At 38.7% G+C, this 67,441-nt stretch overlaps 1 protein-coding gene across 1 annotated transcript; it reads right to left on the reverse strand.

Moving 5' to 3' along the window:
• Window positions 1-5,240: 5,240 nt before the first annotated feature.
• On the reverse strand, window positions 5,241-35,000 carry TTK (TTK protein kinase). Its single transcript, XM_041412345.1, has 23 exons — window positions 34,871-35,000; window positions 33,401-33,569; window positions 31,090-31,234; window positions 30,592-30,817; window positions 26,284-26,390; window positions 22,527-22,670; window positions 19,367-19,475; window positions 19,167-19,242; window positions 18,987-19,084; window positions 18,354-18,453; window positions 17,495-17,618; window positions 15,957-16,138; window positions 15,695-15,831; window positions 14,135-14,261; window positions 12,967-13,059; window positions 11,074-11,231; window positions 10,837-10,988; window positions 9,526-9,650; window positions 9,136-9,216; window positions 7,726-7,902; window positions 7,317-7,407; window positions 6,988-7,085; window positions 5,241-5,884 (listed from the first exon to the last, which is right to left on the reverse strand). Exons 3-23 carry the CDS (start codon window positions 31,232-31,234, stop codon window positions 5,795-5,797), a joined length of 2,640 nt encoding a protein of 879 aa, XP_041268279.1. The 5' UTR covers window positions 33,401-33,569; window positions 34,871-35,000; the 3' UTR covers window positions 5,241-5,794.
• Window positions 35,001-67,441: the final 32,441 nt, after the last annotated feature.

Here is a 67,441-nt window from a genome sequence, read left to right on the forward strand (position 1 = left end):
GACTGAGCACACAGGGAACTCTGAAAAAGAAGGGCTAGCTAAACAAGTTTTGCAGGACCCACCCATGTACAAAAACCCACCAGTGTGCCAAAGTGGTTATTGAAACATCACGACCTGCACCGACCTAAGCTGCTGGCAGGAATTTATGCTGGTGTTATCAGCAGGCAGCGTGTGAAGTGGGACCTAGTGCCAACTAGGTCAGGACGTGGTTACAAGCAGAGTGCAGAAAGCCACAGCATGTGTACAGAACCTAAAACTGGATCTGTGGGACCAAACCTCTGACAAGGAGATCTGAGCCCTGCTTCTACCACCGCTATAGTTGTCTATTCTAGCTACTTGCTTTCTTGTAGCCTTGCTCCAAAGCTGACACCCAGGCAACAGCCTGCCACAATCCCAGCTTCCAGGTGCCCTTCTGAGGTACAGCTGTGATCTCAGCAGGGAAGTTACAGCACAGCTACAAAACCAGCCTGACTCCTGAGGCAATGGCTCAGATGTCAGGTGGGAAGCAAGATAAGGCAGCACTGGCCAAGCTGCTGCTGGTACACAATGCCTGCTAAAACATGATTGCCTTCCATTAACACTGATGGAGCAAATACATTCGAACACCGCTTGCAAAAGATGCCACACTGACAGGCATGGAGACATATCAAGTACCCAGGACCCAGAGAAACCAAACCACTTAAGGAATCTACTGTCACAGGGGTCAGAGCACAAGGCAGTGTGGTCTGCTAAAGTTTTTATCATTAACCCTTTGAGCAAGATAAGCAATGTCATTTCTGGCAAAACATCCCAGGTACTTAGAGATATATATAGGGGGAATTCCCAAGCCAGAGATTACATCTCACCACTTACATACAGTGCCAAGGATCATCCTGACCTCCTTGAATATATCCAATCTCTTTTTGAATACACTAGTATCTTTGGCTTCCACAATACTTCAGATGTACTTACATGTTGCATACTAAATCCTAGGATCTTCCTTTCATCCATTTCTAACAGTCTGACTGATCATTTCATCAGCTCCTAGCCTGCACAATGATGATTCCTCCTATCCAGCAGCCAGCCAGTGAGAGTTTCCTAAGGAAGTCATACAGCTAGCTTTTAGTCTTGCATGGAAGTCATTTCCATCTCCTTGAAGACCTGCATTGGGTCCCTCCATAGTCTCTAGCTTTATTAAACTTTTTCAAGGACTGCAGACAGCATTCAAACCAAATATATGTACATAGCAGCATACCAATATTTTCTTGCATTCTCATCCTTTCCCAATAATTAATATTCTAATTGGTTCCTTTGGTACAAGGTTTGGGCAGACATTTTCAGAAAACTATGCATAATAGAGAAGAACCATCCCCAAATACCACTCCACAGCCCCTTGTGTTGTATGTATGTATGTCAGGATACTTTTTTCCCATGTGAATTCCTCTGTGTTCTGTCAACATAGGCTTTATTTACTATGGAACACATATTTGGTAGTCTAATTTACAAGCTTCAACATGCATGAAGACGAGTATCATATTTACTACCTTCCCTTTCTGTGTTCCTAAGGCTAATTTAAAAATCACACAGGACAACACCTCACACAGCTCTTACAAACTCCTTTAGACTCCAGCAGTCAAATCCACTTGGGTCTGGAGAGCTTATCAACTGCCCTAAAAAGCTGCTACTGGAACATCAATTTCAAGTAGTTCCTTAGACTAATATCTTACAGAGCACAGCTTGACATGAAAATTTCCAACTTTCTCAGCTCTGGACATTGATGCATGTGACTTGGCTTTTCTTTCCAGATGAGAAGCTAGAGCAGCAACAGGAACATTCTCTAAAGCATGGCAAACAGCAAGCCAAAATCCAGGGTTTCTTTGAAGCTTCATCTGCTGTCCTGAAAACCAATGCTTTGTTCATATTTGCATTGCTCAGCATCCACCACTGCAGTTAGGAAGTCACTAAACACAAGCAGCACTGTACAGATCTGTGGTACTGAACAGCTTTCTGCCAAACTCTAAGCAAACAAGACAAGGAATGTAAAGACCTAAGACTCACAGAAATATTTTATCTATGACTTGGCAGTGCTAGGCTAACAATCATTTGGGACCTCTAAGATTTAGTCTATTCCAGACTACAAAGGAAGCAAGTGTAAATCCAATTCATATTTCCTTAAATATAGCTAATTAAAAGCCAGTTAAAAATACAATTAACAGTGACATAAAATAGAAAAGCCAGAGCATGTTACAAAGAAGAATTCAAAGCATGTCTGCACTTACCACATAACATACACATTTAATGGGTACAGAGACAAGCCAGAGAGCCTTACAACATATAAGAGTCAAGAACAATGGACAGATATTTTTTAAAACTGACCTATTCCTTGTGTTTATTTGGGGTTCAGAACTGTTCAAAACTGACCTATTCCTTGTGTTTATTTGGGGTTCAGAACACGGTACCACTATTCCACATCAAATTAGTCATACCTTTCATTGCAAAATCTGCCTGGATTTTAGCAATTCATCTGATTAGAGCCAGAATCTTCAAATTGCATCATTGTTTAGCTGTGAGTATTCTACCTGCCAAGAGAAGGAATTGAGGTGAGGAGTCAGATTTTTATCTCCGGTTTCATTTCAGCAACTCCCATGAAAGTGTACAGACAGGCTGTATAAAGACTTCTGTGTCCATACAGGTGTACACCTCTATATCCTACAAGTAAACCATGCTGCAGTGCCTGCTCCTTTCTTTATAGCCTTTATCTTGCAAGATTTATCTCTTAATTACTTTATGTGAAGCAGTAAGCAAACAAGGGCACACTGTACCAGCACCCTGACAGACTGACAAGCCTTGTGCTCCAGGCAGGTGGGATAGATAACCGAACTGGGAAAAGCAGGAAGGGAATAAATACTCCCATATTAGCAGTTTACCCTTAACTGAAACAGAACATGCCTTAGCAATGAAAGTGTTAAAGAGAGAAATACAAGAAAAGGTGATATTTGTTTTATTGGTTGCTGCTGAGAACTCGGTTTTGTGAGAGCAGCAAAGCAATAAGAGTGTAAACAACTGGAAGAGAGAAGCAAGGAGTTGTCATAACTGGTACCTGCAAGGATTAGCCAGAGATCCTTGCTGAAGAGTTCGGGGAGCAAGCTAGATTTCACGCCTGGGCTAGAACTCAAGTTTCTTCAACTGTTGAATTTTTAACTTGATACTTATCACCCCTCCCAGAATGAGTTAAAACTGTTTAGCATGTGACCATTACCAGGTAGAAACCCACAGGAGGGACTGAAATAGTGACAATTTGACAACTTACCTTCAGACTAACTCACACCCTCTGCTCTGTACTCTGCTGTTAGGGATTTTCCCTCCTGCACAGCTACATGTACAGCAGTAGCATCTTAAGAGTGCCTTCCACAAGACTAGATAAGAAGCAGGAGTTTGACTCCTCCAGCATCATGGTGATGGATTTGCGAAGAGATTTTTCTTGTTCCTTGGTCAAGTGTCCTTAGAGCACAGGTATATGCAAGCAGCCTCCTTTTCTTGTACTTGTCAAGGACTCAATTCTAGGTGTTGTCACAACAAGAATGACTGCAGGAGCAGAGCCTTCAAAACTTAAACTCTATCTAGTGTTTGAATTCCAACTAACCTTACAGAGCAGAGTTCAGGCAGTCATAAAATCATGGAATCAGAAAATGTCCTGAGGTGGAAGGGACCTACAAGAAACATCAAATCCAGCTCCTGGCCCTACACAGAACAGCCCAAGAGTCACACCAGGTGCCTGAGAGCGTTGTCCAAACACTTCTTGGGATCTGTCAGGCTTAAGATTGTTATGTTTTGTCCTTTAAAGCTAATCACACATTTCTGTAATTGACTTCTGTTTTTAAGACTCCAGCAGAGCCTGAAAAGGGAGATAGTTGTCTATAAGGCAGAAAAAACCATGGAATAGATTGAAGACTCGTAAGTGGCAGGTATCAAGGCAGACAGACGTCCTGCAGCATGTCGCTGAGGCGGAGAAAGAGCATAAATCAACTGCCCATCTGCAAAGGAAAAAAATTATTTCAAAGGGAAGACTGATAACCTACTGCCTCTTATCAGCCCCAGAACTCTTTCATAAGCTCCCTCTCATGCCAGTTATAGTTCCTGTGGGTTCTTCAACAGCCATGGAATAAGAGAAAGGTTTGATAAATCACACACTACAAAAGAAAAATAGCTGTAGCTATAGTAGTACAGCTGTGCAGTAATGTAGCACTGCTTCTCAATATTCAACACAAACTAGGGAAGTAAAACAGCAAGAGTTGACAACTGTAACATTAGAATAATTACAAATAATTGTTTTCAAGCTCTATAAGGACTTTGGAAACTTTCCATTTTATGAAATGACATTTCTGCAGAGTAAAGGTTTTCTTCACAGGTTTTTCTGTGAAGAGGCTGATACTTCTTTCCCCCCATCCAGAGAAAACCCAAGTGTTTCAGTTCCCATACCTTAGGCAGTCTCAAACTGTTTAGAATATGAAATGTGCAGAATAATAAACTATTTTTTTCACTGACTTCAACTTTGAAAATTTTAACATCTAAATAAAAAACTATAAACAAAAGGTGAAGTACAATTAGCATAGGTACTCCTTATGCCTGAAATACCTCTGAACTTCTGCAGCAGTAGCACTAAGTCTTTAAAAAAAATGAGCAAGTACAAGACTACTATGGGGAACAAGCCTTTTTCACTAGAAATATGGGACAACTACCCCCATCCTGACAGGTGACTAATTGAGATTCCACACTCTGTTTCACGTAATTGTAATGAAAATGATACCAACACCTTAAGTTTATCATTCCAGACTTGCTCTTAGGAAGATGTGCTGTTCTTTGTGTGCTCCAACACTGCAGTGGAGCACATATTCTCTGCCTCTGCTTCAGCCCTCCTCCTTATCAGGAGTGATCAATTCCCCCTCTGATCACTCTCCCTGTGTAACATGGGAATCACAGCTAACCCAAAACAAGGCAGGGCAGCTATGAACATACACTCACACCAGAAATGTAATTCAGTTAAAACCTGACCAATCCAATAACAACCATGTAAAATCCACTTCTCTTACTTAATTCAGTGCATTTTAGAGAATGCTTAGCATTAATGCTTTTAAAAATCCAAATTGGTAATTTATTACCACTGTAAATCCTGAAGGATTTTCTATTTTGAAATTTGAAAAGCAGACTCAACTTGTAATAGCATTTTTAACACAACAAGAGCCATTTTATTCATATAAGTTCAACACAGTACTGATGATTCCATCATAACACAACCACAGGAACAGCTCAAAAACTGGGTGATATTTACATGCATCTACCAATATTGTAACTGGTGGTTTATACAGAGTGCTTATTTCCAAGGTGTTTGTTAGCAAAGGACAGAACAGCATAACACTCAGTTAATACCTGAGGAGATGTTTCAAAAGGTATTTCATGTTTCTCATGTACATCAATTGGCATTTTTTGGGAACTTTTTTAAATGAGCTTCTCATAAGATCTTAAAAGATTCACATACAAGTTTTTGTACTCCAGACTGTAGTGCTTTGTAAGTAACACAGACCATAATCACCAAGTAGCCACTGCTGTTGCTCAACCCAAGCAGCATGCAAGGAGTCAAAGAGTCCACAGTAAAAATTCATTCCATTAAGCTCTTTTTAATGACCTGCAATCATTATCAAAAGAACACAAAAAACATAAAAATGCAAACTTTATGCTGAGTGTCCTTTTAAAAGCTAGCAGCACAAAATACTTTTTGAACAGACCAGATATCTGTTGCCTCCCGAACAGTAGTACATCATTTTGTTGTCCATGTTTTTTGATTCCCAGGTTTTGCAAATGCTGATACATCAAGAGTTTTACCACTGTTGCACTGTTCATATAAAGTCTGAAAGTTAACAAACACACAGGGTATTCAGGTGAACACAGTTGTACTGTACATGGAATCAAGCTACATAACAAACATTACCTTTTGAAATAAAACATCACATACCAAAATATTCCATACTAATATTGCTGTCAAATCAAAAACTAAAAACACACTTAAGACAGCTTAGTTGTACCAGCTGTAATGCAGTGCAGTGCCCAGGGGAAAATACATACACTGACTTAGCAGTGTGGGCAGTTATAGAGCTCCACAAGTCATGAGACAACAAATGAGCTGCAGAGATCTAAAAAAAAAAATCAAGTTTACTCTATTAAATGTCTCCACTATGGAAACCCCAGCATGGAAGGAGAGAGTTATTTGTGTACTGGGGGCACACAAACTTTACACGAGATACTCAGATGCCCACAAACAACCACATCACCATTTTGTTAGAAGAGTAACTACTTGTTCATCCTCATTTAAAACAGATCAAGTGCAACTAGAAGTCTAAGCATGAACTCCTTTAGATTTAATAAACATTGAATTTGCTTTCCTCTCCATGAAAGCAGCTCTGCATTCTCTAGATCTTATGTATACTTTCCCACCATCACTTCTGAGACACAGGTAGAAAGAGCAGAGTTGAAGATTTATCAAGCTTCTCTTTCAGGCAATAAAGAGAGAGGCTAAAATACTTCAACACACAGGAACTAATTTACACATAGCACTGCATTTACAGCTCAGCAACTTGCAGAAAGCAGGAACAGTTGCAGTCCAAAAGTGTGCACACTTAACAGATCAATTTAGATAATTTTTCCATAGTGAGGGTTCTTCAATTAGAAGACCCCTGCATGGGGGCAGTTTAAAAGGAAAGCAGATCTACTGTGAGGTGGAAAGGAAAGAAAAAAACAAAGGTAAAGATTACTGGCATGATTTTCAGCCTTTCCAATTCAGAAGAATGTAGAGAGATTCTACATCCTTGCAAATAAAAGCACTAAGATAAGCAACGTTTTCCCAGCTATGGTTAAAGATTTCATATATGTATTGTTTCAGCTTTCACGAACATTCTAACCTTTGTCTGCATGAGCAGGTACTACTACACAAAATAGAAAAGACAATTTACTTACCCTCGCAGCTCTAGAAATAGAATTGGGAGAATTCAAGCCAACAAGCTGGCCAAGGATACGTTTCATTTCCTCTGTTGTTCCTTTTGCATTTGGGACACCTGCAATTTATAATTATGCTGAAAAATGTATACACGATCAGTGTAAAAATTGCTAGAACAGTTTGTAAGAGGTTTAAGAATTAAAATATTTAAGTCTTTTCTGAAGCAGATGTAGGCACCAAACAAAATTGAGTCACGCCAACAAGCTCATAGTACCTCTAAGAGTAAAGTGTTTTTTAATGCATAGTTACAAATACTATTTAATAAAAATGTATTTTAAAATAAACGTACCTGTTTGACAATGGCTTTGAATTTGAACATAGGGATGTACCAGCAATTCCGAAACAGAAATTCTCTCTTTAGGATTCCTTATTAAACAGCGCTGCAAATGAAAAAGGAGGAAATGTTTTGCCTATAAATTATGAATTGTCCTAGGAATTAACAGTATTTATTTAGGTTGTTGAACCAAAGCACTTAAGTCAGACTGCTTTAAGTGCTTATGTATCTGGTGTTGACTTTAACATGGAAACTACATGAAGTAGCTCTAGCTTCATTCTTTTTTTAGAAAAAAGACCTGTTACTACAAGTAGCAGTGAGCATCTCTTTGTGGAAAAAGTGTCTCAAGCACAACTCATTCCGTTTTGGAAAATATGCTTTAAATAAAGAAATAAACATTATTTAAAACAAAAGGAACAGTTACCTTCAGCACATCTTGAAGATCCTTCTCAGCAATATCTGGGAACCCTATTTCATAGCTTGGATCAACAATAGCATGCATTTTATTGATGTGACTTGTTATATGCTGAAACGGAGTCCTTCCATATGTCATACAGTACAAAATGCAGCCCAGTGACCACACATCGCTTTTGGGACTTATCTAATATTAAAAAAACCAAAAAGATTACTCTCTATTTAAGGAACTGGCCCTTCAGTCAATTTATCATGCATCTGTACAGTTTTCACTGTACGAGATCTTTGTTATTATCACACAGAATCACCAAGGCAGCATGCCATTCTCTACTAAGTCAGTAATGTGGCTTCCTTCACTGATATTTCATAAGAAAACTATTCTTCTAAACTATTTTTGAAAATCAACTTACTTGAAGAACAAACTTAAAAATAAAGTTAGCCCTTAATAGGTCAAACAGCAAGATTCTAATTTCAGGTTTAAAAATAAACACAACTAAAAGCACACTAAATTATTTAAACCCAGGAAATGGTGAGAGATCACCACTAAGTCTCCTAAGTGGAAAGCCACAATTCAGTTCCCCTGGGTTTAAAGGACTCGGATGCATATATCAACCATGACACTCAGGCTGTTTCTTGCAGGACAACTTTGCACTTGTCCTGTTGAAGCTGAAGTACTTTTAGAGAAGCACAGAGTGGGGGAGAGGAGGGAAGTGGAGAAAGATGCATACAGAGAACCTGACTCCTAGCACAAATTAGATTTTTGTTTAGATGAGCTGAACAAATCTGCACTTTGGATGCAGTATTAATTTAAAAGTACAAAAGGTAAAAAATTGTCCTTAAAGAAATCTGCTTGAATATTTTATTCCTTGTTTAGGACGACAAGATTGTATTTCATTACATAATAATACTTCCATTCAACTGTTAAAAAGTTAATCTTCACATCCATGCAAGTACATATGGATTTTAAATACTTTTTCACCAAACCATGTAACCCTCAGTTGAAGTTTGACTGCCAATGTGAAAAATGCTTTACCCTTCAGTACTTTTCTCATCATTCACCATTGCCCTGGCGATGTTATAAAATTTTCTACAATACGCAACACACTGTAGCAGAGAAAAATTAGTGGGATACACTGAACTCATACATGTGTCCCTAAAATGCCCAAGCCTGCACCTGTTTTACTTTCCATTTTCCTCAGTAATTGAACATTTACATTTTTCTAAACACCATCTGCCAAATACTTTTAGGTAGTTAGGGTGATTAGGCTTAATCTTCCAACTCTGCACACCATCATCATGGCACAATATCTCTTATGTTCAAGATTCAGTGGAAGATTCTGAAAAAACTTATCTGAAGATACATGATTGAATTACTTCCTTCTTAACATGAATGTAATAGGAGAAAAAAAAATCCTACTACCTTAGAACGAGGCTTGCCATTTTCTCCATAGGATGACCTATCTTCTATTGCTTCAGGTGGCATATAATTCATTGTGCCAGCCTAGCCATAAAAATGAGAATATTTTAAGTAAAGCATGCATTAAATTTAATTAACTTAATAAAAACTTAGATTTCTGTCCCAAAACACTGAAAAGCATCTTAAAAGTTTGTTTCCATTAAGGCTGAATGCCATTATTATTCTGTTCATTAAAAACATGTAAAAACCAATATACATGAATATTCATGTACACATATAAAACCATTCAGCATAATATTTCAATAGTAATTAAGGTTATTACAATCAAAATTATCAGCAGGTACTATTGCGCTTCACAGAAAAATGGACATGAATTTTCCAGAAGTATTTCACCTGAGAATCTTTAATGATACTTGTCACATCCGGCTGCATTTGGTTTGCAATGCCAAAGTCAATTAGTTTTAACATTCCATCAACTATCAGAAAGTTTGCTGGTTTCAGATCACTGTGAATGATGCCTGTAAAAAAGAGTTTAAAGTAAATCCAAATTACTACCATAAGGTTTAGCATTACTCAATTCCCATAACCTTTGCACAGAGAGAAGGTGCAGATTGGCTTCATCTGAGCCTCTGCAGATTGCATGAAAGTGCTTCCATTTCTTCCTAAACATTTAAGACTTGCATGAGTTTGCAGTTAGAATTACTACTTATTCAAACCTGCAGGTACCCCAGAACAGCTCCAAGCAATTTGAGTTGCACAGTTTGTCTCAGTTTGGGACAGACACACCAGCTCTGTGTGCACATGGCCACACTGGGCTGGTGCTCTGGAGTAGTTCAGTGCCTTGTCCATGCCTGTGGCTCCCTCTTTAATTAGCTAAGCAGGTAGTTAAAATAAAATAATTACATTGTTTAGTCTGATTAAAGGTACCATTCTCTGAGGAATATACACAACTGACTTCTCACAAACTAAATTTGTTAAATTTGCACAATTTAACATGAATTTTGGTTACTATCTACATAGTCAACCATAATCATTTTACAAAAATTGCTGACTTTTTTCAAAACATCAGACATATGTATGCAGCCTGAATTTCAGCAGGTTTTGCTGTTTGCTATGTTATTGAATGCTCTAATCCTGAAAATAGATGATGCTTTCTGCTACATGTACTAGTCTTCACTTCATTATTTTACAGGAAAATATCCAAGTCTGCCCTCTCCTTTATAGTATACAAACAGTATATAGATGCATACACAATTATATAGGTAAAGATGAGAGGAAGGCCTGAAGAACTCTAGGAGAAAGCTGAAACACTTCGTCAAAATGAAGATAGAGCTGTCATTAATGACAAAACTATGTCTGGAAAGACTGAGTGGCTAAAATTTGAGTCTAAGAGAGAAAAAGTGGAATTGGGAGCATACAATGTAGTCTAAAACAGAAAATATTCTCTAGCTGCGGCAAGAAAGCGGATAGCATTACAGAAACAGTGACATTTGTGAAATCCTTCAGTTGGCCAAGTCTGTTTCAGTCTGTTTCTGGACCAAGACTTAGTTTTTTTGCTTCACTGCTTTTTTTGTAATACAGTAAATACCCATCTTTGAAGATCACTAAGATTACACCAATACTAAATACTACCTCCAAGATTAAACCAGACCCATATTATCTGCCATAGATCCTATACAAATACCTAGAATTATTTAAGAATACCATATTCATGGATTGTGTGAACAGCTTCCAGCATATTTTTCCAATAGCTCTTTCGTTCCAATGGATCCATCCTTTTTTTCTTTTTAAGCCAGCTATTGAGATCAATATTTCCACACTCCATTACCATGTAGATATGTTGATCAGTAATTTCACTAAAAATAAAACATGTATGTTAAAAGTGAAGGAAATATCTTTTTATAGAGAAATACTGATTAAATAAAATTATTATTTACTCACTAGCCGTAAAGGCGGATGATCTTATCACTATGTTGCTGCAGTCTGCTCAAATGAGCAATTTCATTCTTATAGCTCTCAACAGTCTGTTGATCAGCATCCTCTAGATTCACATATTTGACAGCATACAGCTGCTTCTTGTCATTCAGTACTTGAAACACCTACAAAACAGTATCAGTTAATAACTTCATTCATCCCTAACTCCAATGTACTATGGTCCTCCATCTCAACTCAGCCAGAATACCAAAAGAAGCCTACATTTTCGAAAGAAACAATACAAAGAAATTCATAAAAGTCAGCATGAAAAAAAAAAAAATCAAGAAAGACACCAGTTACAACACAAACAACCCTCTATCAGAAGCTATCTTGGTGCCACAATATACTTCACCAGGTGTAGTACATCATGAGTCTGCAGTGTGCCTAAGATGAGGATTATGAAATAACACTCCCAGAGATACAGGTTTGATCTGCCCTCACACAATGACTTTGTCACATCAAAATCATGTGGAGGCTAGGTCACATGGCACATTAGAAGAGGCTGAGAGCACAAAATCTCACTCAGTCTTAAGATGAGAAGGCTGCAGGAAATTCTATTGCTGTCTTCTATTGCTCCCTATTTAAAGGGAAGGTATGACAGACTCCTCTTGAACCATCAAAGTATGAGATGCAACAGACACAGCTAACAACAAGGAAAATTACAATTGGATATTTTGGTTTTTTCACTGTCATATAGTCCAACGGGAAAACTGCTTGTCCAGATATGCTATGAAATCTCCATCCTTGGCAATATTTAAACACAAAACCCCATGCATACCCTGCTCTATTTTAGCCTTGTTTTAAGCAGACTATGAGAAAGTGACACACACAAGTCCCTGCCATCGTACCTCATTCTACAACCACACACTGGCAACACAGAGAGCTCCTCTTTCTGGAGTTCCCTGCTGACTGGAACCTGGCTAATATTAGTCCAATTGACAAGAAGGATGGGAGGGAAGACCTAGGAAACAAACTTGTTAGCCTAACCTCAGTTGCTGGCAAAATTACAGAGAATATCCTACTGGGTACTACTGAAATGCAACTACTGATCAGACAGTCAACATGGATTCACAAAGGGAAAGACCTCTAAGTAATTAGTTAAATTAGCTATCCTTAAAACACATCCTCCTGGAAGCTATGCTGAAACACATGGAGAACAGAGAGATGATTTGAAAGAGCCAGCACTGCTTCACCACCTGCAAGTCTGTCTGACCAACCCAGTGACCTTCTGTGAGGGAAGGACTACACCAGTGAACAAGAGAAGAGGTAGAGATGTCATCTGCCTGGACTTCTGTAAGGCCTTTGACATAATCCCCCACAACATCCAGCTAAACTACTTATGCTCTTAAGGAAGGAACTATAACAAACCCAAGAGATTTTGCCAATATTGTTTCCCAAGCTCCCATGACCCCAAATTTTCATGTAAAAAGCAGCTCACTCACCACTTCAGACATAGCTACAACTCTACTTCTCACACAAGTTACAGAAGTAGTTAAGAGATGGTCTGGTCTGTCTCCTTCAGGCTGTCAATCAACTTTACAAGTCACCCATTTCCCAACACTGTAATCACACTGCTCTAAACAAGTTTCTCCCATTAGGATGTCCACAATGCAGCACATCTCTTACAAGAGAAGAGCTGATTCTACCAGGAATTTTAATGCTTACTCTACCATAGAAATTATCTTCAAGAAGAAAAAGTCTAAGCATAGCACTAAACCAGCAAAGTTCTAGATTCCATGGGTCAAACACTGCGCACATGCTAACACTAGGCACTCATTAGGTTATTTCAATGTGTATTTACAATAGATTGTACTACTGTGTAAATGACTGACTGCCTAAAAGGATAAAGGAGCACCTTACCTTACTTGAGCCTCCACTACCTATTTGCTTTAACACTGTATAAACTCTTCCATTGATGACAAGGCATTCATGTGAAGGTACAGAAGCTGGAACCTGTGTACACATAGAAAAGGTTAATAAATATTGGTACATGCAACAGAACTTAAGAGAGCTCTACTTTTCATTAAGTTAAAATGCTTTAAGTTGTCTTGCTCTTTCTGAAGATGATAAAGCTGTTTAGAAGCACTAAAGAAACTCCAAATGAAAGCTAGTTCCCCATACACTGATCATCATTTGGCATGTGACGTCACTGCACTCTTGTAAAAGTGCCAGTGCTCCTCACACTGGAAATCAAGGAAAGGATCTTCTTTAATAAGGCTTCCCAGATCATTAGAGACACCTCCCTCTTTACTTATAACGTCAGAAACTACATTATCCAAGAGACTTTCAGTCTCGGCATGAAACTTAAGAGCTGTACTGAAATCATCTACCAATCTATTTGACGCTAATTATTAGCTAAAAGGCTACAGTAGTGTGAAGTTGAAACAGCCTGCATTGCCCATATCTGCAACACCAAGCCATAGAAAGCCTCAAGTTTGATTTATTAATTTGTCAATACTTATCCTCTGGTAGAAAGCTTAAACCTATCCCCCCAGTTTTATCTACAATTGGGATGGTTCCTACCTGAATATGCAACACATCTAAGGTAACCCATTTTTACATTATGTCAGGCCACAACAAACGTATTAAAAGTTGTGAAATCTAAAAAAAAAAAAAAATGGAGGAGAAATGCAATCTTTCACCTCCCTCAAACTCATGGTTTCCAACACACACTGCTTCTCTTTAACGGTACTGTACTGGGTAAAACAGTGGTGTAAAAGCACTGCAGAACAAAATAGAGGCTCTTGGTCTTTTCACTGTCATTAAGTAGGACCTGAAAAGGCTTAGATTGCAGACATAAAGGCTCCAGCATTTAGACAAAACTGAAATGATTTTTCAACATCTGACTTAGGTCATCTAAATTCAGATATACACAAGAACAAAGTTATTTTAGGAATACTAGACTACTTTCCATTACTCCTCCAGGAAGATGAACAGTAACATCAGATGAAAAACTATATATACACATTTATTTTACCTAAACTAGTTCCCAATGAAAATGTGTTAAAAAATGACAGAAAATTGTTACCTGTAAGCCAACTTGATTTTGAAACGGAGTTGCTGGAGTATGTGGTATATAATATGGGAACTGGCTGTAGGGAGTAGAAATTTGACAGCCTGGTAGAAACTTGTCCTTTACGACTGGTGTGCTGAAACTAACAAAAAAATGAACAATACCTGCAATAGTTGTATTTTGTTAAGATTATTTTAACAACAAAGTTGAAATCTTCAATGTTTCTTGAAAGTTAAACCCTATTGACTATAGCAAGAGCTCAAGCCTCAACTTCATTCAATAATTATCATTAAGACCACTTAACTTCTTCATTTAGAAGTCCTTTTAGAAATACACTGAAATAACATACTCAGCAAATGCTTTTAAAAACACAAACTCACTATCTTCAGACAATATCTGGCACTTCCCAGCAACTGAAAAGTGAAAGAACTATAAAGCTAGAAGAGCTGACTATAAGAGTTTGAGCCAGTTACTCTTCTCTAGCTTATTGTTATTTATTCAAAAACTTTTTATATTACCTATTTTTTAAAGTAAGCATATTAAGACAGACAACTTCAAAAACTCTCACTATTGCATTGAGAGTTTAGCTACACTGTATGAGCAGAAAGATAATGGATTTAAGAAAACTAAAAAGATTACAAAAAAAACCTATGTTTTTTTTAATCTGTTCCCTTGATGTGTCTACCATTTCTTTAGTTATATTTCTGAACATACTTTATTTTCCTTCCACTGCAGTCACAGAAACTAAGGCCAAAACCAGAACTGGAAAAAGTGTATATAACTAGGATTTATTTGGTAGAGTAAAACCACAGAAGTAAAAAAAAAAAAAAGGACAAAACCAGTCCAAAGCATGGCTTTCTTTGAATATAGAAACACTCAGCAATTCTGCAAATTTAGCATGTACAAACTAAGTAAAGCGAATTCATTCAAGGACTATTATCACATTCCTTCATGAAATTACGTGGTTCATGCCCTACCTATAGTCTGAGTTCTACAACTAGAGAGACAGTGATCCTACCAACAGGAACAGTGCTTACTCAGCATACAACCTTGACCTATATGATTCATCCTAGAGACTTATGAAAACAATAAGTAATCATATAATTAGAAAGATTTGCCAACACAGGCATAGGGGTTTATGCCTTATTTAAGGTAACACGGATAAACAAATGCTATAATTTCTTAACATAAGTACTTAATTCTGCAAGCTTCTGGATTTATCAAAGTGCTTTTAAAAAAACCTCAGACACTTGCATGTTGGGAAATAAACTGATATATAGTTATCAATCTAAAAAGCCTGACAGCCACATAGTTATCCAAAAGAAAGTGTCATGTAGCAGCGATTGGTGAAAAAGGTAATAGTTCTACTAGGGACTTATTGATTTGATGGTAAATATTCAAATGCTGAAAAGCTGACAAAAAGGCAAAGGTCCCTAAATGCAATCTGAATCTCAAAATCAGGCACTTCACAGAAGCACTTGGAATGTTTGCTATTGAATAGAAAAATTTAACAAACCCTGTAAAAATCTGCTTAAACCTTTTCAGAGATCAACTACCATCTTATAGTAGGCTTACCAGGCCATATAATCATTAGATGTGGTTCTTGGTGTTCCATAAACGTGTGATGGGTCACTTTTCTTAGAAACAGCATCTGGTGGTGATAATTGTCTTGAAACAGGATGACCAGACTGTTCAATGTTCATTTGTTTTCCCTACAAAGGGCAAAGCAAGATATTGTATCACACAAGAAGCCACAATTAAGAACACAGAAATAATTTCTTCAACATGAGACTGCTGCTGCTAGCACACGTGCAGTACGTTGTTTTTGTTACTTTACCTCGCCATAGCAGCTTTTCTGTGACACTTCTTGAGTTGGCATTTTTTTTCTGGCATTAACACAGTTTAGTTTAATCTGCTCCAACTGCTTTCTATAGCTTTCACCAAAACTAGATTGTTGCTGTTGACTTTCCAGACTCCTGGGCTCTGGTGTCTTCAGCTCCAGATGCTGAACTTTATTTTCTGTGAAAAAAAAAAATCAAAAAAACAAACCCAACAAAAAACCAAAAACCAGAATATTAAAATGATTCAATATTCAACACTTAAAGTTTCTAGAATAATTTTACTTCATTTTCTAGCTCAGACTAAAACACAGATGATTTACTGGAATTAGGCCTTAAAAGACTTTAACGAAGTCCTCAGGCTCCATATTCAATTCAATGTAGTAAAATGGCAACTTTCTTCAAGGTCTTAGGATAACACTGTAACAGTAACAGAGATGCAACTGTTTCCTACACCAACACAGCAATAAGAGTACACAACTGTACTACAACATCCCGGGATACTGAGCAGGATGATAAAGCACTGAAGATAAGCTTACTACCATACTCCAAATTAGAAATCAGTTGCCTGCAACAATAGGCAACCTATAATCCAAGTGCAATGACTGAAGCCAGAGGCCTGAAGGGACTTGGCACTATTTCCTAGTTCCTTTTGCACAGGTAGTACTAGAGTGAAACGGTGGGATGTGACAGTGCAGGCTGCAAACAGCACAGCTTAAGAGTGTTCCTTCATGAGCCTGAAAAGTTTTCTTTTCAAATTACTAAAAAGCATCCCATGCTGAGCAGCTTAGTGAAAGTCAGCTGCTGAAGGACTGAACTACCTCAACCAACATCTCACCTGGAAACATGAATGAAGCACAAACAGGGCAAGTATGACCTGAAACCCAAACTGTTCAGTGAACTTTTCCCACTGACTTGGCATTGGGAACAGTTCACTGAGGGGACAATGAAGTTAAAAAAAAAAATCACAATTTTTCAACTGCAATGTTTCTTTCCTACAATACATACGTATTTATACAATCCTAAATCCAACTCTTGCAATTAGACATTTTCACCTAATTTTTTCAGCAGGATAAGAAACCTGCTGAAAAACTTAGGGAACCAGCCTTCTGATGAAACACTGAAGTAATTAGCAACTAACCACAGGAGGTTAGTACATGTATTCCATATTCCATGAAGTTGGTAAATAACTAGTAGCAATCTTCTAGATTTTACTAGCCCTGAAATCTAGCTTGCTATAAATCAATGCTGGTTAGAACATTTTCTGGAAAGACAACAATGTAATCTAATACCATCCCTATTTCTAGCTGACTTCACACCAGTCAAAATCCATGCAATATCTAAGTGAAGTATTTCTGAAATACACCAAAATTGTTTTTAAAAGAACTTTAAGAACCATTCTCCAAAAGTATGTTAATAATGCAGTAACTTCCACTTTTTGAAAAACATTTAGCAATTTATTTTTTCAATATACAGAAGAGCACATTTTCCATGCTTATTCTATTTCAAACTACTCAGACATGACATTAATAGTTACCCGCTCTTTTTGTCACAAGACTTGCATCCACTTTGGTTTTGAGAGTTACAGTTGAATTGGTAGCTGTTTCTGAGCTGCCCTCATCCACCATCTGCAACTGTAAAGCTGTTTTTTCTTGTAAGGACTGAAGAACATAAAAAGCATATTAAAAAAGAATCAAAGGAAAATTAAGGAGTAGTTTAAGGAGTAGTATACAAGAGATATTTCCTTAAGGTGATTAAGTGGCAGGTGCACTGCAAAGCAAACATGCCTCAGGGAACTGTGCAGGTTACACAGACAAGTATTACTGATGCTATTTTTAAATACATCAACATTCTGAATTTTCATAATCCAGTTGCTACAATAAAGGCCTAAATGCTTACTATTCTGAAATTTTCTTTTAGGGGATGGGGACATGGGACATGAAAATGTAAGACACAGTAATGAAAGACAATTGTTTTTTTGATGAAAAAAATCTCTATCAGAAGCTGGGATTTATGGCTTGATAGGGCACTAACTTAGTTGAATAGACTTCATTAAATAAGGTACTTCCCATGGTAAAATTCATGACCACACCTGAAAGAGGTTCTGTAGTCAAGTTGAAAACTGTTTATCCCCTCTTGATAAATCATATTCCAAATGCTACTCCCATTCCTCCCATCAGATGTACTGCTCAGAGAAAGCTCTTTTTTAATGCCCTATTATGCATAAATATTTTCAAGTTTAAAAGCCACAGTGAATCTTTCTATCCACAAATGATTACTTAAAGGGACATCTTACATTATTTCTTTCTCAAATTGAAAAAGGTGTTATTATCTTTCTTACTAATATCATAGGATAGTTAGAATTCCTTTATATATTTAAAAAACACTTAAATTACCTGCAAATCTCCCAGGCTGTATGAATCACGCCCACAAGGTTTCGGTTCTGATGGTGGAAAAGGTGCAACAAAGGCTGTTTGTTTGGAGCTGGACGTTTGCCTGTTGAAGTAATATTCTTAATTGCATCACATATCAACACAGTGTGGCAATGGTTTTTTTTGGGAATGATATGTAAAAAGTAGTTGTGTGAAGATTTGGGCTACAAGTTTCAAATATACAGAAAAGCAGGTCCACTCGAACAGCAAAGTGAGAAACAACACAAAGAAGTCCCACAAAATGGGGATTTAAAAATATCTTGAGTTACAAAACTGTCTTATCTCTTTATTTTAAAAGCTGGACTACGTAAAGATATTTTGAACAAAATTTATTTCCATTTTAATTTCTATTTCTTTTGAGCTTACTGATTAGCCAGAACATGTTTTCTCTTCATCTTTACAGGCTTTCATACAAAAAATTTCCATAAGATTGGAAGTAGGTTACTGCAGTACCTATTGTAACTATAATGACTATTTGTCTCTTATCCTTCAGGTCAAATTTGACATTGACATCTGACATTTCCACTATGCAATAAAAGTACCATTGAAAAGGAGTGTTAAAATCTGTTGTGCTGTAGGTAAACCCAATAACCATACCTCTTCATAACACTAGCCATGAGTGGGACATCTGAATCCTCCATGTCATCACCATCATCAGATACTAGGGTAACAGGAATCCTCCCAAATGGGCAAATCTTAGAATAAAATTCAAAGTTATCAGGTGTGTAAAGCAGAATAAAGACTTTAAGATTCTAAAGAAAATGTTACATGTTTTACCTGGTTAGATTTGTTTAGTGGTCTCAATGGATTGTGGTAATTAACTAGGGCACCCAGTTCCTGTGACTTCTCTTCCCTAAAAGAAAAAACAAATTCAAACAAAAAACCCCACAAAACAAAACACATAACACTGTAATGTATGCGTTTGGTTTTGGTTTAAATGATGTTGTAAGACATCAAATAAGAAATTAAGACATTACCTAAATAAAGATCTGGTAATAGTAGAAGAATTTTCACTAGAATCATTCTTTTTTAAGCTTCTGTAATTTCCACCTGTATTCTGAAGTCCAGACTCCTGTGTACTTGATACTGTAGGGGAAATTGTTAGAATCAGACAAATTCAACTAAATTATTCTAAGCAATTAATTGGGTTAAATTAAACCAACTGATTTCACTGATAGCAAATTTGAGTGTGGTCATATAAGCTGTGTGAGGTCAGGGAGTATCAAGGCAGGAATATCAAGGAATATTTAGCAGTAGTTTTATTAAGTTGTACATTAATCTTAAAATGATAAGTCAACTTAATAAACTTTATGAAAGTATATATTTCAGATATGCTTTATGGTAAACACAACCAGAACTCAAGTTATTTGAAACGCCATTCTAGAAACTTAAACCCACAAATAAACAGTTCAGAACACTGTCTTCCACATTATTTTTCCCTACAGGTGAAGGGAAGGTCATTTCTCAGAGAAGAAATTACAAGAACTCAGAATAACTAACAAAAATGTATCAACACCTTAACGAACACACATTCACATTGTAACAGTTTCATTCTTCATTTAGGGAACAATGTGGAGTACAAGCTATTTTAAGCACCTTCAGATAAACAATAATCACTTGAACTCAGCTATTTTCCTGAAAAACCCTTTTTTAGAAATGTAAATTAATATCTGGTTATTTTGATTAGGATCACTTCAATATTATATTTTTTTTTTAAAAGACACCAAAAAGCATATTTGAAAAAAAAAAAAAATCTAAGGCAACAGGAAGTGTTTAAAGCCAGGTTGAAAGCTTTGAGCAACCTGGTCTAGGTGTTCTGGAACCTGGAAGGTGTTCTTGCCCCATAGCAGGGGGTACGAACTAGATGACTTTCAATGTTCCTTCCAACCCAAACCATTCAAAGATTCTAAGATACTATATAATATGATCTTCTACATCACATAGGCCCTATGCTCCATCAGTATAGGAAATTATCTGCTGGACCAACAAAACCCATAGCTACCCACAGCCTTCGAATAAATCACAATTTAAGGACTTTTATATAGCACTTAACATTTTTAAATTTCTATCAGCTCATTGAAATGGATTTTACTTTTCTTTTGAACTCTCTCATATCCCTCTTCTACTTTCATCTACTTCTGGTAGATGAATAGTGCAGTACCAGTTATTTCTAATACTTAATGTTTTATGAACTACTTATGCCAATAGACCAAACTACTCATTTAAATAAAACAAGTGCCTCAATGTACAGTGTAGTTTTATTACCAACCCAGGACCATCACCATCTCACAAATGCAACTCACAATTTTTTCCCCAAAGATTTTTTTTTTTAAACCACCAGCTGGCCACTGGACTCTCACACCCAGCTGGTGATCTAAAACACTTTCATTCCTTCACAGTCTAAGACAGCCTATCTGCTTCTTATGATACTCCTGACCACAGCTGGATCCCATGACCTAAGGCTCTCTTCCACCCAAAACAATTCTAACATGGTTCTGCAACCTACATTTCTGACATGGTAAACTATCTTTTCCCAACTAAACATGTTTGATTGCACCTGGTATGTCAAATACTTCAGATTGCGGCGCATGAATGAAAGAAAAAAAGGAATCAAACCAAAGGTTTCTAGACTTGATGCATGTTTTATATTTGCTTCACAACACTAACTGCATGTAACTGCCAAAAGCATTCTGCACAATCTTCTGAAGCTATGAACGAATGCATTTACATATACAGTATTCATATTTGCCAATAAACTTTCAAAAGCACCTCTTCAAATGGTAATAGAAAACAGAAAATACATAAATGCCAATATACTAAAATAGCCTTTGTTGCTCCAGAGGACCAAACAAATTCACTTAAAGCCAAATTCAGTGATTTACCCCTTGTATGTTTCATAGTTTGAGATATCTGGTGTTATTTACCTTTTAAATTTAGTTATTTAAAGATTAAAGCTTATAGTTTGCATTTTTCAAATAACTAATTACAAACCCATATAAAAAATAAATAAGCTTACTCTTGCCCCAAAGTTCACAGCTTCCTAACTGGGAGGCAGGGTTTGCCATTCTTTCTCACAGATATCTCCTTATATCTGTGAGAAAGAACAGCAATATCTGCAGCAGCGAGTCAATAATGTCAGCAAAAAATTATACAGTCCATGAAGGATATTGGTATCCTTCAAGATATTCTCCTGTGGCACAGTACATAAGCAGTGGCATTTATGATGTCTATATCCAATTAATGATAAACAAAATAAGACAGAAAATAGAGTTTATTAGAAATGAATGCCACAGTTGAATAGTATTGAAAGGGTTCACTCCTGCTAGTGTTTCAGTCAAAGGCTGATTCAATAGGTGCCAAGCAAATCTCAAATGCCACTCCTGAAGATATATCCCTAAGGAAATTAAATCAGACCTATTTTTACATTAATTCTGTCCTTACACAATGCAAAAATATGGAAGTGTTAGACATCACTCTTGAAAGAGTTAGCTACACACACTTCAGTGCTAAAGTCAAACTATATTTTTTGCTCAATTCCACTTAAAATAAATTGATCTCTTGAAAACTTCAAGAAATAACTGTTCCCTTTTTGAAGTTACATACCCAGCAATAAGGATTACTTAGGATTTATGATACAGCCAAGCATTTCAGTTTTGTACAACCAACATATGGGTTTTGTCCAAAATAAAGCTGAAACAGATCATTTTTCCTAGATTTGACTTCACTGAAATGACTGTCAAAGCTTTCCCAGTCTGTCACAAGATACACCTCCAAGTAACCTATATGTGTAGCTTAGTCTGTATATTTCAGTCCTAATTCTTCTCTACCAACAATAGTTCTTACTTCACACTTAGAGCTGTGAGTCTATAGTACAAACAGCAAATCCCTGACAACAGCCAAAGGAACACTGCAGAACTACAGAACTGACCATAACACAGCTCCTGCAAACTACAGTCACTGCAGTGAAGGTGAAAACAAACACTGAAGGAATAAGATTTATAATATAGGCAAATATATCTGTCTATTTGGCAATAGAGATTCTGATTTGTATCTAGAAGGAACAAACACTAGAGTTTTCTTTCCAATCTAGAATCACAACATGCATAAACAATCAGTATTTTAAGAAGCTGTAGTTACCTGCAAAGTTCTCCTTCTCCTCATCTGAAAGTAACTGCTTTTTTTTCAAATGTAAGTTTTGCAGAGCAGTTTCCAACAATTCCAGAGGAACAGCAGAGCACTCCACAGCTTTCTGAAGGATCTGCTTACACTTCTTCTCATTTTCTAAGTGTAAGAAGCACAGAGTTAGAAATCACAGAAGTAAAAAAACAATTACACTGGGGCAAGAGTTTTTTAATGAGATGGTTACATTCATGTTGTCTTACATTCACTTTGCATAGCTCTATGAAGCCACTGTTCATTAGGGACACCTCCCCTTACATTGCCATTTTAAGGAAACTGCCTGGAAATACTTGCAAGTGAATCACACAAGTCAATTTTTCACATTAAATTGAACACCAAGTCACAAAATACACATTCTCAGTATTTTTTTTAGTGTTACAGGAACTGTAAGAAAATTGCACTCATTCTAAAATCCATTTTTTTCTGTAGTACCAGAAAGGAAATATGACTTTTATGGACTTCTATTTATATCTGACCAGGTAAAAATTTTTATTATGGATATATTATGAAACATCTTTAATGCACTTCATAGAAATCACATTTAAAACTAGCTGTTAAATTAAACAACAACTCTGGACAGCACTACAGTTAAGAAAAGAGAAAAGCAAGAATATGTTTTCATTACCGTTTCAGACATTACTAAATGGCATAAGTAGAACTTTGAAAAGAGCTGGGGTGGGAAAGGGAATGTGTTAACAAAATATATCGAAGCAGTCAATTTACATATGTAATCATGTACACAGGCATCTATTAGAAAAAGTCAAATAGGGAAAAATGTGTACTGTAACCACAATACTCTGGGCAAAATGATGCAATGTTTTGCTACAGCTGTCAATGCCCCTGAAACACCAAATGCCCTTCTTCCTCCTTTCCAAAGCAGCAAAACGAACCACTGTGTTCTTACATTCATGCCACATACACATTACAATAGTCAAGCATATGCATAATAGCATATTTAAGAGCACCATGCCCCCACACTCAAAGCACCACTTGTAAATGAAGTTAGACACCATTGTTGCCTGTAGTTCAGGCTAGTGGAAGTGCAGTTAAGCACCAGGAACTTATGCTTTAAGTAACCTATTTAAAGAATATTAAATGGATGATGTCAAATATTGAAGGAAAGAAGCACCAGAATTAGATGAGCTATAATTTCATTTAAATCAATTTTGTGCTAATTTGTTAGAATCTGGTTTTTAACCATATAGTCAAATTCTGTTTTTTCTCTTAAATTGTTAGCAAAGTGGATAGGCTCTAAGAATCCTTAACCAGCATTCTGAGATTCTACCTTTGGCTATATTTAGTAACCACACATTGCTTCAACAAGACCTGCTACTCGAAAGTAATTCCTCCTAGTATTGTGTGCCTCGTTGAGTAAGAAAGAACATGACACCAAAACATGTATGTGAAAAACTGCTTCATCCCCTTAACAGATGAGGATCCAAGGCACAAACTAAAGGCAGAAGTATTTCTGAATTCCAATCAGTGCACTTCATTACATGCCAAAAGCCTGAATCAAGCACCCTGGCATAAGAGTTGAAACAGTCAAGAGTAGAGTTTTATCTGTGGTCATGAGTTCTGACCAATTCACAGCAAACCGTCCTCAAGCACACCACCCAAAGTACCCAAGTAATGACATGACAACTCCTCATCTGAGGTATTTAAATGAAATTTTAGTCAGTATTTAAGTAAAAAAAGAGCCACAAAAAAAACAGAATGGCACCGTTATTGTGTCACTCCATTTCCAGGTCACTAATATTCGATTATTAAGAAATCAACATCAATTTGCCAAGTCTAATTTCACAACTTGAGCTTTTATCTTGAGCAAAACTGTGAGCTAAGGAAGAGAAGGTGCAATTAAGTTTTTCTGCTTAATGCAAAAGAAAACACTGACAGATGTTCCAAGCACTGCTGGAAATCATTGGATGAAGAAAAACAAAGCACTACCCTCCTTTCCCTCTGGCCTAAGTGGACACAGCGAAAAAGGAGCAGCACTCTTAAGTAACAATTTAACTCACATGTTCCACTAATCCTCTTTGAAGCACCCAGCAGGGACACTGTAGCTCCATACCCATTACTAAAGGACACCTAGATCAGCTCAAGGGTAACAGATACAAATCAGAGAGCACGCTGCAGATAAAACAAAGCCAATCATAACTGGCTTATTTCCTTTGGGATCAGAACTTCATTCTAGATTGATTACTTACTGTCAAAGTAAGGTAAACTACTGCACGAACACATCCCATAACTACAGAATGAATTTAGTCACTGGTAACCTGTAGCAACATTTCTACACTTTATTAAATTACACAATAGGTTTTATTACTCTTATTTAACAATATCTTTGTTATTGCAGTATTAGTGCTTAATTATCTGTTTAAATAAACATCCAGTGCTCACTAAAAAAATTATCTTCTTTTAACTACTGTTTAGAAGTTAAATACCACAAGTTTATATTAGAACAAGACTGGTGAGATAACTGACATGCATAACACAGAAACTGTGTCATTTCAAGACATAAACATGCAGATTTCTGCCCTTTTTCCCCCCATCCTCTACAGAAGTCATTTGTAAAATATAACACATACTTCTGGTGGGGGGAGTTGGTTCATAGCCTTTCCTGCGCTAATGCAAATCAACTTATCAATAAATTAAAACTGGAAAATCTGAGATGACAAGTGAGTATCTACTTTGATTTTAACAAAATGGCTCTGCCTCATGGGCCACTTTGAGCATCTAAACAATATCCTAAAATACAGTTTAAAAGTAGTACTGGAGCAAAAATGTATCAATAAAACCACTATCAGTGGAAAATAAACAGAGGTAAAGAAAGATGAGTAAACAGTAAAATGTATTCAGAATCTAGAGTGTAGAATAGGCATTAATTTATTTAGTGTAGCTAAATTTGGGGAGAATTTCTCGTACTAGGCAGTATGAGAAATATATACAACATACAATATTGTACAACAACTTCCATGATACTGAAAAAGCAAGAAGGAAAACAAATCACAAAACAATTAATACATTAATCAATTCTTTTCCATTCAAATAGGAAAACAGCTTTCATAGAATGAGTTTGTCTTTCTGTACAGAGCAAACTGTCAAAGGAAGAAATAGCCAGGGTGACATATGTCACTGTTCAAATCACCCATGGAAACAAAAGAGACACCCAAAAATACAAGCCTGTGGGCAGCCAACACAGCCTTGCTAGCAAGTACCTGGGCAACCAAATTGCATATTGACAGAGTATTTTGGTTTAACAAAAAACATACTCAATCTACAGATGCTTTTTGGAAGACAGAATTTCTTCCACAAGCAAGCAAAGTATTTGAGCCTCATTTTTCAGTGCAGGAAGAGCCTTACTCAAAAGCCTTCCACTGCAAGATCTAAATTAGAAAAGTAGAAATTACTAAAAATTTTCACCTGGTTTGAAAGCTATTTCTAAAACAGAAAAAAAACCCAATGAACTGTGTGCATATTTTCATTTCAAAAGTGAGCACATATTCTCAGTAAATTTCCATTTGAAAAAATCCCAACTTTGTTCTGATTCAATACCTACCAGTTTCCTTACAAATTATGTAAGGGAGCAGAAGTTTAAAACAACAAAACTGAGAACAACACAGAACAGCAACACCAAACAAGTTTTGTTTTAGGGGTTCTTTTGGGTTTTTTTTTTTCCTTTGTTTTTGGTTTTGGGTTGTTTATTTTTTTTACAAACCTTGTGATAGCTCAAACTGTGCAAAAGCCACGTGCACAAAAGCAAATTTCTTGCAGTTTAGTCTGGCCAGATGAAATTGGTCCCGTGCCTCCTCTGGATCTTGAAGACTGTAAAGACAGCACATTCATAATTATACAAGGTGAGGAGCCTGAGAAGGATGAAGTTCCAAGTACTGGATGAAGCCTTTAACTAACTCTGAAAAAGCAACCCTTAGCCCTATAGGCTAAAGATTTTCCTCTTTCTTAGAGCAATCAGTGAACTAAAATAAGCAAAGAAATTTAAAGTCTAATTATTGAAAGATATCAAGCTGAACCTTCCCAAACTCAAAGGATTCAATCCTTAAACTCTTTCACACTTGATAGTTCATTTACTTTTGGCAAATTTTAATCCTAGTGTTACATTCAACCATAGACTGCTGAGCAGGTTCATACTTACACATAGCTCGCCCACATTTAAATATTCAAGAGCAACTACAGCCTATGCAAACACCAGTCAAGATACAAAAGGCCTAAATCTACATTACTATGAAATACATTAATGTTTCAACTGACAAAAAAAAGGGTGCTTAACACTTACCAGCAACATCTATAATCAATAAAGAAATTCTTTCCTAAGTTCCCCCTTGGCTCAACAGGTACACAAAGGTGCCACTTAGAAGTGAGAAGAGCAAAAGATTTATGATCATGGTTCAACATAAAAGTACAGAAAAATACAAGATGGAAAGGTAAAGAACATTTTCAGTAGAATTCTGTGAAATATTGAATGAAAGACATTTCTCATAGTTTAGGCATGTTACTAGTCACATAGGTTCACTGAACTCAGCTCTGACCATCCAAAGCAATAGGACAGGCACAGAATAACCCATCTGCAGGCAAAGTCAGAGAAATTAAGCTGTAATGTATTACATTCACTTTCAAAGAGCTTGCAGAGTTCCTGTAGAAAGCAGCAACAGCTGGAATAGCAATACACAGAACAAGACCTAACACTAGCAATAGGCACCAACTGTCACACGCTTGGTGGCACTGTGCTACAGCCAGAAGCATTCCACGAGAGCAGGTCTGGCATTGCAAATGTACAAGACAGAAAATCATAGAAGCATTTGCTGTCTTCAACTATTTCAGAGCACACTCAAGGGTTCTTCCGATCAGCTTGGTATAATAATAGGTCAAAAGGTATTGGCACAGAGACTGCAGCTAAAGCAGATACCAGGAAAAAACACCAAGTGCCAAGAATGGAATAATCCAGTTTCTCACCTAAAGGTTGGGCAGAGATGTGATTGCAAGCAGGCTTAGGGAGAAAGACTTGGGGGTGATGGCTGATGAAAAAGTCAACATTAGCCAGCTGTGTGCGCTTGGAGCCCAGAAAGCCAAACGGAATTCTGGGCTGCGCCAAAAGGAACATGGCCAGCAGGTCACAGGAGGTGATTCTGTCCCTCTGCTCTTGGGAAATCCCACCTGAGACACTGCATTCCCAACATAAAAAGGACAGGGCCCTGTTGGCACAAGTCCAGACAAGGGCCACAAAGATGATTAGGCAGCTGGAGCACCCCTCCTGTGAAGATGGGCTGGAAGAGTTGGGTCTGTTCCCCTGGAGAAGAGAAGGAGACCTCATAGCAAACTTCCAGTATCTGAAGGGGGCCTGCAGGGAAGCCAGAAAGGGACTTATTGTCAGGAACTCTAGTGGTAGAACTAAGAAAAATGGGTACAAAATGAAAGAAGAAACTTTATTTTTAAACTTTTTTTAAACTTTGTTAGGCTAGGTCTTAGGTAGCCTAAATTTAGGTAGTCACAATAAAGAGGTAACCCTCTTTATTGTGAGGGTGGTGAGACACTGGAACAGGTTACCTGGGGAGGCTGTGGATGCCCCAACCCTGGAAGCATTCAAAGCCAGGCTGGAAAAAGCCTTGAGCAATCTGGTCTAGTGAAAGGTGTCCCTGCCTACAGCAGGAGGGGTTGGCACTAGATGACATTTAAGGTCCATTGCAACCACTTAGCATTCTACAATCAGAACAAAATAGTGTTGATGACAGTAAATACTAAGATCTCAAGCCGCTGCCACTGCTTCTGAAGTTTGTGATGCTGATTTGCTCTTTCACCTTGTTTAGGTGGAATATTTGGGAGAACAGCAAACAATTCTACTGAAAAGCACATCTCTTCTCCCACCCAAGGTAGTACTATCAGAGCACCTATCAGCATCACTTAAGTTGTAGCATCAATATTGCTGTACTCGCAATAGCTAAAAAATAAACCAGAAGCACTCAAAGTCATGAGATAAGAGGATTTTCTTTAACAGAAGCTAAAACCAAGTAAAGACAAAATATATAGTACTGGACAAACTGGACAAAACAGCCAGTAACAGAGAAGGTAGAGCACAGAACACCAGGGAAACTAAGAACAAAAAAATTATGAATAATAAGTTATGAGCAGTAAGTAAACATGCCAAACACAAAAGATCCAAGTAAGTAGCCGCTGATTAACTTTATTTCCAAAAATTACAATCAACATTGTTTTCAGGTCCAACCAGCCAAAAGTAATTTCATCGCTGGTGAGATTACAGATGTAGTTCATAAATGTAGCTTCATATAAATAATTGATATTATATGCTACTCTGGACAAGAAAGTATTAGATTATAGAAATAAGATTAAAGAACAAGCTAGTATCTGAAAGTAATTTCCAAATAAGGAATAATGAATTTAGGGAGATCCTTATAGTGAAGTTCCCCTTATAGTGGGATTGATGCTATATCAGATTTTTGTGGGTACATTTTTTAAAAGGGGTTTGGAGTGAGTTGTTCATCTTTTAAAAAGAAATTTTTATTAGGCATGTCAGGAAATGTATGACTGATGGTATTTGCCAATTAAAAAATATGCAGCAGAAAACAAAAAGAGCAGACCTGAGCTACCTAGTGAGATGGGTAAATTCTGTAATGCTGGCTACTAAAGTAGAAGTTATTTTAGTACAGCTGTAGAGTGCATTTTAATAGTGAAACAAGACAGACTGCTCTCCCAAAAAGGTCCCTAGAGGCTGTGGCAGTGAAACAGCTGAAGATATTTCAGTGAGACACCGCAACTAGAACTGTTCATACTTTTCATGTATTCACAAGCTACTGACAGCACCTTTGGTTATGCTTTCTGCAATATTTCACAGAATACTGAACATAGCTCTTGCACACACCTTAAGAGTATCCCACCTTTCAATCTATGCTCTAAAGATCAAGTGAAAATAGGTCCAAGTGATTAGGGAGGTAGGAAATGTTTCTGAACTTAAACTCTCCTACAACAAGATAAGAGATGTGACTTGATCACTCTTCTGGAAACGAATTTCCACAAACTAGGATCCAGAAACCTATATTACAGTTTCTGCTCTGAGGAAAAGCAACGGATCTTTGAATAGGAACGCCATCTTGAAATGTATCTTTAAATCTCTTTAAAGAGATTCTTTACTCCACTTACAAAAAAACCTTCCCTCTTCAAGATACTAAAGATTCACAAGGTCATTATTCACTCCTGTTTCTCAACAGGAGATTCAACAGATTACTTCCACTGTGTGCTTTTAGTAACAATGATGCAGCAAGGTCCATGCAAAGGACAGTGCAGAGTAGTAGACATTTATCATACTGCAAGATGAAACCATATGCCAAAAAGTCAAATAGGGGAAGAACATGAAAGAAAAAGATTAGCTATGTTCACTGGAAAATCACCTGTTCAGCTCTGATTAAGATTGCTGCATTGTTCAACTACAGCTCTTCAACAAAATATTTGCTGTGCTATTTCAAGTGACAAAAGAACCCCTTACAAAAAAAAAACTCTAATTATAACGCTGCCCCAAATTATGCCTGAACACACCTGTACAACCACACTGCTCGAATCTGGACTGAATAAAGCAATAAATGACCACAACCAAAACTAATTTTCACAGTGTGGAACTAGAGAACGATGTTGAGACATCCTTCCTATCCTAAGGCAGTTAATTTAATCAAACTGTGATGATCTTGTCTAGTAAGAGAGAAAGCATATTAAAGCTCAAAAAAGGATTTCATGCTACTCCCTCTTGTACCTTACATAGAGAACCAAGAAAAAAAAGTAGTGTGTTAACATCTCTAAATCAAATAGCTCTAAACAATCATATTTATTAGCATATACAAAACAGGCAAGTACAGTGGAGACAACAGATAAGCCGACTAACCAAAGCTACTTACCTTCCACAGTCAAAATGATAATTTGTTGCAGGAAACACTAATGAAACAAGGTATTCTTATCTTAATTCAAAATAGAATGATGAGTTCTCTTACTGAAAATTTATACTTACGCTTTCAACTCAGCAAATCTCACAAGGATGCGAGCATAGCTCTCATCTTGACTGTACTTTTCTGCAGGTAATGCAGTCACTGCTTGACTGTAACGGCCAATGAGTCTATTGAGTAGGCTAACATCCATCTGAGGAACACCCTTTTTCTCTAGTTTAAGTAAAAAACATAGCCAATCTTCTGGATTATTTGTTGTCATCATTATTTGATTGACAGTTCCAGAGTTATCTGACAGAAAAACAAAAAATGAGATTGATTAATACAGCAGCAAACATGTACAGAAGAAAACACTTTTTATAAGCTTTTGTGCAAGACAGTTACTGACTATTTTTTAAACAAGATTAAAGCAACAGAGCTAAGAAATAATGAGAGATGAAATTAACTTTGTGGTCATTAATATTAAAGAAACACTAAATTTAAAATCATTTCGGTTAATGGTTCTTTCACTCACACTATGTTAAGATCTTCAAAAGTGACAGTAGAATAACAAAGCCAAATACCTGTTGTATCAGCTGAGATTTTAGCATAGTTAAATTCATCTGTGATATTCTCTTCATTTCTGTATTTGTTTTTCAAGTTTCTAACTCTATTCATGATTGATGTAATCTGTGGCAATCCTCTTTCACTTGGATCTGTCTCCTCCATCTGCAGGCACAAGGTTAGAAAACAATGGAGTTACTGAAGAACCCTGTTGTAGCTCACTTTGATTGGAATTACCATGGGAAAGCCTCTCCTGTATCATTTGGAGCTTGAAACTCAACCACATTATGTAACAAATACTCTATTTAAGCCTTTGTCAACGTAGTTATACAAGTAAACTACTTCACAGAAGACAACCTGGACAAATAAAAAGAATTGGTACTTAACTGATCCACCCAAATCCTAATCCATGCTTCACAGTAGCCCTTTCCAATAAGGTATATTCAACATTTGAATAAAATGGGGAGTGTGATGTGTTGCCTGAAATAGCTTCCAGTCCATCACATTAAATCACATTCTGTACTCATAATTAGGCTGGCTTTAGTTTAGCACACACTGTTAATCCATGCTCTTTCCCACAGGTCACAGCAATTAGTTCTCACAGTGGGTTAAGCAGAAAAGAATTCATATTCACCTCTGTTCAAAGGACAAAGACAAGTGACACCTATTTTTGAGTTTCTGAAAGGAGGTTTAAAGATTCAAAGACTTCTTATAAGAAACTTATGTCAAATCCCCAACATTCTGACAGTTTATCAGCATCAGAGATAATACATGTACACAGCTGAGAGATAAGAATCTAGGCAATCTGAGCAGAGCAAGACTGTAAAAATAAACTAAAAAACCCCTAATGATTTCTTCCTTTTCTGCCTACAATAAACAGCTTTTCCCACATCAATGTTCCATGCCTCTAACGAACATGAGAATTCTAGTAAAAACTGTGGTGAATTTAGTGCATATTCAGGGGTTTGACCTTCTAATTACTGTGAAGTTTGGCCCAGAAACAAGGAAATTGATGCACTTCAGACAGATTAAATAGGTCCAAAGAAAGACTAACTTTAGTGCTACAGTGAAATGTTAGGTTTTGTTCCTCTTGTACTTGTATATAACAAATCAACAAAAAGTTGCTAGAGGGTTAGAGACTTTAGATCTACTTTTAGGTGAATTATTGCAAGAGAGGAAATGAATTGAATGAAGTTCATCTACGTGTAACCCCACTACCTAAAAAATACACCAGGCACCACTCTCAGGAAGTCCCACAAATAATTTTTAGAGTGTTATTCACCAGAAGCTGGCATGTCTTTAAAAGCACCAGGCTCCCAGCTTTCCCCATGCAAGGGCCATAAATCAGAAAGATTAGCATGCTTACAAGAGCTTGCTTATAAGGCAAAAGTAGGCATATTTCATGCTCATCCTAAACTAGATACGGCCCAAGCCTGCTCTTGTTTATATCAAAGTGTTGTTTTGTAGGTTCAAAACACAGCTTCACTGTGTAAATTCCAAGACTTAGTCCAGCAAAAGAACCATCTACATTACCACTATGAAGAGGCCTTAGCACCTCAAGGGTCTGGAGAAACACTCAAATAGCCTCAAGCAAGACCTATGATGAAAAAACCCCAAAATCCTATGAAAGCTAAAGACTGTATGCTAAATCAGTAATACATGAAATACTATTTTGTTTCACTGAACACAGAGAAATGAAGGAACCCCTCTCATTTATATTCAAAATCGTACACTGAATAGATTTTAATTTCAATGCTTGTTTGGAACTTGCTTTAATACTTATTTCTCCCTCAGAGACAATTTAGGCTCTTCTGAGAATGTAAACTGTCCCATTTTTGGGGATCACACTGCTAAAAATGACATAGGTGACTACTATAGCTAATAGTGTTCATGTGCCATTCTACAGATGATACTTATTCACTTCATAAGGAAAATTTCAGTATACATTGCAGTTTTGCCTTTTAAAAATACTGTAGAAGGGGCTATGGGAGATCAGATACTCCAAATCACCTCTTTATGGGTGAGATTTTCAGCTGCACCCACTCCCTCAAAGCATTGATGAAGTCAGCTTCTCCAGAACCTGAAGCACAAGACAACCAAAAGAAGTTTACCTCATGTTAAGAAATACCACAATATCTCATTACAACCATAACTGCTAAAAATTCCCAGGTGGATTTTGGATTTCTTAAACACAGTCTTTATACTTTCCTTACCAATATCAAAGGTTCATTATTCTTCCTGCAGTGATAGCTTCCCAAACGCAGTAGACAAAAAAAAAAAAATTTCTGTATAAATTTGATCTTAAGTTGCAACAATACTCAGCAAACTTACATTTCTGGTGTGCTGTTTAACTGCTCTAGGTTCAACTGTTACGGAGAAAAACTCTCTTGAAGAATGGTTATGCCTTGTCAAAAAGGTAAGATGGATGAGGGCCAGGCTACCTCAGATGATCCCAAGAACCCAAAGGCAAGAAATGAAGCTCTCCATCCTGAAGAAGTTCCTGTGCATCAAAAATTGATGGGTGAAACATTGAAAGCTTATTGTGAAAGCCTGCCTAATCTTCATATCCCAGAAATAGAGCTTTCATCAAAATCAATTAAACTATTCCTAGTTAGTAATAAAAAAAGGATTAAAAAAGCTTAAAACAACATTTGGAATGAGGAAAAGCACTTCCAAATGTGTCAGCTTGCTGTGACCTTCAGAGACTAAAAAGTACACTAAGGGCATATTCATCTACATGTTGTCATGATTTGCCAGCAATCTTTCTACTCATGCCAATATTCAACCAGAAGCAAGTATTCACACGTTTTCTCTTAATCTGCTGCATAATTACTCTTAAAGAAATCGTTTGCCACAAAATTCACAGGTAAATATATATATTTATCTATTTAAAATCTGACAACAGTGAAGACCTAAACCAGCCACACGCTGTTGCAAAGGCACAGGATGGGAGCTGAGGTAGTAACTGCAACAGCTCCACTGCAGCATACCTGAGATGTGGAAATCCTACAGGACAGAAGGTTAGGGAGAACCAGGGAACAGGGAGAACACGAAACGCAAAGATCAGGAAGAACTACCTCTAAATAAAGTGTAGTAGTTAAATAACTCCAATCCCTCATACAGGCCCATCACACAAGGAGCCAAAGGACAGAGACTTGAGAGCCGCAAATGGATAAAGTGGCAGTACAAGTTGGTGGTAAGATTCCACATCTAACACACTCAAAAATATTCATTGATAACGAAAAGGAGCAACAGCATCCAGTCTTGAACTACTGTACTTGCTGTATTACACTACTTGTTCTGTTTATGTCTTCTATAGAGGAGAGGTAAAACAACACCTGTTTCTGAAGCATCTACCCAGGCTTTAAAAAAAAAAATACAATCTAGAAAAGTGCATAATCTTCCTGCTGTTTTGTTTACAAGTCCTAAATCAGGATTTTTTAAAAAGGAAAACAAAAACTCCCATCACTAAGAAAAACCGTCGACGACTTAAAAAAATGAGCAACACTAGAAAAGAAATAAAATGGAAAAATATTACAATCTTACGTAACACCGAAAGGATAAGACACCAAGATGCAAAACAGAGCTAAGTAAGAAAGAGACTGAGGAGCAGCGGAGCAGCTGAGGCAATGTGGCCTAAACAAAGACCGTGAGGCGGAAGACGCAACCAGCTTTCCTCGCCCTCAGGGGCGGAAGCCCAGCGAAGCCGCAGCGGCGGGGCTGCCGAGGAGCCCGGCCCTGCACCCCCCGCGGCCTCACCGCGGACCAGCACCTCCGCTGCCCCCCGGTCCCTTCACCCACCTTGCCCCACTCCGCCGCTCCCCGGCCCGGTCCCTTCACCCTCGCTGTCCCCGCCGGCCGCGCTGACCCCGCCCGCCCTCACCGAGGCCGCTGCGGGGCCGGGACGCGGCTCCGACCGAGCGCATTCGCGCGCTGCCCCCGGTTTGAATGTGACCCACGCCCCAAAGGCTCCCTTCCCATTGGCCGGAAGGAGGGAGGAAGCGAGCTCTGATTGGCTGCAGGAGGGAAACACGCCCGCCCATTGGCCGGTGGCTGCGCCGTGAGCGGCGGCCGTGGGTCCTAGCGCCTTGTGGGGCCCGAGCGGAGGGGTGGGTGCGCCTGCGCGCTGGGGCGGCCTAGGCTTGCCCCTGATTACGGATGGGGAACGGGGAGATGGGGCTGCGTCGACTGCCTTAAATTATTTATCTGAAAATGCTTTCCTCGTTTGGCCACAGCCGGTTACAGTTTGAAGATTCATTTAGTTGTAACGGAATAGCCGGGCTGTGTGTCCTTAACAGTACGTCTCCCTGTACCTTTTCCTTCGAGGGATCGTTCCCATATCTGCGGTGTGCCTGAGGCTGCCGGAGCAGCTCCTCCTCTGAGCTGTCCCAAGAATTCTGCATTCTGGATGTACACAGTAAATCGTGTTCTTTGCAGCTGTATGGTTCTTCTGGTGCTTATAATGAATTCAGTATTATGCTAAATATAGTTTGTTTTCAAGATTCATGGCACATATAAATGAGATGTGTATTTATTCCTTATGAATTTGATAAGTTGCATGATGTCATTAATAATAAGATACCTACTCGGCCTTTCATTTAAATTTATCTCATTCTTCTTTATTCATCTACATTTTAAATAGCTCAGCTCATCTAGTGATACAGGCTCACTGTAGACTCAACAAAAAGATTTCAACAAGGAAATTTTGTCCAAACACCTTTTTTAGAATGTAATGGATGATGCCATGGAGGTTCCTGTGTTTCTCTACTAAATAAGAGCAATTCTAATTAACAGCTAAGGCTAAGTGAGATGATCTTTTTTAGCATTGCCTTACTTCTTCCATATTTTTGGTGGATTTGTTGTGTTGGTGACCTTGCATTCCACCAGAATCCAAATCTAATGAAAATGTAAAGAAACAGCACAAGTTACATGAATCTGCTCTGCATTTGTGAGGGACATAGAGGTAGATTATTTTATTAGCAGGAGTTTTGGTGGGTGTTAAAGGAGAGGAAAGTGGTATTGTTCTAGTAAGTGAAAAATGCCATAAGGAGCTGTCATTTGATTTCTGTAGGTGTGATAAGAAATCTCAATACCATATAGATTCCTGGCAAAACCAAAATAAATAGGAGAAAGAAGATGGGATGGATCTTGGGGGGGGGGGGCAGGAAAACCCCAAACAAACGAGAAAAAAAGTCAGAAAAAGAAAGGCTGTAATAAAAAAAAAAAAAAATTATAAAAGAATCTCCATTTAGTAGTGGACGACAAAACATAAAATACGCATGAGTTTTGGATGGTTGGTAGAACCATTCTTTATTTGCTTATAAATGTTTATGCTTCTCATTTTATTTAAAATAAAGTCATAGATACATAGGGAATTTAAGAAGTGTATGAACTGAAGTCTCCACCTAAAGGTAATTCCACTTTGAATGGCAGAAGTGAATTGTGAATTGCAAAAAGTACTAGACTGGGTAACAACCAAAAGGAGAGAGAGGTCAGTCTTTTGTAATGAGTCACTATCAGGGGAATCTTGTTTGACTTTTAAATACCTCATCTTATGGTAGGATTTCATATTATTTTGGATAATGGTATTGTAAATCTAAATGTATCAAAGGTACAGGTGAGTCACGAAGGATTTTTCAAATGTTGACAAAATCTTTATAGTGCACTGTGGTGTTTTCTGTGGTAGATATAAGAGAGATGCCTTCCTCCTCTTGAAAATTTGGCAGCCACTCGCCCATCCTCTAAATTTGGTACTTGAGGTTTAATGTCCAAAGCCTATGAAGGGCTTATCTAAAAGAAAAAAAATAATGGTAGGTCTTTGGTTGCAACTGTTGACAGATGTTCAGTGTAGCTGCTTTGGTGGAAAGTGCATTTGGAGAGAGCTTTGGTGAGTATTTAATGGATACCATTTACTGAGAGTATCTGGACTATTCCTGACTCCCAAATCATTGCTACGACCTATGGATGTCCATGAGAAGAAGCAAACAAACATTCAAGATGGCAGAATCACCTCAACAGCTGAGAAGTTGTTCTGAAACCAGTGAGTAAGTAACAACTACTAAGATTTTTAAGCAGCAAAAATAATCACGATTAATCACCAATAATCACCAAGATGTCTAGTATTCCCAGTCCTCCTACATGTTGTGTTTCCATGACATACTACTATTTGTCACTGCTGAGTACTTTCAGATTTATGTGTAATTTTTTTGTTGTTGTTTTTGTGTGTCAGTGGATCTTGTCCCATTGTATTTCTTAATTTACAGAATGGATGCATGCTTTGTGATTGGACTTGGAAAGTAAACTTTTTTTCTATATTGTTTGTCATATTCAATCAATAAAATAATGAGAACCATTGTTCTTTCAGACTTCTTTGTGTTGTCTGATTGCAGTCTCTGCTGGAGGTCTGTAAAATGCACAGTTTTTCATGCACAAAAATACTGATGTAGAAACTGTCTAATCAACAGATTTGAAAAAGGAAGTGTCAATAAGAAGTGTTCAAGCTGTTCATGCTACTTTGTAGCACTGGCTTATGGTATGACAGAATTGCTGGTCATGAAAGAAATCTAGTATTTGTACTAAGCATTGCTGTCACCACTGTCACCACTGTACTTTGGGAGCCATCTATTGGAAACTATTAATAATGATAACTTTTTTACCTACCAAGTTCATCACTATTCAGTACTCTGCAGGGAAGAAAAAGTCTCTGGATGAGAGAGCAAAACAACAGGCACTGTGGTTACCCCAACCCTGGGGACAGACACCACGGCTGATCCAACTCCCTTGACAGGCACTGCAGCTGAACGTGAGAACCAACCTGTGCTGGTGTCAGATGCTCCTGTAGATGAGAAGAAATGGACATGAAAGCTCACTTGGTAAAGGACAAGGCAAGGAGGAAGAAGCAGAACAAGAGGTGACCCCCTGATCCCTATCCTTAATGATCTGCAGGATGTGTGAAAAGATTTCAGCCATCATCCAGATGAGCATGTTTGTCACTTGCCTGCTCCAGTGCTGGGATAATGGATCTAATATCCTGGAATTAAAGGGTAAGGAAGCCAAGCAGCTGGGATGACTTTCTAGGTAAAGGGAGTATTCATAAGGCAAATGGAAAGGGGAACACAAGTCCTCAACCTGTGGTGGAGATGATTCCTGCCAGGCATGAAGGAAAGGAATCCCTTCAAGAAAGACAAGTGGAACACCATGAAGAAAAGTATCCAGTACCTTCAGGAATTAGCCCTGCTAGAGATGATTTATTCTGCCCCAAACAATATGCAGTCACCCATAGATCAAGATGAAATCTAATGTACATAACCCATGTGGCAGAAATTAGTACAGAATGCACTTTCTGAGTGTATTCTGCATGAGTGTGCCACCTCATTGGCAGTAATTATCTGGAAAGAGGCACCAGTGATGGATTTAGTGGCTCACCAACTCCAGCAATATGAAGAAAATCTCTCCTCCTCCAGACGAACCTTGGCTTTAGAAAACCTGTCCAAAAGTGGGAAAAGCTGTTCCAGGAGTTCCAGGAACAAAGAGAGGATAGGTCCTACTCCTCACCTGTACAGACCAGTATCTCAGCTATTGCAGTGAGCTCAAGAGGGAGGATAGAGAGGGTGTACACCACAAGACACCCTGTGGTTTTACCTGAGGGACCACAAAGAAGACATGAGGAAATGGGGTGGAAAATCTACCTTGACTCTAGAGACATGGGATGCAAAGTAAAGCAACTACAAATATGGGTTCTTCCAGGGAAATTGCTGCTCCAGTCTTCAGTGGGCAGTTTCCAAGTCAGAGTGGAAGGGTTGGTCTTACTTCTGATCCTGGAAATTAATTCAGATTTTACATGTCAATGGAGACGTCTATGACCAGTACTAGAGGGCCTCTGCCTGCAAATATGTGAAAGGGGACAGCCTGGTTTACTGGACTATGTGGACCCCAGTGGCCTGGTACATCGAATCCACAGGACTGTAAGGCTCTAGTAAATATCAACAGTGTACACTATTGCCATCAGATTACAAAGAGGCAGAATCCACCTGTGTTTCTGGAGTAATGGGAGATCACAGGATCTGTCTGTGTTGAAGGTTGAATTAAGTCTTACTGAGAACGAGTGGCAAAAACCCTCCTCTGTGACTGGCCCAGAGGCTCCATGCATCTGCCCTGTAGACATCTCAGGAGAGGGTATTTCAAAGACCTAAAAGAGTGTTGGTGAGCTTTCAGGATAGCTGCCTTGGAGAAGGAGGAAATTAAGCAGCTGTCTACCTTGCCAGGTCTCTCAGAGGACCCTTCTGTTGTGGCATCCTGAAGGCTGAGGAGCAGCAGGTGCTGATTCCTGCCACTGCAGTGTATTGGCAGCATTATCACACCAACTGAGATTCCCTGATTACCATCCATGAGCTGATTCACCAGCTGGAGAGCCAAGGAGTGATCAGCAGGACTCACCCTTTAACTGTCCCATATGGACAGTGTGAAAGTCTAACAGAGAAAGGAGACACACCATGGACTATCCTGGCCTGAATGAAGTCATGCCACCACTCAGTGCTGCCATACTGGACATGCTGGAACTTCAACACAAGCTGGAGTCAAAGGCAGCCAACAAGCATATCACAATTGACACTGCTAGTGTGCTTTCCTTAGTCCTTTGGCAGCAGAGTGCAGGACACTGCTCATGGGGCATCCAGTACACCTGGGATTGACTGTCCTGAGAGTGGAAACACAGCCCTACCATCTGCCACAGAGTGATCCAGACTGCACTGCAACTCCAGAGCACCTGTAATACGTGGATGACAGATAATTGAAATTATTGCAAGTGGCTTGAGGAGCACCTCTGCCAGCTCCCTCAGTATCCTTGTGTGGATCCCATCTGGCCCTATAGATTTGTGTGTGTCTGTTTGGTGTAGCAGATTGCTGTTTCCCCTTGGATTATTGGGGGCTTCTTTCTGCTCCTCGTCCCTGTGTTCCAGGGAGCTGGATACTGAGAGAACTACTAGTTTTACTATTGCAGACTGAGGGAAAGGAGTCATTTAGTACCTCACGCTTCTCCTTATCCTTTGTCACTATGTTTCCCCTGCATCCAGTAAGGGATAGAAAATGTGAGGAAGAACTTCTTCACTATGTGGGTGACCACCACTGGAACAGATTGCCCAGAGAGGTTGTGGAGTCTCCTTCACCAGAGATATTCAGAACCCATCTGGATGCAATCCTGTGCAAAGTGCTCTAGGATGACCCTTCTTGAACAGAAAGGTTGGACAAGATGATGCCCTGTGGTTTCTTCCAACTTTATCCATTCTGTGAGATTCTATGAGATTCTCCTCCACCCTCCTTTTGTTGGTATATTTATAGAAACATTTTTTATTGTCTTTTATGTCAATAGCCAGATTAAGTTCTAACTGGGCTTTGGCTTTCTAATTTTCTCCCTGCATAACCCTGTGACATCCCTGTAGTCTCTCCAAGCTGCCTGCCCCTTCTTCCAAAGGTGATACACACTATTTTTTACCCTAAGTTCCAAAGCTGTCTGTTCCACCAGGCCAGATTTCCCTGCTGGCTCACCTTTTGGCACATGGGAATGGGCTGCTCCGACGACTCTAAGAGTTCCTCCTTGAAGAATCTTCAACCATCCTGGACTCCTTTGCCCTCAGGACTTCTCTCAGGGGATTCTGTAAACCAGGTTGACACTGAGTACAACAAACAAGATGATTGCTCACCTGCCTGTTAGATAATTAGTAATCTGCCATGGATGGCTTTTCAGCTGGAGCTCTTCTGTGTTTTGGTCTGTTATCTGGCCACTATAATGCATGTATGAGGCCACACAGGAAATCCATGATGATATGAGAGTTGTGGTACCTCCAGTAGGAGGATAATACCCAGCTGTACACACTGATTTCATCAGATCCAGCTGGTGCTGTTCAGCAGCTTATTTCATTTATGACCAAACTGAGTTACAGATTTATGTGGGCTGGAAATAACTAGAAAAGAACAGAGTTGAGAAATTGTAAAATGTTGCTTGTGCTGGTTCACAGCTTTGGTTCATGCTGGATCCACGAGTTCTTTTGAATGTCCATGGGAAAAAAAAAAAAAAGAAAACATGTATATATAATATATATCTGTCAGAAATTCCCTTTCAACTGTCCATGTTTTAGAAGCTAAGCATGGTACTGTTCCCACATTTACTGCAGGACACTTTATAATAGTTCATTCTTGAATATTTCTAAAAATGTCAGATAATATATATTAACTGCAATAAAACCTATCAAACTTCTTACACTGGAATTGAATAGCAATTCCTTAGTGAAATTTTAAATCTGAGGTTTGATCTTTAAAACTGTAAATAATGCTGACTACTTCTTCTGAGGTTAAAGCTTTGGCAAAAGCGATAAGTCAGTTTAGGCCAATTAGTCAGTCACAAGTTAGAATATTTCCTGCCTACATTCTGGTCTAGTTGGGCATGAAAAAAGTCCAGCTCAGAAGAGACACAGTTGTTCTGGGACAGTCCTCTGACACCTGCCTGGAAAGCAGCATATGCTAGTTTGTGCAGAGTTCCTCTCCACAGCCCTTAGACTGCATGTGGTTCCTATTTGACTACTTATGCATGGCCAGAGAAACTTGAATCTATTTTTGCCACTCCCTAAAGAGTGAGAAAGCCCTGAGAGACTCCCATTTAAGTTTTGATGAAAACAAGGGGTGTGGGCAGAGGGATATAATTGGTGAATGCCACCCAGTTTAAGAAATCTGAGACCTGAGTTTGTTCAACATCTATCCTTGCCATCTTCCCTCATAAATTCCTTACTTGATACCTAGATATTGTTAGCTTTTGGAGAAAATACTTAGACTATTAGAAAGAACCAAGTAAAAGTGGTTTTACCTGGGCAGCTCAAAGTAGTAAATTTAAGGATGTGTATGTGTGAAAGATGCATTTGTGTGCAATACCAGATCAGGGCTTAAGGTATTACAACATATCAATTGTTCACTGCATTATTAGAGTATTTCAGAGAGGAGGTGGCCATAATGCAATAATGTGTATCAGTCATTTTAACATGTATCTTTCTAAAGAGGTGTAATAGACATCTGAACAGCAATCACCATTATAGCTGTAATGGGACATACAGGTGTGGTATCAGACACTTCTTGTTTCATTGTTAAAAAAAAAAGATTAATAGCAAACCACATTGTTTATTGCCAGCTCATAGAATTTTGCAGAGAAAATAAGATATAGATTTGTTTCTGCTAATTCATGAGCCTATGTGGGGTCTGTAGGGGGTTGGGAGAGATGTAAAGTGTTGGACATGGTTAACTGCTGATACCATTGCAACTGTCAAAAGTCTCCTTTACTACAAACAGTGAAAGCAAGAAAAGATACTGCATACAATTGTGAATTTGGTCCTGAAAAAGTGATGTTAATGTCTAGATTTCAGTAACCTAAATTATGCTCTTAACCACAAGGACATGAAATTATTTCGAAATATTAAACCAAGAAGCCATTTCTTATCAGACTGGTTTTATATGCAGCTTCTGTTGCCAGTGTACCTGTGATATTTAGTAAGATAAAAAAAAAATTAAAAAATCAACAAGAACAACAACAGAAGTGTTAATTTTCTGGAAATCATCTGCTGAGAAAAAAAGAGTAGAATTAGAGAATTAGAGAGATGGAATGTGTTTGAGGATAACTACATCCAAGAAGGTAGAGTCAAGTTCCAAGAAGCTTAGACAGGGTCTTAAGAGAATAAACCAAACATATAGTAACATTTGCCTGCCCCTCAGGTGTTTGATGATGACTCTGTTTCTATGCTACCTCTTACTTGCCAGCTCCTTCCTTTCCCAGCATCCCTTTTCAACAATTTTATAAAAACTGAGCTGACAAAAAGCTAATAAGGAAAAGGCCTGTGTTTTCTTTACAAGTCTTTCACTGTCTTACTAACATACAGCTAAGGCTTAGAGTGCGGCTTTTTCTTCTTCCTTATCTATGAAAATGATGATGATGATAGTAATGGAATTGTAATCATTTCAGTGCCTCATATGGAAAATACTATTATAAGTATGTAAATTGAGTTGCTCTTATTATTGCATATATAAAAATATATTTGTACTGGGACAAAGTGTCTCCTCATAACTAGAAGAAGTAGGATTCAAAATTTATTTAAATACTTAATCAGTAATACTCCACCCTCTGAATTATCTATGCATCCAAACAATGTATCATTAAGCCACAGAGATTGCACTTCTGACCTATTAATTAAATCTTTATTAATGGCCTTAAGACGGATGTAAATAAAATATTAGTGAAATTGATAAATGAATAGGAGTTGGAATACAAGTAACGTGTAACAACCCTAGAAGAATAAAAAGTTAAACCAGATCAGAAACCAAAATTATAAAAAAACCCCTGTAAGCATTCAAAAAAAATCAACTAAGTGGGTAATCAGTAATGCTTCCAGGGAAGTGAAGGTGATGTTACCCAAGGACTTAAGTATGTCCTAACTGCCCCCCAAAGCAATGGCATTTTATGCAATTGAACTCCGAAAAAGTTCTCATGAATCTTGTTTTTCACTCCTTACCTGATTTCTCCCTTTTCTTTTGGAGGTCCCTACTTTTATAATGCAGCTAGAGAATCCAGAGTACTTTTTTAATCCCAGTGAAAGTGGGATGTTCCACTGAGGCAGTGTGGCTCAAATACACATTCCTTTTGATGCTCTCTGCTACAGGGAATGTAACCTGAGGCCGTGGGATGAAAGGAGTATCTCAGACTGGCTCACCTCTTTTCTCAGCAGCATGATCAAAACATTCAAGGCCAATTACGTTCAAAAGCATCTCCTAACCCTGGAAACGGATAAACTATTTTCTGCCTTGAAAGTTCTCACTGTTTCTGCTGATAATAATGAGAAAACAACTCCAATGTTAACAGTATGCAGCATTTGACATTTGTCTCACACTTAGCTTTAGTGGAAGACTCCAGTGACACAAAGCACTCATCTGCTCATTTCAACAGGAGATTTTCCTGTGTTAGATGACCCATGAGCATGCATAAACCACAACTATCTAAAAAATTAATCATCTGCTAACAAAGAAGCTTGTCAAAACTTTTGCTGCCAGAATTAGGAGAGAGATCAGATTCATATTTTCTGATCTTTTTTACCAGCCCTGGACAGACTGCATCAAAAGCTCCATGGTGGCTCCTGATTACCACCTCCTCACAAAGATATTTACAATTTGGAAAGAGTTTTAAAAAATGCAGGCATTTGATAAAAAAAAAAATACATAGGGACAAAATCTAATTAATTTATTTGTGAAGCCAGACAAGAAGTAGGAAAGTATCATACCATAACATTTAATTGGACCAATATTTAAAATGACAGCAGATCCTAGTACCATACAGATAGGTCAGCTTTGTGTTGCATCATGTTAGTATTAATTGTCTTGAGCACTGTTTGGATGTACATTGTAATTCCTGTCCATCAGTATTGTTGAGAAAGAGGAGCCTGTGATTTCCAATCATATAGGAAATAGGGGTTAATCAGATTTTGCCAGGGAGGAAGACAGGACCTGAGATGCAAAGTGTCTCAGAAAATGCCTGCTTGTGGATACTGCTCAAGCTGGAGTTACATAGATAGTTTTTTTAATTACCAGTACAGCCAAATAATCTCATCAACACTCTACACAAAATGCACAGTGTAGAAATTCTTTTCTTAGTAGTTCCCTTGAGTTGAATTTTATGGTTTGATTTTTAATGTTTCAAGAAAATAATATTTTCTCTGAAAGTTTTTAAGTATGATAGGTTGTAAATTAAAGCTTTTTTCCTATTTAATGTAAAAATAAAACTTTGGTCAACTGAAGATAATTTAAGACAACTGAATGAGTCTTCAGCTATTTTTGGAATATGTTCCAATAAACAGAAATAAAAACCTTTTTTGTTTTTATAATATGTAAACAGTGAAGAATGGCAAGATTTGAAATATGAGGGATTGTTTCCATTGCTGGAATTTAAAATAGTTTTCAAACTTCAGCAAAAGAGGAGCAAACTGAAATTTTAGAATAGCCTCAAAATGGATTTAAATGCTGTTCCTGTAAAACATAAAGGAAAAAAATTGACACTGAAGGAAAAAGACATAGAATCATAGATTGTTTAGGTTAGAAAAGACCTTTAGGATCACAGAATCCAACCACTAATCCAGCATTGCCAAATCCACCACTAAATCATGTCCCTAAGTGCCACATCTATGTGCCTTTCAAGTACCTCCAGGGACGGTGACTCAACCACTTCCCCAGCAGTCTCTTCCAATGCCTGACCACCCTTTTGGTGAAGAATCTTCCCTAATATCCAACATAAATGTCCTTTGGCACATCTTGATACTGTTTCTTATTGCCTTTTGCTTGTTAATTTCCAGAAGAGACTGAATACTAAGTAAGAGAAGGAACCGGAGGGTATAGTCCTCTCTTGTGGGGGATATGGGTTGTTTTCTCTGTGATGCTCCAGGAGATGCCTATTTCAGTCCCTTTCTTCAATCTCTCCCTTTTTTCAAGAGAAGAAAATGATTAGATTTACTTATAATTGCTATTATTCAAGCAACAATTTATGCAGCTTGAATTAATGCAGCTTGCTGCTATCGTCAGTTTTACTGCAGCATATTAGTTGGTCCCTGATTGTTTATATTATCTTTCTCAGGAAAAAGTGACTGTGATCTGACATCCAGTTGTCAGGATGTACTGCTGGATACAAATCTTCAGATGTCTTTCCAAAACAATTGTCCAAAGAACATACCAATACTGGCAATGTAGTCCCCAACTGTGTTATTGAAAGGGCTGGAATTGTTATATGGATTGGTGTTTTCCCACAAAAAGAACTGGCTTTTTTTAGCTGAAAATATGATTGAAGATTACACAGGAAAGCAAAGTGAATGAAAGTTTTTAGTAGGCAGATTGCCCAGAATGGAGCCTCAGGAGATATTTCTAAGAAAAAAAAAATTGGATCTAAGCCTGACAAACATGAAGTACATTTTAAGATCTTATTACTAGAAATAAATATGTAACTGATTTTTATCACAGCTATAAATACCAGCATGAGTGCCAAAAGATCCACCTCAGGACATCCTCGTTATAGCTCTTAATTTTAGCTCATCTTAAATGAGCTAACCTGGTTATTGAAAGCAGTCCAAGGGCAGCAACAGAGAGCTGCATGGGTTCCCATGCAGTGCTGGGAGCTGTTGAGCTGAGAAGCCATGCACTGTCCTGCACAGTTCTCCATGCTGTCACTGTTGCTTCTGGTACCCAATAGAATTTTTAAGGAATACCTATAATATATAGCACAATAGTTACTACTATGTGATAGAAAGTGTTGCTTTCTCCATAAGAATATGACTAATTTAAGAGATTATGATAATTTTGTGCAGAGCCATCTCTCCTATTCTGTCTTGACAGGTTGGAAACAAAGGTAATAATGAAAAATCAGGTGATTTCCCTGAGAATCAGATGTTGCAGGTTGACTGCACGCTTCCCTAATTGACGGGGTATGAAAGCAGCAGAAAATTAGGAAAGGAACCGTAGTTTCAGTAGCAAACTGTGCTTGTGTTAATTCACTGCAGCAACACCTCCTCCCAAGGTTTCTTCAGGAAGGTCACTCCAAAAGCAACCCATAGATTAATGGCATGAAGGAAACAACCACCAAGAGAGATTGAATCCAAGATATGAAAGCTGAAATTAGCAATTAGCAGATGTCCAGACACATGATACCAATAAAAAATTAGAAGGTTTTGTCCACCCTGCTTCCACTGGGTATGTGAGCAGCATGAAGAGACATGCACAAGTTAGGATAGTCCAGTAAGCAGGGGTAAAATAGCAGTCAAGATATGGCAGTACAGTGTGGACCAGTAAGGAATGTATTTGTTATTCACTGGTTAGCCCCAGAGACTGCTGATGGCACAATCATCAGCACTGTGGTTATTTGAGGTGCCCAGAGCACAGCCCACACAGTGGTTCTTACCTGTGCTGCTGCTGTCCATCCCATTTGTGGGTGAGCATGTGGAGAGGCCAGTGGAGGCAGTGGGTTATGCCATGCACAGCATTACTCCTGGTTGCCTGCCAAGGTAACTCCAGGCTCATTGGAAGGGCTGACCTACATGAGGTAGTCTTGCAGCAACACTTGTTTACATTGTGTATGGAATAGATACCCAGAGGTAAGACAAGACAAAACAAAACTTCTTTTTAAAAGTAAGGCCCTGAATAAACAGTTATCCCATACCTAGAGTGCATCACAAGAGGATTTGTCCCCAGGGAGAAAAAGACAAGAGTAATTGAAGGGGATCACCATGGCAGTGCACATTTCTGATGCTGTGTAGCAGAGAAACCCCATCAGTTGTTCAGTTTATTACCTTATGCCCTGGGAAAGTTGAAATTCAAGATTATGACACTTTAGAAGGTCTTAAGACCATTGTCTTAAGCAAGCAAATGTTCTTAACATCGCTGATATTAATCCTTCAAAACTGGGGTAACAGTCACAGGTAGGCAAGGTTGCTGACATTTTGACCCTACCTAGTATGTATTCCATATACACTAGGAAAACTTGATTATTGGCTACAATAATTCTCAGGCTACAATAATAACTCAGCAGGACATTGGCACTTAGCCTCATTCTCAGTGAGGAGGTTCTGCAGCCATGTGGTGCTCCAGTGTATGAGCATGAAAACTAGTTTGAAAAACCTGTCCCCATTTGCAGTGGTGAGAAGGGAATGCAATTATGACCAAATGAAATATCTTGATTGTCAATAATGAAGATCCCATAACACCAAGAAGCGATGAGAGGGCTGTCTTCCAAATAGAGAAGCCTGTCAGAAACCCTTCAGGCTTAACTCTGTTTGAAGGATTATGTTGGAAACTTTAGGGTATTAAGGTCTTAAATCCCAGTGGATGTTTAGAAAGTACTGAGCCCATTGAAAATGGCCTGAGTTTTGAACAAGGTAGCAGCAAAGATAAAGGACTGAGCTAGCATAAAGAAAAAGTGTGCAAAGGAGATGATGGAATGTGTTAGAATTAGCAATTAATATAAACTGTCAGTGTGTGATGTAAAGGAAATCAACTGTACAAATGTTGAAAGTGGTTTCAGCAGATGATCTCTATCATTTCTGTAAAGCCTAGATCCTGAGTGTTTTCACAGGTACTCCTGCTTCCCCAGCCACTAACCAGTACAAGCATACTCCATGCCTCAGTACCAACTCTTTCATACAAAAATGAAATCTATTACTTTCAAGATGCCTTAGAAAAACAGATTACAAATAAGAGCCGTCTTATTCACCAGAGTCATTACTTCAAAAAATAAATTAAAAGTTAAGAAAATAGAAGTTAGATTTTAACATCTTATTAGAGCAGTAGTGAATTATTCACTGTAGTGTGGAAATTCAACATAATCTAAATGGATAGGAAGGAAGATTTTCTTCTCCATGTTAAACTGAAATAATCAAGTGTTCATGGTTGAACAAATCCCATACCTTATAGCTTATAATGTTCTGTGAGCACTCTACAAAATACTGAGACCCCGAGTCCCATTTTGTCAAAAAAAGTGCTTGCTGTCTCTCTGAAATCATATCTAAGTCCCTGATCTATTTAATTTCTTCACCAAAAAGACCCACAAAGCACCTTAAAAAAAGTCTGCCTCGTTCTCACCCACCTTTAGGCAGACACAGCAGAATTTTCTCACATATGAAACCATTACACTTAGCTTTGTTTTTTTATTGAAATCTGAATTCCCAGGTGTAAAACCACAATGCTTTATACTAGCTGGCCAGAAGACTGGCAGAGCAGCCAATAACATCAGATCTGGTTTTGCTCTGGTCTTTATCTTACATGTCTTCCGATAAGAAACCACGTGTGGTCACATATTTATACCATGAAGGTGCATTGAAGAGAGGAACATATCATCCAGTTACTGTGGGCTAAGGCAGGCTCTGAATTTAGCCTAATTGCCCATGTTACCATGCTCTCCTGTCTGGTTTAACCTCCAAAGAATGTGGTAAACAGGTCACCTCTCAGTGAGCTCACTTTTAGCACAAGGTGAGGGTAGACACAGAGGGAAATGCTGATGAGTTGCTGATATGTGGAGCTTCAGATCCCTGGATTACTGTTTGCCATCTGCCCCCTTGCTGCTCTCCTAAGTTTGATTGCTTGAAGGTCAGGGACAGTAACTGCAAACAAGAATAATTCTTTTCATTCAGGAAACCAGCAGTATCTAGCTTGAAGGTATATTTCAAGATTTCTCCACAAAGCAAAATACTTCCCTGTTTATTTACAGAGATGGCATATTAAACTGTGGTTTTGTGAATGCTGCTACATATTAAAGATAGTAGGATCTGATTAATTTAAATTAAATACTTTCTAATAGTATTATGGAATGACTTTCAGGTTGATTTTTTATAGAAAATACACCTTTTCTGAGAAAATATGTTGCAGAATACCATGTGAAGGCCAGAAAATACATTTTCTAGGACTGCTTTGAATGTTTGAAGAGAGAACCATTTTCAATGAAATTTGCTTTCTTACAGTCCTCAGTTATCTGCCCTAGTGGCCATGACCTTCCAAAGATAATTGAATGTCTTTTCAGTTACACTGGCCAGTACTTGTGGGTGTGCCCTGTCAGGTCCAGTGTGTAAGTCCAGTTTATTTAAGTAGTCCCTAACATTATCCTCATCCACCAAGAAAATTCTTTCTTGCTCCAGAACCTTGATATATCTTGGGAAACTCTGAGATTATATGAGAGGATTTTAAAGACAGAAAACTTAGAACCATGATGGCATTGCAAAAACAAATTATTCAATTCTCATGTATAAAAATCATGTGGTTAGTGAGTAGGGGCTCAGACACGATCTTATTTTTACATGTGGTGCTGGGGAGTCTCAAATTAGTCAATAGCAAATGACTCATTTCAAAAAACCAAGTCATTAAAATACACAAAAAAGTCACAAAATTACCTCAGACTTGAACAAAATGCCTTATTATTTAAGGAAGAAAAGAAAAAGTTGTTTGAGACATAATCTGATTGCTGTTAATCTTTGCTGGGAGAATAAAGTAGGTATTACAGTGGTGTCTAAGTTAATGGGAAAAAGTTCCAAGGAACCAGTGTCTGGAAGATAAAACTGGAGACAAAACACAGCACTAAGTATAAGCACTGAAATAAAGCTTTCAAGAGGATTTGTCAATAATAATCTTTGAATAAAATTTAATCTGAAAGAATTTTTTTTTTTGTCAAAAGTTTCTTTGTCTCAATACAAATGTAATACAATCAAATGCAGTGAAATTAACATCAACACAGATGTTAATTTCACAGTCCTGACTTTAAACTATTACATAATTCATTTCAGAGGTCCCGACAGTGAGTTTGAAGCCAAAACCAATGTTAGACTTTAAAAGTACTGCCTGTGCTGAAGGGTATGGTTGATGCTGTACATCTAAAGAATACCAGTAAGGCTGAGGTATCTGGGATCGCTGTCGAAGCATGAACACCAAAATTAGATGGGAATTAAAAACACACAGTGTATGGAAGGCAGAAAAACCTAGTAAAACATGAGATCATTTCATCAGAAGGAGAAGAGATCCCACTAAACAGTGAACATTTTGAAACTCCTACTCAACGGTGTTTCAATATAATTTTTGTACTAATGAAGTTTCCATAGAATTATGTCCATTTTTTGCTGTCATGGACTAATCATTTGAGTGTGTACATTACTCTGCATTCTTAACAATGCAGCATTGACTGTGGTGTTGATTTTGTTCTAGATAAACATGCCAGAACTATCAAATGCATTGTCATGTTTGTTTTATATTTATTAGTTACTTTTTGCTTCCTAAATTACTTACCGTATGCTGAGTGACTGGGTTGCATGGCTGTATAGGAGGTGTAATTCATATGACATGAATATTTGGTGGAAATCTTTTTTGCTTCAGGGTTTCTACCATTATGCATCTTAGTCTTCTCTCTTTTCTACTCCATCTGTTGAAATGGTGAATTTATTAAAGATAGTTTTAAAATAAGATTTCTGTGAGACAGTTTTCCAAGATGTGACCTTTATGTTGAACAGGGAATGCATGATTATTGCAAGACTTATGCAGCTTTTTGTGGAATTATAAATTCATCAAAATTTTGCATCATAAGAAGCAAAAAGAAAGAAGAAAATAAGCTCCATTAGAGAACTGAAGAACTTGGGAACAGTTCTGAAGGAATAAACTTAGCTACAATCCCTTTTTAATGTACTTCTAAGAAAGGTGGTTGTATTGTACTGGTAAGAGAAGCTACAGTTAGATTTACATGTGCACTACCTCTCTGATTGAATGATTGTGGTTGTACTATATTAATATCTTCTCCAAAAATCCCACCCTCTTTGAGAGAATTCCTTCCCAAATCTACATTATAAAAGAATACTCCTCATCATTTTTCCCAAGCAGAAAGGCCCATCTATTTCCTCACCTACATCTGTCTTATTTGCATCGAGATGCTGCTCTACTGCTGCGTGTTTCACTCCTGTTCCAGGAGGCAGCCCCAGGTCCCTGAACACTCTACCAGCTGGATTTCTTTCCTTCCTTCCTTCCTTCCTTCCTTCCTTCCTTCCTTCCTTCCTTCCTTCCTTCCTTCCTTCCTTCCTTCCTTCCTTCCTTCCTTCCCTCCCCTCCCCCCTTTCTTTAGTCTTTCCCTCTCTTTTTTCTTTCACCCTACTCCTTATTCAACTTATACCTGTGTGTGTTTATAGTAGAATATAAGGACTAACTCATACTGATTCCCATGCCACGTGTATAATTTACTAATAAAATTTAGTAAGTTTTTGAGGACCCTCTGGATTCTGTTGTTCTTTTCCAACCACCAGCCTCTGTGACTGTTGGTTGCTCCCTTTCCCTAGGAGTGGGACACCACACATACAAAATCAGGCCTTGAAATGATACCTCTAGGTTATAGGAAAATTCTGCAAATATCCCTGAAATAACAGCTGTCTGGAATGGGACTTTCCAAGTGTCAGTAAGATCATCAGTGGCACTGAAACACATGTTGTTTATCCATTAAGTAAGCACACAGAAACAGAATTGCTGAGGGTGCTATTCCATCTTTCTCAAGTGGTACTCAGCATAAGTATGTGTATGTATCACAGTCACAGAATCATAGAATCATGGAGTGGTTTGGATTGGAAGGGGACCTTGAAGATAATTTAGCTTCACTCCCCCTGCCATGGGTGGGGACACATAGCACTAGACCAGGTTGCTCAGAGCCCCATCCAACCTGGCCTCGAACACCTCCAGGGACATAACAAAGGTTTGTGTTGTGACATTGATAAAGAATTAGGATGTTTGCCTTTTGGGACAAGAGGGATTTTAGTCTCTTACTGATGAGGTCATTGTAAAGCTCAGGATTTCCCAATAGCTGCAAGGAATCCCACTGACCTGCTCCTACTGTGGTGCCAATTGCTGGATGATGAAAGAGTGTGCAGGCTGCAGTGAAAAGATCAGTTTGTAGGGAAACACCTGGATGCAGTCCTGGCCAAGTCTTTGCAGAATGCTGAGCTTACAGAGTGAGCACTTGCACACTATACATGTTATCTTTTCATTACTTGAGCAGATAATGGCAGGCTCTGGTTGCATACATTTTCCCCATACACACTCAGCTGGTAAATCTGGCACGCACAGACAGAAATTCTATCCCCTCCCTCCAAATCTAAGAGGAAGCAATCAAGGAAAATGAGGGATGCCTCCTGCTCCCACATCCCTTATTGCTCAGTGACGTGGCTTAGGAATGAAGGAATGCCAGGCAGCCCTGTGTCATGTCGTGTGTTGTGCACTGGTGTGGTATGCACATCCACTCTGCTGTTATGGACTGATTTATGTCGTGCATTAGAGACTTTTGGTTTTATAGACTCTACCTGCAGTAAATGTTTTGGATGCAACAACATATCTTCCCTTCAATTTCCAAGAACATAATACCATTTTTAGGGTACCCAGCCATTATGTACAAAAGCAAAAGTATGTGTAGAACGACAGAAAATATTTTTTTATTAGAAGAGGTGGAAAATATTCTTCTCTTAATCTAAGTAAATAAAGCCTTGTTAGGAATTGTTATCAACATGACATGCATCTATTTCCTTTTGAAATAATGTGCATTTGAAACCCTGCTCTGAAGCAGTCTGGGACAAAATAAACAGAGGGCTCTGTTAAGAATTTTTTTTTTATTATTATTAACTAGTAAGAACTTTAATGACTGGAAAAATATAAGCAGGATTTGCTAGGGAAAATAATAGTAGAACATGTATAGCATGATGATCATGTTACCAGAAATGGTTTCACTATTGCTTCATACTTGATAGGTCCTGGAACACATTAGTAACGGAGACTGAAAACAAGCAAACTATGGAAAAATAAGCATAATTCCATCTGTTAATGCAAAGGAGATTTCTTCATTACCTGGTGACTCAATAGTGTGTTATAGACTGCAACATGTGTTATTTATGGGAGTTACCATTGAAAGAAAGCATTCACTAGCATCCCACTGACCACTGCAATTCCTGGGACATGAAGTGGTCTGAGGTGCCCCTTGCCAGATACAGGGAAAATTTAGACAAGCACAAAAAGAACCTGCACTATGAGAGGAGCTCCAAAATAGCTTCACAAGGCTTTCCACATCCCTCTCAGTCAGAAAAAGCTTGCTGAAGAATGGCACAAGACATAGACTGTAATTGTACCGAGTTCCACAGTCCATCCATTTGGGATAATTTTTCAGTGTTAGTTAATTCATCTTAGTCTACTGCTGTGTTAGAGCTACAAAAATATCAGAAGAGATGGGTACTCTTCCTTAGTATACCTATATCTCTTATATTTCTGCAAATTGCAAAGACAAATTAAAAGAGGCCCTAGTTGCATGCTTAGATCACTTCCCTTCCTTCTCTGTAGTTTACCAGATATAGGAAAAAAAAGAAGTGGTGCAAGAGAAATGCTCTTTTCCCATCTTTATGCAAAGACAAATACAACCTATAGCTGTAAACCACTAATAAATTCAGTGCATAAGCCTGAATACTGTAGCAAAATTGATGAGTCTCTTCCTGTTCTGTTACAACTCACCCATGACAACAGTAGTAAGGGTCAGTGGACCTTTTTCCTGTCACAGATTCTCCAAGACACAGCTTTTACTTGGTTCAGTTCTTGTAGCATTCAGCAGAACATCTAGATCACCCAGTGCCAGAGGCTGACCTACAGATCCATGGTCATTGTGGTCATCGTAGTCTCTTCTCCTGCCTCTCTGCCATTAACATGCAGCCTCTCAGTGACTTTCACCTGTGTCCTACAGGGAAAGGTTGAGAGAGCCTCTGTTCAAAGTTATGTCACAGCAGATGATGGTGGCTCAAGGAGTTGGCTGTTGGTCGCTCGCACCAGCAGCTAACCCAAACTATACCATGACTCAGATAGCAGCAGGAAAATGAGTTGGCATTGTGTTGGATGGCATAACTGTGATGAACTGTGGAGCAAATGGAGAGGGACACACGGAAATGGAAAGTGAAACATTGTGCAAATGTCAACTCATTAGGAAGTTGACCAGTACACATGGAGGAGCAAAAAGGGAAAAAGCAGGGAAAAGAAAAATGTGGAGAGAATTACATGAATAACATTTTGAAACTATTTTAGCAACATGTGTTTGCTTTTTCCATATAGCAAAGCAGGAAGTTAACTGCACAGGATTTCTCCTGCAGCGCTGGTGATACACAATGAGGAGCTGAACTGTAAGTCAGTACAGTTACAGTCTTTGGCTTGTGCCACTTCTCACACTGATGACAGGTTTAGACATGCAGATAAGTGCTGGACAAGAATGGCAGTAAGGGCATGAAGCCAGGAGGGGAGAGGAGTGCTGTGGGGGAAAAATACACAGCAAATCTTTATTGAAGGCAAGTTCCTACGTCAGGACATCAAGCCCACTGAAGATGTGAACAAAACCTGGCATCAATAGATACCTATGTCCTCAAAAATAAATTGGTTGCAGGAAATATTCATGATGCTGAAATGAAATCAGCTGCACTAGCAAACTCCTAAAATGCTCTCTGTCTTGCTTTCAGCGTGAACCAGCTGGGCTTCTTCACAGCTGTTCTGAAGATTTGTCCAGGGAGTAGGACCCAAACACTCCCAGCCTGTCTTCATAGGAGAGGTGCTCCACAACTTTGATCACTCTTATGGCCTTCCTCTGGACCTGCTCCTGTGCTAAGGACCCCAGAGCTGGACACAGGTGAGATCTCATCAGGGCAGAGTAGAGGGACAGAATCACCTCCCTTGACCATCTTGTCACACTGGTTTTGATACAGTCAAGGATATGGTTAATTTTTTGGGCTGCAAGTGCATGTTTCCAGCTCTTGTCCAGCCTCTTATCCACCAGTACCCCTAGTGCCTCTCATCAGGGCTATCAAATTGTTTCTTTGATGAAAGATTGGATTACACAGAATCAAAATAAATGAATCATACAGACATACAAATATGTCAAGTATGTGGAACAGGTATTTGACCCTTGCCCTGTGGCTCTGTCCTCAGTCTGGCTATATCTGTACCAAGTTTAGTGCATGACTGATGTGAACTCATCAGGAATTACCTTGTGCACACCACACCTCAACCTATTTACCTTGAACAGGCCGGAAGCAAGGACCATATTACACTGTTTGTATTGATTTGGGAACCACACCTTATGATTACCTTATCTTTGGGCTATGACTGAGAGGCATCCATTTGTATTTACATTTATGCCACTGGTTTTCTGTGCAACTGGGGACAACTTATTTAAACATGCTATGGCTCCATTTCTTCATCTCTAAATTGGGGGCAATTCTTTCCTCATGAGATTGTTATGAAGACACATTACTTAACGTTGATAAACAGAGGATATCCTGGGGTGAATGAGATAGATACATGAAAAGTATTCTTATCATTCATATTATGACAGCACATTCTGCTTGCATGTACACAGGGAATATACACACTGGCTCAGAATGGGTGAAGTTTACCTAAACTATACATAAAGGGTGGGATTAATTTTCTTTAGTCACCTAACACCTACTAGTCACTGCTCTAGGCTTTTTTACATTATTGATAGAGGTGGAAAACCTCAGTCAATGACTTTTTTATCTAAGGGTGATGGAAAACATCTTCCTCTACATGCATCTATTTCTCCCCACTGGCTATGGAACCTGGAGCAGCTCATAGAAAACTTGCAGGTGCACAAAGGGAAGTGAGACTAAGCACAAACCATTACCATTTTGATCAAGCAACTGCTACTATTTTTTACTTATTAATTAGAATGATAAGGCTAAAATATCACCTATACTGTACTCACCATATCCTTTAAAGTCAAGTTGGATAGCCACATAACAAAAATTATACAAGTGCATACCCAGCTTTATTATTGCACATGGGGGTTCTTATTACACTGTCTTTCTAAGCATACAGACACAACACTGGAGAATCACCAGGAAACTCCAGAAACTCCAAATTCTGCAGGCATGAGCTCAGGTTTCTTCACTGAATGCATGGCAAGCCCTAGCCCCAGAAACTGAATATGCAGCAAGAATCCATTTAAATTTAACAGCAGAGCTGAACTCACATTTGGAAGAAGGAAAGGAGGAGTAGGAAGAGGTGAAAGAGGTGGACTCACCTCAGGTACCCATTTAAACATCAGTAAGATCAGTGAGTCATTGTTATAGGTCATTATACCTATATATTGTCTTGGAATATTGTCTTGGCAATCTCTAGCCATAACATGGACCAGATGCCATTTTCCCAACCTTCCCTCCTATGGCCAGAGCATTTTTCTTGCAACCGTGTCAGAGTGTTTTAAAACTGCCAATATCTGACTTGCCTGCAAGATATTTTTATCTAAGCTTATTTTGCAAGGCCTTTATGGTAAGGGCTCTGTTCCTGCTGTAGGTGTGATTTCTAGCATAAAAGTTCCAGTTCCAGTCACTGTGGCATTACAGATAAGCTATTACTACCTGCAATTAATAGTATTCCACTCATAGGTGAAATTCCATTTATACATGTGTTAGACATACAGAATCTTCACATTTTAGGATATAGTGCAAGATATTTTAACATGTTTGATATTGTCATGCAAGAAAAATCTCTATAGATTCATATGGAATCTGAACCAAATGGCAATAAAAGTTGCTGTAAGTGTTATATATATTGTTTAGCGTTTGATTTTCTTGGCAAAATGATCTTCCAAAACGCCCGTGATGACCATGTTGGATGGTCTGGCTGTATTGTAAGTGCTGTTATTATTATTAATCACAGTCTTGCCATTCCTATATGGTAACATATTTGTGGTTATCATTACACCTGTATATTCACAAATATTCCCTTACAGTATGACTTAATCTGTATTATCAATGAATTTGAGTAGATTTGGGATTATAAACATTACCTGATCATAAATCCTGTATGATGGCATATACTGTGAGATAGCATATACTGAAAGTATAGCTCAGGTCATGTAACATTGTAGCCTGTGTCCTTTTGCACGTAAGAGAAAAAAAAATACTAACTACATCTAGGAATAGATTTCATTTTTACTTGTCATGCAGAAACTTTTCTCTCAATTCTGGCACATTAAATGCAGTACACATGGAACAGAATACATTTTGCATCCCACCTACAAATCACCAAGTAAAGCTATCACATTTGAAACACTTGAAGTAATATTATAATTTGAGGGATGCATATCTTTAATTATATTTGTAATATTAAAAAACTTCAAACAGCACAGAAATTGAAAACTCACAGTCCAAGAGTATTAAAACATTAAAATACTTGGCCAAATGACTCCCTTAAATATTAAAGTTGATTTTCTCTAGTCTTGAAACACTAATTAATTTAATGTGCATTAGAGAAAACATGTTCAAATATTAAATTGGTTGATATCACAAATGTGTAACTCATTAACATGACTCAGGTTCAGGACTCAATTAAAAAGGCATAAATTTTATTTCATTAAAACAAAATAAAATATTTAAGCAATTAATGGCCACCAACCAAGTATGAGAAAAACAGATTTTGCTACATAGGCTTACTATTTGAAGATCAGAAGTCTGATCAAAAAGGTAATGGCACTAGCCTATAAAATAAAGATTCTGTAAGCATCTGAATTACATGAGTTTAAAAAGTTAGAGGTGCAAAAACTAGTTAATTTCATTTATATGGATTAAGAAGTAACTAAGTGACAGTAAACATAACTGCAAATGGACCATCAGCTGTATGGAGCACAATAATTTCTGAGAAACCATTAACAGATCTGGCATTCACATTTCTACAAATACACTAAAAACTTGCAAAAACTTTGCTGAAGGATATAACATCTGGAACGTGCCTAACACTAACCATCAAAATAAGACTAATCTGGTTTGCAGTCCAATAAAAAATCAAGAAGTTACTAAATGAAGAAATATGAATTGAATTCCTACATAGAGAAGAGATTATTGACAATAGTCTGAGCTATACAGTAGGGCTGACTAAGTATAAAAGCTGCAACTGGAAACTCTGGCAAGAAAAAAATATGATAAGTAACAACTGTTAAGTAATTAATTCAGAAAAAAGAGAGAAATGGAAACTCTTGCATGCCACAGAGATAGAAGACATGATTTCTTTTTCTTTGCTGCAGAAAGGTATGTGGAGGCTATTTGATAGGCAGCCAGTCTGGGCTGAAAACAGAGCAGAGATGCTGACAGCAACCAAGAAGGATGTTTTATCTGCTTCTTGACACAATAACCAGCAGGTCTGAGGACCATAGCCACTGGGCAGCTCTGGGCTGGCACCGGGTTATGTGTGCATGGGCCTGCACTTTGGCAGAAGTTTCTGGTGCACTCCCTTAGCCCTGTGTCAGCAAAACACAGGAGATAGGTTCTCTTATAGTCAGGTACTGCCCTGCACTGTGTTTTTCTTTAGGTACCAATATTGTACTGTGTAAAACTTTAAAAAAATTAAAAGTATCATTTCCCTTCTGCAGCTAAATAGCCTCTGTGGAATTTGAATACAGCCCTGTACCTACAGATACCCTTCCTAGAGCATGATGGCATAATGAATGCTACTATATATCATATAGACTGCACAGATGCTGGTGCTGTTGCATGGTGTTATTCTGTCCAAGATGCAGGACTGCATTTGTTGAATTTCAGAAAATGTTTATCAGCCTATTTCTTCAGCTTGTCAAGGTGACTCCAGCAGCAGACATGTCATCCAGCACAATGACTTCTCCCTACATTTGTATACCATCTGTGAACTTGTGGCAGATACATGCTGTTCCATTGCCAAAGCCATGAATGGACATTTAGGAATGCCCAAGGAATACTACTTGTAAAAAGACAGCACATCATTTTCAGCCTGTTGCTCCAGCCTTTTTTTTTTTTTCTTTTACTCACTTTAATTCACCCAGCTAGTGAATTAAACTAACGGGTAAACCCACCTACCCTGTCTGTCTAGTTTAGCTCCAAAGATGCTGTAAGAGCAGAGACAAAAGCTTGCCAAAGTGAAGGGCATCCACTTCTCTGCCCTCATCTTCAAATCCAGTCATTACAATGAAGAATTGAATGAGGTTGGTCAAGCACAATTGGCAATTGGCAAATCCATACTTCTTTTTTCCCAATCACTTTCTTCTCTCTAATGTGCCTGTACATGGCTTACACAAGGATTTGCTCCTTAACCTCCACAAAGATGAAAGTAAAGCCAGGTAGTCCCTATTTCCCCAGCTCTTCCTCCTTGTCATCCTGGAAGATGACTGTGACATTTACTTCTGCAATCATTAGGAACTTCTGATCACTGTAACCTCTTGAAGAGGTAGGGAACAGCCTTGCAGTGACATCAGTCATGCTTCCTACCTGGCTCTGTGTTCAAGTTGCTTGAGTAATCCCTCACTCAGTCTTCCTCTCACACTGGTGAGAATTTGTTCTACCAAACACATGGAAAGCCTGAGAAAAAATTTTACCTGTAAAAACTTGGATGTAAAATCCTCCACCTTTCTGACTCCTTCATTACTAGGCTACCTGTTCACTTGGCATTATTCTTCCTCCTGCTGCTTCCTTCATGTACTTCACCAATTTTTACTCTGGCTAGTCTTTTAGGTTTTTTTTTATTCAATCATTTCAGACATGGGCATTCCTTCTGTATTTATCCTGAGCAGCCCATGCCTTCTTCTGTGTCCCACAGGATCCCTTTTTCCTCTCTAAGCCCTGTCAGGAGCTCCCCATTCAGATAGTCTGGCTGCCTCACACCTGCGTCATGTCCTGCAGACAGAAGTTGATGCTCCTCATGGTTTGAGACTCACTCTCCTGGGATCCTTTTTCTTTCAAAGGAGCAGCTCCCAGGAATTTGCACAACAATAATCTCCCTGAGGTCCTCTTCTTTTAAGTTCAGAATAGATATCACTTCTTGCCTCTTTTGTTTTCCTTCTTCAAATCTTATGGTTTACTAGGTCTAGACCAAATAATCCTTGTTCTTTTGTTATTAGACTCAGCTAGGCAGAAATAAAACCAAATTTTATTATTCAACAAGCTCATTTAAAAAAAAAAGAATTTTTTTCATCTTGGCATGCATCAATAAATTGCATGATCAACATCAGAATATACTCCTGTAAATATTTTATTATACTCTTATAATCCAGCATCCTCAGCCTTCCTCACACTGGCCACTTTCCCAATGAAAAGACAAGTAGTATACTTCTCTTGGTGCTTCAGCTGTAAGCAATATAAAATAGGTGTCTATAAAGACTCTACTGAATTCAGCAGAGTCCTGCTCATTTACAAAAGATCTGCTCCAAGTATTGATTCATGAACTCTTGAAATAATTCAGATACACAGCTATCCTTTTGTGTCCACGAGCATCTCATTACTTGTGATTTTTTAGCAGGTATTACAGTATCTGATGGGCCTTTGTCATTTGGACATACTTTAATATTACCTCTAACAGACAGATTCTCTTCCAATGTCAGGCTTTCCAGGTTTTGGTTTTAAGCATCCTGCTCCATTACATAGATAAGACCTAATATTTTGAGACAAGGCCTGAGGCAAAATAAAGATTTGTGGGTAGATGCAGAGTTCATAAAATGTGCACGTAGATAAAATGTGCTTGTTTAGTGCATCCACTCATATGCAACAATTGTCTTTTAAAAAACACAAAAGTTTAAGGTGTCAGCTTCCCCTTTGGGAGTCCATTTATCTGCCACGGAGAGCTGTGACTCTTACCTTGGGGACAGGTGACTTCATTCCCACCAGAGCTTTGTAATCCTGCTAAAATCTTCCTGAGTATTAATCGCTGCGTGCTCTAAGAATGGATGGCTCAGAGGCTAACACCAAGCCCAGTGCCACAACACCCTGTAATGGGCAGTGCAAATCCAGCAGGAAGCACAGTCTGCCTGCAGAGCAGCCCTCCCTGGGGATTTCCCTGCCTACCCCCAGCCAGGAGAGATGGATGCATGGCAACTTGGGCTGAGTGTGAGCAGGACATGGTAGAAGATGATTTCAAGGCCCTTTACAAGGTAATGACAGTATTTCTGATTTCAACAACTAAATATGCATATGTTCTATTATCTTTTTCTGATCTTGCTTTTTCTCTTGAAACACTATTGTGTTACATACACACAACTACTACAAAATTTTCTCCTGCGAATCCTGACAACTAAAAGATTTACAGTAGTCACTGCACAAAAACTCAGAGCAAAAGCTCTCATATGTTTAGTAAAAAATTTGGAATTTCACTATACAAGCATAGGAAGTGTTATGTTTTATATGTGTCTGTCTTGCTTTCAACTATCTGGTGGATCTTCAGGTTCTTTCCAAGTAGTGTCCTGAGTCTCATGCCCATGCCTGCATGTGGCACTGCATAGGAAGACCAGTGAACCATGGATTTATACGAGGGAGTGGCCAAGACATAGTTAGTTTAAGGGTCATGCCCAAAATTTCTGCTCTATTCAATTCCAAATGGTTGGAACTGGCATCACTTTTCTCCAGGCTCAGTTTCCCCATACATAAAATGAAATTAATAATGCCAGATTACCGCAGTAGGGCTATTTGGCTAACCTATTGTTTATAAAATGTGTAAGCCTGTGGCAAATACTTTCACATGATTTTCTGAGGATAAGACAACACGCCTATAATGAGGACTGGCACTCAGGCTTGTCCATCCAGAGTGTGCAGTTCCACAGCGTATCCCCCTGGCAGAGCGCAAGGTGGAGCGTGAGCCAGGGCACACCAGTTCAGGGGCCCAGAGGCTGACACAGCCTTTCTATAACTCCTTTACCACAATTTTGTCCTCCACACAGCACACAGGTAAAGGGCATGGGCAGCACCATCGTTACCACCCATAGTCACACAGCTACAGCTGGAGAGCACAATGGCACCCTGCTTGCATAACCAACGCCCTTCCACCTGCCTGCATTGCTATAAGCAGCTTCTGCAGGGGACTATGCCCTACATTTCAGGCCATTACTAGTGCAGAAGCAAAGGTGCAAGATCATCCCTACAAACAGCTACACGCCTTCAGGAGGCTGACACACCCAGTGAAGTGGGTGCAGTAGCAGTGACACACACCTATGGAAAAGGCTGGATTTGGGAGTTAGCGACTTGCTGCAGATCTGACTATACATGTTGCTGTCATTTCAACACAGTGCCTTCAAAACATCAGCCCATAGTTTAGCATCGTCCTTCTCCAGCATGTACACATATGAAGCCCTCATTGCAAAAGCGTGCCTGCCACACCTCACAAATGATAGATGCTGTGACAGATATCACTGCAGATAAAAATCTTAGCTGTGTAAAAGTATGAGAAACCATGTAAGAAAAGTATTGTTAAGGCAGAGCGAGACAGTGCATATATACAGGTTTTTGTCATCCTCACGTCTGTTGAACACTCATTTTTGAAAAGAAGGTGAAATGTAGGTAAAGCTATGAATGTATGTGTACCTGCTGGGTACACATCTCATATTCTGGATATACACATTAGCTTCATGGTTAGTGACATTTCCCACACAGGAATCAATTATAAATTAATCACTCAGAATGGTGCTGGGAAACAGTGGACTAAGGGCTCCTCTTCTGATCAAGTACCAAAGAGCAGCAGTTTTAGATAAGTGCAGCCCAGCACTGCAGGCCAACACTTCCAGTCTCTGCCCAGACTGCAGTAAATAGGGTTTGTTCTACAGTTTAGGAAAAAACTCTAAATATAATGATCCTGAGTCAATGTGCCTGTATATATTTACTTGATAGTCAAGCCTGATATGGCTTGGGAGAAAGCTGCCCACCACTTCCCTCATCTTCTTCTTGGCACCAAGTTTTTATGCAGAAAGATGAAGAAGAAATGTCAATATGTATAGAGAGCCCTTTGGAAACAAAACTTGCATTGACATCACTGGGAGTGTCAGTCTGGCCCTTGACTATTTAAACCAGGACATTAAACATACTTTAATTCTTGTATTTCTGTAAGAGCCACAATAAAAACAGCTGATGTTCAAAACATGAAGTTGACACATATGAGAGATCCAATCCAGTGCTGGTGACAACAGCGAGATGGAACCTTGTGGGAACTTACATCCAAGGTAAGTTTTGGCCAAAGCCTGCACTGAGCATTACCATCTCTGGACACTTTCTGATGCATCACTCCAATATATTTGGTTTGGAAAAAATTCTTTTGATGCAGTTAAATGTATGAAAGGACAGATGGCATCTAACATATGGTGCAGAAAACAAGAAGCCAGATCTGTTTCAGATCCCATGGAAGACTCTCTGTGCTGTGGAATACCTGTGTGCAGAGTTACCCCACCTCAAATTATGGAATTAACAGTATGTTACGTAATAAACAAATTAATTAGTGCTGAAAGACGCATAGTTGGTTTCAATGTTATTATTTTAAAATATTATGTTTGTATGAAACCAGGTTCTTTTAAGCTTTTCTAGTGTAAATCTGCCTTAAATCAGCCTCTCCGCTGAAGTAGATAGCTTTTGTACTATTGCATATGAATACACTTGAGCCTGTATTTGTTGATTCAAAGATCAAACGAGCTTTTTTGGCTCAGCTAGCAGTCTTTATAAGGCATATCAACTCGAAAGTTTTAATGCAAGGAGCATATCAATTGGATAGGCTGTGCAAGAAAATCCCATTCACTGCAAATTAATGTGCTAATTTATTTAATCAATTTCCCTCCCAAGACATTGATGGAATCAAATGAAAAGACATGAGAATTTGATAATTCAAGTAATAAAAACACATTTCTAAAGTTAAATGTGTTTTCAACATTTAAATTTGGTCATGCCTCAACATATACAATACTTTTTTGCTGATAAATGAATAGGTTGTCCCTTACCACATCATGTAACATTTAGATCTGTCAAATGTGTTGATTCAAGCAATTTTATGCTTTCCCACCAGGTGAGTTCCTGGTTGTGGTGATTCTCTTTGTAGCAAGGCAGAGTTCTTTTACTGCTGTTTTTGTCTTTTATTGAGCTGCCTGGAGGGATCACTGGCGGCAACATACAAAGCTCTGACTGCTTTCTCTGTACTACACTTCATAAATATTACCAAATATACCTGCATTACATTTTCCCTTCACAGCAATTTCATTGCTAACCTGAAGCAAATCCTGAGTGGTAATACTTTCAACTAGTGCAGAAGCATCTGCTGATTCATCAATCATTATGATAGCATATGCTTCACTGAAATTAATGAATAAATACATTTTTACAAGCACAACTAAAGGCACTGATCATCAGGCACTTGTAACATTTCTATCGCTGTTTGTTTGTTTCATGAAGAAGCAGAAAATGGCTTGAAACAGCTCTGAAATGAGATATCATTGGGGTTTTTTTACAAGAATATCTGGAAGAAATACAAATGGTTTGTATCTGGAATGGGAACTGGGAGGAGAGCTTCCTAGAGCCACCTATCCCACGACTTCCTGTTACCTTCTGCACCCTTCCCAAAGCACACAGTTGCCTGCTGCCAGCACAAGCACGCTAGGCAAATGGCTGGAGCACAGCTGGGAATTCATATGTGTGTTCCTCTGGGATCAGCTGCCACAGATCTGCCTTTTCCTAGCAGAAATTTGCCCATCTGAGATGTCCAGGTTTTAGGAATGAATAGATTATCAAGTAGAAAGTGACAACACTGGCCAACTAATGATAATGAAAAATCATCATTTTCATGCTGGAGATTTCTTTGGAGGATATGATTGATACTGATATTGATACTATGCCTTTGGATGCCTTCCTCCTTCTGCTCTCTTTAAGTAGAAGACATGGTCTCAGCGTTCTTAAGGTAACATATTCTGCTGGGTGCACAAATGTAGAAAACCAACTGGGATTTGTTTGGAAGCCCGACACAGACCTAATCTTAAAAGAACATTCACATATTTGCAGGCTGAAACTTAAACTAATGAAAATAGTTAGCCATAAATTTCGGCAGGTTTTTTTAAGGCAATCTCAAAGCACAGAGGAAGTCACTCTGGTTAGATAGTTCATCTTCTCCCTGTTGTCCAAACTCTGCAACTCAGTTGTGGCTCCTCTCAAGCCTTAATGGCTCTGTGAAATTATCTATGTACAATCATATTGCTAATATAAAGGATTTAATTGCCATCAAGAAAAGTTACCTAATCAGAAATAGATGAAACAGTTAATTGGATGATATAAACATTTTATAAACAATAATTATTGGTGTCAGTTGTGCAAAAAAACTTCCACTGAATAAATAGGCATTTTAATAAAGAAGTAAGTATATGTAAGCTATAATATAAATAATTATTAACAGAAATATGTATTCATATTTCTATTATGTCTTGTTCCTTTTTTTGTTCTTTGGTAGACTGTGGTTCTTCACTCCTTGTGCTGGTGGCACTCTCCTAACTCCACATCTTGCCCAACAGGGCCGGGAAGTGCAAACCTTTCTCATGTTGATTCACTCAGTAGCCGCTCTGTTTCGAGCATGCAGCCAACACAAATGGCCACATACCAATTTGAGGGTTATGATTCAGTCTCCTGGTTTCCTTTTGATTTAAATGACAATGTTACAAAAAGTTCTGAAGCCGTGCTTTAGACAATGCTAACCACATATCTAGATACTAAATGTCCAAGAATACACTCCAGTGGTTTCTTCTATTGGAGATGCAGGAAACACAGCTAACACTACACTGTCTGCCTGCAACTTGAGAAGCAGGCTGGTGTTCACCTTGCCCTACCCAGTGACAGATCCATTTCAGAGCTCTCACCAGACCTTCTGCCACGATCAGCACCATCACAACAAGGCATAATTCAAGTCACTGTAATTCATGTAGAATTTTGATTGACTGTTCTCATGTGAGAGAAATAGTAGCTGTCCATACATCCGCACGTGACATCCTTGCTGTGCTCCAACTTTCAGCCAGCATTGGGGTAAGTTGGACTTCCCTGTCCATCGAGGCCTCCAGGTGTTGACATAGCTCCTCTTCCTTTTCCCAGTGTAGGTGATCCCTACTGCCAACCACCTGGTTTTGGTGCCGTGACTCTGCTTCCAGTGGAGCGACTAGTGATGGCCAGTGTGCCTCTCCTGTCCACAGGGCTGGGATCGCAGCAGCCAGAGCAGTGCAGGAGCTAAGCCGGGGGTGACTCACTCAGGAGGAGGAGTGCGGGCTGTGCTCACCAAGACCAAGTGACAACAAGTGACAGAGGTGCTGCTGCACTGGAGGAGGGAAAGGCAGACACCATCTGATCTGCCGCCTGCCAGGAGGAAAGCTTGCAAGTTGGGTGGAGCAGGTCCCCTCCTGCCCCTCACTCCCAAGGGTGTCATGCAGCCATCTGCACTATGCAAGATCATGGGACAGACAAGCTGCCAAGAAGGAGAAAAGAAGCAAAGGGTGTGAGGAGCAGGTGGTGCCTTTACACCAGACAGAGGGTTTGCTGGGACTGAAACACAGGGTGCAGAATGGATGCTCCTCCTGCAGCACCAGCAACACTCCAGGCAGCTGAATCTCTCTGCTCCATGAAGTGACCATAGAGGCCTTGGGCCAGGAGATAAGGGGAGGTGCGAGAAGGGCAGCTGGGGGGCACCTGGAGAAAGCCGGTCAGGGAAGTGCCACCAGGTGGTGGGGCAGGGAGGTAGCGAGGTCCCGTTGTGGTTGCTGGTGTTATCCATACTGGGAGGAGAAGGGATCTTAGCGAAGGCTCCTGGAAGCAGCAGAAGAGCCTCGATACGCACAGACGGAGGCAACACCAGCACCGCTCACGCCGGACCCACGGCGCTTCTATCAAGGGGTAGCAAGAAGGAGAGAAGAAAAATCCAAACTTACACAAAGAGAAGAGAAAGAAAGGAAATAGAAGTTGGCTGAAACACTCAATTTCCCCCCTATAAAATCAAAAATAAAAAATCCTATTTGAACACAAAAAAGCC

The sequence above is a fragment of the Onychostruthus taczanowskii genome, unplaced genomic scaffold (genome assembly GCF_017590055.1).
Source record: "Onychostruthus taczanowskii isolate IOZ18803 unplaced genomic scaffold, ASM1759005v1 scaffold39, whole genome shotgun sequence".
NCBI lineage: Eukaryota > Metazoa > Chordata > Aves > Passeriformes > Passeridae > Onychostruthus > Onychostruthus taczanowskii.

What these genes read in the sequence shown, in the direction of transcription:
- TTK (XM_041412345.1), bottom strand. Translation starts at nt 31,234, where the DNA reads ATGGAGGAGACAGATCCAAGTGAAAGAGGATTGCCACAGATTACATCA. An exon ending in ACAGTTTGAGCTATCACAAG is followed by an intron (nt 22,671 to 26,283) that starts GTTTGTAAAAAA and finishes TCTTACACTTAG; the next exon opens with AAAATGAGAAGAAGTGTAAG. An exon ending in GTATCATTAAAGATTCTCAG is followed by an intron (nt 9,217 to 9,525) that starts GTGAAATACTTC and finishes TTTTATGGCTAG; the next exon opens with GCTGGCACAATGAATTATAT.